Source organism: Nicotiana sylvestris, chromosome 2 (genome assembly GCF_000393655.2).
Source record: "Nicotiana sylvestris chromosome 2, ASM39365v2, whole genome shotgun sequence".
NCBI lineage: Eukaryota > Viridiplantae > Streptophyta > Magnoliopsida > Solanales > Solanaceae > Nicotiana > Nicotiana sylvestris.
Genome location: NC_091058.1, coordinates 27,934,867 through 28,006,955, shown reverse-complemented (window position 1 = coordinate 28,006,955; position 72,089 = coordinate 27,934,867). Strand labels below are relative to the sequence as shown.

The 72,089-nt window shown below is 38.0% G+C and overlaps 3 protein-coding genes across 7 annotated transcripts; all 3 read left to right on the top strand.

Annotated features, from left to right (window-relative positions):
- The first annotated feature begins 1,221 nt into the window (after positions 1-1,221).
- Positions 1,222-4,351, top strand: LOC104247097 (uncharacterized). Its single transcript, XM_009803045.2, has 6 exons — positions 1,222-1,543; positions 1,644-1,818; positions 2,252-2,763; positions 2,854-2,999; positions 3,054-3,464; positions 3,959-4,351. Exons 1-6 carry the CDS (start codon positions 1,222-1,224, stop codon positions 4,349-4,351), a joined length of 1,959 nt encoding a protein of 652 aa, XP_009801347.2.
- An 11,626-nt stretch (positions 4,352-15,977) lies between these two features.
- LOC104247095 (bifunctional riboflavin kinase/FMN phosphatase) lies at positions 15,978-22,174 on the top strand. 5 transcript variants are annotated; one of them, XR_011405267.1, is made up of 12 exons: positions 16,393-16,516; positions 17,888-17,996; positions 18,613-18,799; positions 19,721-19,851; positions 19,976-20,045; positions 20,140-20,205; positions 20,644-20,798; positions 20,876-20,971; positions 21,254-21,405; positions 21,482-21,565; positions 21,649-21,921; positions 22,116-22,174. XR_011405267.1 is itself a non-coding variant. In XM_009803041.2 (11 exons), exons 2-11 carry the CDS (start codon positions 17,921-17,923, stop codon positions 21,787-21,789), a joined length of 1,158 nt encoding a protein of 385 aa, XP_009801343.1. In that variant the 5' UTR covers positions 15,978-16,239; positions 17,888-17,920; the 3' UTR covers positions 21,790-22,174. The 5 variants fall into 5 exon arrangements, 4 of the variants coding, with proteins under 4 accessions (XP_009801343.1, XP_009801342.1, XP_070023908.1 ...); XM_009803041.2 differs by lacking the exon at positions 16,393-16,516 and adding an exon at positions 15,978-16,239 and having other exon boundaries at positions 21,649-22,174; XM_009803040.2 differs by having other exon boundaries at positions 21,649-22,174.
- Positions 22,175-40,101: 17,927 nt separating this feature from the next.
- LOC138883944 (uncharacterized) lies at positions 40,102-68,956 on the top strand. The gene is made up of 6 exons (XM_070164670.1): positions 40,102-40,287; positions 42,495-42,761; positions 43,125-43,278; positions 60,326-60,481; positions 60,761-60,940; positions 68,916-68,956. Exons 1-6 carry the CDS (start codon positions 40,102-40,104, stop codon positions 68,954-68,956), a joined length of 984 nt encoding a protein of 327 aa, XP_070020771.1.
- Positions 68,957-72,089: the final 3,133 nt, after the last annotated feature.

The following is a 72,089-nucleotide window of genomic DNA, read 5'->3' as shown; positions in this document are numbered from 1 at the left end:
AAAATAATATAAAGATCCAATATAATTTAATGTAAGTACTATTTAATATCGACAATTAAGCACTGCAATAATTATGCAAGGAGTATTTTCTTATACAAGTAACCAAATAATACGTAAGTATACAAAAATTATTTTTTACTCTCAGTTGTGTCGTTTTATGTTGAAATTACTTTTTATATTTTCTTATTTTAACTTAACGTCATTAGTATTTTATAGCAATATATTTTTATTTTTACTATAATTTTCACTTATTTTTCTCTACTTTTATTTTGAGTATAATAATTTATATTCATATTATGATATAGTTTATTTTAATTAGTTAGAATTGATTTTATATTTAATAAATTATTTTAAACTATTTTAAAATGAAAGGGTTTAAGCTTTTTAATTGATGGATTTAAAGAGTTACAAATCCCAAATGGTAGGCCCAATTTCAGATTTTTCAAGCCCAAATTTCCCTTAGCCTACACCCCTTTCCCCTTTAACCCGCCGGATCCACCCCTGACTCGCCCTATCTCCATTTTTATTTAATCGGGAAAACTACCTGGCTAAGCACTTTTTAAAAATTATTTAAGAAAATGATATCAAATTTTGTTTATTTCATAAATATCAGATATTTTTACACAATTATTATATTGTAAAGATTATGTGACAGTTAATTAGTCAACACACGGCACAAATCATGGGATTGTCTTTTATTTTCATACTCTCTCCTCTCATCTTATATTTTAAAATTGAGAATTTTTCATAAAGAACCATCTTTTAGGTCTAATTAGTCATTTATAGATATCCTTTGCTATGTTACGTGTTATAGATACCTTTTATGTTTTTATACAATGTATTTTATGTATTTAAGATGTTGTATTCATTAATACACCAAAAAAAATAGGCGTAAAAACAGAAATTTCAGCTAAGTCTGATATGTATTTAGCTGTATTTAAGCGGCATTAACATGAAATACAGTAACGTATCTGCGCAAAATCTGGAAGGTTAAACTAGTTAAAAATGGAAGAAAATCAAATCACATGATATTCTCCTAAATTAACTCAACGAACTGAAACTAGTACACATTAATATGTATTCTGCTCAAAGAAAGCAACTCAGAAACGTGAATACTGCGAAAAAACAGAGCAACATCTGATCGAACTTCTTCCATTCTCTTCTCCTTTATTTCGATTGATACAAATTATATACAAAACAAGGTATTCATCCTATATACAAATGGCAAGTTTAACAGTTTTGTTGCGTCATTCTGGCAAGTGGAACGATGAGGGCAATTACATCGATTTTTCAATTGAGGGAATACCGATAAAGGAGTATGCCTCCTTTAATGATCTGATTGCTTCAATTTCTAATCAACTGGGTATAGATTTGAGCTCAAAGACCATTAAAATACAATACAAAGTAGAAGAAAATTGTACGCCAATGGAAATACACAATGATATGGGTTACAGAGTGTATGTAGAATTGAAAAAAGAGAACAGAGAATTTGGGATGTATCCTTTGTGCATAACAACTATTGAAAAAGATCTTATATCCGGAGGTAGTTTAAATCAAGGCGACATTGTGCAAAATAGACGAAGGAGTTCAAAGGTACGATTCCGATACAGATGATACACTGGCTCTAGATTTTGTCAATTCAGGAGAAGCGATTGGAGTGTTTGAACTCCATAAGGATTTGATAATTTCAAAAACTGATCAAAAGGAGGTTATGACTGGACAAGTTTATAAGGATAAGGCTACATTGAAAGAGGTGATGGAGAATTATGCTATAGCTCAAAGGTTTCAATTGCGGATTGATAGGTCTAATGCTGTCAGGTTTGCATGTATTTAAATTTTTTTTCCGTTGTATTTTCGATTATTGGTTCGAGCTGTAAGTTTAACGTCATTGTATTTATGCGTATTTGTGTATTTCCTCTTGATGATCACAGATGAAGTAAACATATGCTTGTTTAGGGTCCTTAAATACATGTATTCATATGTATTTTATTGGTATAAATACACAACAGTGGCTCTAATTATTTTCTTATTACGTCTACTATGGTATTAAGTGTATGCATATACAAATAAGTGTATTAAGTTATATTCATTGTATTCAAACGCATATAACTATAATGGAATTCAGTAGTATAAAAATTTATATATATAGATGTCAGGATGTATCTATGTCAGATTGTATTTGTCTGTATATGAGCTGCATTTTTTGTAAACACTTATGCTAATCAAATGTAAAATAATTAATTCTTTGCAGCTATGCATTACTATGTATTTCAGAAGATTGTGAATGGAGGTTTAAGGCTTCAAGCATTAACAAATCAGAACTATTCAAAGTGAGAGAATTCAATGATAACCATACATGTCTGCCGAAGGACAAGGTGTATGAGCAGCGGCAGGTTATAAACCATAAGTGGAAATACACTCCAAGGGATATTATTGATGATGTGAAATCAGATTTAGGTGTAGATGTTAGCTACATGTTGGCGTGGAGGGCTAAAGAAAAGGCAATGAATTTTTCGAGAGGTGAACCGGCTAATTCATACAAAAATTTACCAGGATACTTATATACAATGGATATGACATATCCAGGTTCCCACATCAGAATGGTAAAATCGCCAAAAAATGACTTCATGTACGTGTATATATCCTTGTATGCCTGTATAAGGGGGTTTGATCATTGTAGACCCATTGTTGTTGTGGATGGAAGTCACCTAAAATCTTACTACACCGGGACATTCGTTTCGGCAAGCACGTTGGATGGTGCAGGTGAGTATCTGAATTATAATACAATCTGTTAATATTTTTAAATATTGAAATACATGTTTTAAAAATAATTATATTCAATTGTATTTACAGGTCATATATTGCCACTAGCATATGGTGTTATTGATTCAGAGAACGATGCTGCTTGGACGTGGTTCTTTGAGCAATTCAAGATAACATACGGTGAAAGGGAAAACATGTGCATAATTTCAAATAGAAATGAGAGTATCATTAAATCTGTATCGAGAGTGTATCCAGATGTACCGCATTTTGCTTGTATTTGGCATCTATAGAACAACGTATATAAGAAATTCAAAAAGAGCCATGCCAAGTTGAGCGAGATATACTTCTCGATGGCAAAAACATACACACAAGCTGAATTTGATAGTCTGATGGAGAAGGTGGAGAAGGTAGATATTACGGTGAAAGAATACTTAGAGTTAGTTGGTTACGAAAAGTGGGCTAGGTTGTATGTACCTGTTAACAGGGGATGGATAATGACGTCAAACATTGCTGAGTCAACCAATGTCGCACTAGTTTCAGCAAGGGAATTGCCAATATACAACTTCCTCGAAGAAGTTAGGAAGATGTTTGGACGTTGGAATTGTAGTAACCGCAAAGAAGCTACACAGACATACACGGCGCTTAGAAAAAAATACAAGGAGATGCTGACTTTGAATGAGGCAATGTCTACACGTATGACTGTAAGTTATATTTTAATGTCATTGCTGTATATAGCTTAATTGTTACTGAATTAATGGCATGAATACAACTAAATACAATGATTTTTTAAGTAGAACTACCATTAATACATATGAATACAACTATATTCAAACTCATAAAAGATATATTTTTTCGTAGATCTGATATGAATACAACTGAATATAACTAAAAACATGCTGCAAAAACTGTTGGAATACATCAGAATATAACTAACAAAGCTGTATTATATGTAATTTTAATATGTATTGTCAATACGTATGATTCTAATGCTTTTGTTAGCATCTTGTTGCCTAAAGTACAACAGAATTTTGATAAGTTCTACACTAATTACAGTTGATATTCTGCTGGTCTAAATATTTGATGTATTCATCTATATGCCAAAATTTCAGTTGTATGTAACTTATTAATTCAGCATTATACATTTGGTAATTCAGGTATATGTGCTCAAAACTTATATTTCTATTTTTAAATGTAGGTGGTACCATCAACTGAATACTTACATACGGTTAACGATGGTGGGAGGAATTACACAGTCTGCCTGTTAGAGAGAAAATGTGTTTGTGGGAGGTTCCAAGTTGATGAATTGCCATGCCCACATGCTTGGGCTGTATTGAAGAGCAAGTTTCTAATGCCAGAAGAATATTGCTCTAACTATTACAAACCAAATACAATTGTAATGACATACGATGTACCAGTGTACCCGCTACCGGACAGAAATGACTGGAATATACCAGAACATGTGGTAGGGGAGGTTGTATTATCACCCAAATGGAAAAGACCTCCTGAAAGGCCAAAGAATAAGCGCGATAAAACTTTAAGAAAATTGTTGCAACCGAAAAATCAACATTCATGTAGCATATGTGGGTAGGGAGGACATAACAAGCGAACATGTAGAAATGCTCCACGTAATAAATAGTTAACACTCTGACATGTATTGGTGCTTCAACGATTTATCAATACTTATGATGACATTGTCAAGTAATAAATTCTCATTGTCAAGTAATATATTCTGAAATGACTTTCGTGAATAGTTTCTGAATACATATAGTTGAAGTATTTTTATACAGATAAATACATAAGTACTATACAGTTGAGTATAACTGAGTATAGATGAATACTAAAAAATACAACTGGATACAACTGTTGTATTTTTATGAATAATATAATTGAGTAGCACTAAATGTAAATGAATACACCAAAATACAACTGAATACAGCTGAATAATACACTTAAATACAACTAACTACTGTTGAATAAAACAAGTTGAATACAACTGAGTACATTTGAATACAATTGATTATGTACAACCTGTTTAATACATCTGAAATTGTGTTCTTTAATATGTGTTATCTGAACTTGAAAGATACATCTGAATGGATGTTGCTGAATACAACTGAATACAACTGAATCCAGAAAAAAATACATCTGAATTCTTTTATATAACCTACCATCAGCATACATAAAGTTTCTGACTTTGACATTAACATGTTCATTAATTAAAACATGTTCAAGCAAAGTTGCTAGGTATTAACACATACTTGAATCCTGTAAGATAAATATGTATTCAAACTGAAGAATAAGCATGAATACTTATGAACAAACCAATGAAACAGTGATTGAAAAGTTGCAATTGTCATACACGAACACTGTTGATAAAGTGATAAGTTTTTCAAACTAAATACCATTTACACCAAAAACTACTCAAAATAGTATTCATCTTGAAACTACACTCCAAAACTACAATAACCTAAAGTTACTCTAACACTATCTGCATCATTGAATCTGACTCCATGATTTGCCTAGCAATCTTTGAAGGTGCTTCATTCTCGCTTATGGCATCAGTGTCTATCTTCCGCATAGTATAGTCCCAGAGGAGAGCACCATATCTTTGACGGAGTAGAGTGGAATCAAATGTTGTTTGTGAAATCTCTCCAAGAGTGCTCAGAAACTCTGTGTATGCTGCAACATGCACCCCACAATCCCTAAAAAAGAATTGATTGAAACAATTAAAAATAATTCATACAATTAGATTTGTATATAACATACAATAACGATGCTTGAATACTTACATGCTACCAGCTTTCTGTTGAGGCAGATCTGAAATGAAAAAAACTTCAAAGGGATCATTATGTGACTTGTCAGTGTATGATGAGTAAGCAGACCAATCTATGCCTTGACTATCTCTGTAAAAGCCACTGATTGATAGATACAGAGGTACAAGCTTAGCTAGCTTATCAATCTCAGAAACTACATAAGCATCATGACCTGCAGATCTGTATGAGTCATACACTTTGATACATCTCTCCTTGAGTGATACAACAGCTAATACCCAGTGTAGTTTGTCCTTCAAGTTGACTGGTATCATGACATTATCCACAATATGCCAAGGTACATTAGCATGCAATATGTAGCCTCTTATGTACTCACATACCACATCCTCTTCTTTGGCTACATTAGCATTACTATCTGTATCAGCATACCTGTCGAATATTTCAGCAATTCTTGTCTTAAATATACAATCAACAGTTGTATACTTGAAGTTGCTTGTTTGATTGTACTTTTCCTTCTTTATCAAATAGTAGAATATGACGTCAATATGTTATACACAAAGTTAAGTACATGGTGTGAGTCCAATTAATCAAACTATTAAAGAATATAGCTGAATACAAAGGAATACATATGAAAAATACAATTGAATACAACATATTGTATGTGAATAAAACTGTTGACTACAACTGACTACAGCTTACTACAGCTGATTAAAACATTTGAATTCAACTGAATATAGTTAAATACATATGAATACATGAGTTGAATAAAGCTGAATACAAATGCAGTTGAATACATCTGACTACAGCTGATTAAAACAGTTGAATTTAATTGAAATTAGCTGAATACGGCTGAATACAAATGTTGAATAAAGCTGAATATAGCAATTGAATACAACTGACTATAGCTGAATACACCAAAATACAGTTGAATACAGCTGGATGTAGATATTGAATAAAGCTGATATAACAATTGAATTCAGCTGACTATAACTGATTAATATAGTTCAATTCAACTAACTATAGCTGAATACAGTTGAATACAACTGAATGCAGATGAATAATACAAATGAATACAGCTGAATAAAACAACATGTTGTTATTCAAAGAAAATTAGTCAGTTAGGGGAAAAAAACTTACGTTGTCATCCCATAGCTTCCTGTCAAACGATAGAAGGTAAAACCAATTTTTTGAATTAAATTGATCAACTCCAAAATTCAATGGTATATGAAGTGTTGACTTGTTCTTCTTGTAATGGTCTTCCAAATTATATCTACAAGTATGGTATAAAAAATATTATATACATTTTTAAAAATATAAAAACTTAATACACATACCGGGGGAAAACTCACCTCTGATCATGTCTAGCGAGAAGATCATCACGAACTCATTTGTCATATTCCTGAATGATTAACGTAGGATGTGGCCCCGTTATTGAATCATCCTCAAAGGGGTGTCTTTTTTCAAAAATGGGGGTCAACTTTACTGAGATACCTGTTGTTCATTGAATTCGTGATTAGAAACTTTTAAATTTAAAAACCATGAGGAAAGCTGAATCTTTAGTTTATAAAAACACTAACCTGCGGAGTCGAAGTTAGACTCATAAGGTGAATAGTACCATCTACTTGGTCGCCGATTCCTATGAGATGGTATTGGAGTTGATTCAGATTTTTTTGCAATGTTGTGAATCACACTTCTAGTTTATGGAATTTGACTGGGAAGAAACTTGTCGTCCAGCTCAAATTGAGATACATAAAATTCTGTAGATACACCCTCTTGACTTGTAGATGGTATGTTGGACGACACCTCTGATGTAGTTTTTCCCTCTCCTCTTGACTCCAAACATTGATCATTAAGCACTTGTTTCTGTTACTTGTATGTATCATTGTTAGTGTATTAACTTAATGTTACAATACAGTTAAATACATATAAGTTTAGTAAGAAAATAGATTTTGGTAATAGAAATGGTAGTTTGAAATACATCACATATATTCAAGAAATACAAATCAGAATATATCAAAATACAACTGAATATGTTTAAATACAGTAGTTGATTCCATTTACATATTAAGGTTAAAACAGATATGAATACAGCTAAATACATGTGTTGGTCGATGCATTTATCAGTTTAGTGAGGCAGTTAAATGCTAGTCGAATACATACAACTTTTATAATACAATTATTTAATTATAACAGCAAGCAGGAGATATAAACAAATGCTCAATATGTTAAGAATGTTAAACCTCAACATTATCTCCGACATCTGTGTCAATACCATCATCACGTCTCCCTATGGGTTCCTTTCTCTGGTGTAAACTTTCAGTTTGCTGATTTTGTTGAAGATGGTCAGAAAGCTTCTTGAAGTTATCATTGATCAATGTTCTTAGAGACTTGAACTCTCCCACAACCTTAACAATACAAAATAATTAAAAGACTGCACCAAAAATATATGAATACTATTCATTAAACTGTAATGTTTAATTTGTGGTTAAATACTCACATATTCTTTGAATGAATTTAGGTCTTTCCTCAAAGAAGATACTTCGTCATTTTGGGAATCTGGCAGTTGATTGTCATGCAAAACTTTATGTCCAAATTCGGATACACAAATAGGAGGAATCTTGGGTTGATATTCTGCTTCATTGGGATGCCTTTCGTGTTCCTTGCGCTTTTTATGGGGTGGTGATGAAGATGGGCCAACACTTGCAACATGTTTCTTCTTACATTGAAGCTCAGGTATAGGAGAAAAGTCATCTGAATCCTCTCCCGATTTGTCTGAATGAGCAGGAGTAGGTCTCTTCTCAACATCAGAACCTACAGGAGGAATCTGAATAATGACAAGCTCTATATTGCTTGGATTGATGTCCTTGTAAACAATCTGAAAAATGAAATACAATCAAAGTCTTACTAGAAACATACAGATGCAGATCTGGAATACAAACTGAAATTTGTATTGAATATAAGGCAGCACTAATGATTTGGAAATAATATGCAATTGTATGAAGAATTAATAATGAAGGCTACAACAACTATATATTGTTGTATGCATATGAATGCAATTGTATGCATTAGATGTATTCAAATGTATGCAGTTTCTGTATGCATTTGTATACAAGTGTATGCAGCTGTTTATTAGTCCCTATGCATTTGTATACATGTATCTTGAATCTGTATGCAAGTATTTATATCTGTAAGCATATGTATACAAATGTATATTGTTGTATGCATCCCCTGAAAATGTATGCAGCTGATTATAGAAGTAGTATGCAGCTGTATCTTGTATCTGTATGCAGTTGATTATACAAATATTTCTATATGTATGTATTTGTATACAAATGTATTATGTTGTATGCATCCCCTGAAAATGAATGCAGTCTCTTGTATGCAAATGTATGAGTAATCTGGATGCATTTGTATGCAATTGTATGCAACATATTTGTGAGAATATGATAGCTGAAACTATAGCAGGTATTACATCACCAAAAATGTATCTGAATGCAACTGCATACTTCTATATGCAAATGTATGCCTATTAATTATTAATAAGATATAAACTAGCAATGATACAATTTGTATATTACCATGTTTCCGGTGTCATTGAACATGTCATTCATCAGATAAGCAAAGGTTGGCTGATATTCGGTGGTTCTCCAATTGAGTATTCTGGGGACCACATCATCAACTCGAAGTGCAATTTTGGAATCAACATCTTAACATCACTCATAAAACCACACTTGCATATCCAATGACATCCCAGCTATCCTGTAATACTTCTTCTCAGCATCCATCTTCATGCTAATCGATTTTGTCAGCATTTCAAATGCTTTTAAACCCCAATGATATTCAGAATAGCGCCCACTCTCTACCAAGTCAAAATGTAGTCTTGGTATAGTTGTACTATTCTTCTCGGATGCAAAAAATAAAGGTGTGTATGAAATACAACAAAGATATCTTCAAGGCATCACCATCATTGTTGGGACCCCAATTCTTGTCAGCAAAGCATTTCATCAATTGTTCTTTCTTGACAAGATTAGCACCTCCAAAGTAAGTCTCAATAAGCCGGTTAAGAACCTTTTCACTAAACTCAAAATCTTCATCATTACCAACACATTTGAGGCCAGTCACAAGCGCAAACTCCCTTAATGTGAAATGTAATGAAGTACCATTGACGTGTACTACAAATACATTGTTAGAAGTGTCTTCTAACTGGAGAGCCATGAAGCATCTGAAGAGTTGATGTTGAACTTCACAGTGCTTCATTTGAAGAAATGACCAAAGCAAGTATTGCCAAGTTGTTGATACTGATCAGGAGTAAGGTTCTCTTTTAGCTGGGAGACTATATCAGTGTTAGTATAAACATTGATATGGGGTGCAAATTTTGGCTGGTGTTTCACAAAAAAATTAATTCCCTGCAATTAACAAGAATAAATACATGTAAATACAATGCATATTTCATAGTAAATCTGACATAAATACATATGAATACAACTACAAACACTTAGAAGTATAGATATAACTGAATATACAAAATATATTACAGTACATGTGACATGAATACATACGAATACAACTAAATACATTGACAAGGCTAAATACATATTAAAAAAACTAGCTACAACACACATGACATAAAAAATAAGTAAGCTGAATACATATGAATACAATTAAAAACTTACTGAAAAATTGAACACTTGCAAACAAAAAATAACTAAGATGAATACAATTAAAAACATACTGGAAAATTGAACAGTTGCAAACTATCAAAATACATAAGAATACATATACATACTTATAAATACAACTGAATACAGTAATACAAAATAGTACAAAAATGTGAAATTGAATAAAACTAAATATATTTTGAATACAACCAGATACATACGAGTACAACATCGTACATGTAAAATAACTTGAATAATTATGAATACATATAAGTTTCTTTGAATGTATATTGATACAATAGCAATTACCTTTTCGTGTCGTGTATCTGATTTTTTTTTGCGGCGACTTCCTTTACATTGACACATGAAGAATCATTCATAGGTTTTTTTCTTCTTTGTAACAACTGGATTTTTTGTTTCTTTTGAAGATTTCTCAACTTGAACTTCTTTCGACTTGTCATTGTGTAATTTACTTCTTCTCTCTGAAACTGTAGTTGCTGATAAACCTGCAAAATCCGACTCCCCTTAAGTTATTTGCAACGAGAAAGAGGACCCATCAAAATTGAGAATTTTGGTGGGTATACCTCTGGTTATCATCTTGTGTGGCGTTGAATCCGTCATTGGAGAGAAAAACCAAAGCTTCCTGGTGAGTAAACAATACCAATGTTTATTTTGAATCGGCAGTAAAACAGTGATTTAAGATATATTTTGAATGTGGGATTGATAATGGCGGAGAAATAGAGAATTTGTGTGGGAGAAGAGTTATGAAACGTGGGTTTGTGGGAGAAGAGAGTAAAGTGTATGCAAAGAGAGAGAGAGAACGTGGTTAGAGCAGATATACTTTGATTATGTGAGAGAAAATACTAAAAAGGAGAGAGAAAAATATTATTTAGCATATATGGTGCCTTAAATATAGGATGTAACTATAATTAGATATTTTGCTATAAAGGATAAAAGGTATTTATAGAATGTAATATTTTAAAATGGTATTTTTTTAAAAATAAACAGGGTACTAAGGTTTTCTATAGGGTGTAAAATTTCCTTTAAAATTTACCTCATAATCATCTTATCTAAGCATAAAGTTGTTTTCGGTCTAAAAAAGATTTTCAACCAACAGAAAACTCCTCTCTAGCCACCACTTCGAAAATATCTCTTACCAACTTTAGATGTTTAATTTATTTACCAATTCAAATATACCTGATATGTTTCAAGGTATATTATTATCTTGGTGAGATTATACAATATCATTATACATGATTTATAATGTATTGAAACTATATAGATACATACATACATACATACATACATATATATATATATATACATACATACATACATACATACATACATACATACATACATACATATATACATACATACATACATACATACATATACATATATATATATATATATATATATATATATATATACTTAAGATATTTTATTATACCATGCATAAATAGTTTTAAAATGTATATATACCTTACATGTCTTCTTCTTTTTAAATATACCGGATGATATATAATTTCAATATGCAATTGTTAAATACAAAATATGTTGATATATAGGGGGATCACATATATTAATATACAGGATATAATTAAATATTAGATACATGTATCCTATCAAATTATCAATTCGATATACGAGATTATACAGTAATTTTTTAGGATACAATTATCTTTTCTTAATTGTATTTTATTCGTAAAACATATTTGAAAGATAATATTTTGAGTTAAAAAATAGGAAGGAAAAGATTGGAGTTATTATATCTTACTAGTATCTGTACCCTCACATTGCACGGAGAATATTAAATATAATTTTTTCATAAAAAAATATTACTTGAAAAATATGGTAGACATAAAAGAGCTTTCAAATGCTATTATTTAATAAACATATAAATCCACTAGATATTCATACATTGAAGTAATAAGAAAACATATGTATCCATTAGAAAATAGGTAGTGAGGAAATCATTTTTATAAACATATAAATCCACTGGATATTCATACATTGAAGTAATAAGAAAACATATGTATCCATTAGAAAATAGCTAGGTAGTGAGGAAATCATTCATAATAAAATGCAATCTTGGATGATTGGCCATATTCTGATTCTCACAAATTTATTAGTACCATTTGTAAAAGGCCATTTTTACTACACAATATGTTTGTACAAATTAACAAAGTTCTTAAAGGCACAGGACAAAATCTTTCTTCGATCCAGTTTTAAACCGTCAAGCATTGATGGAATAGTCCTTCGTATCATCCATTGAAAATAGAATAAGCTCTTGGTTAATAAATTCAGTATACGAAATGTACTTTTCTTTCTGGTCTAGATGGGTATTAGGCTGCATAGTATAAAAAATAGAGAATGATGAGTCAAATTAGAAATATTTGATGCTAATCAAAATAAAATAAAAGTATTAATGGTCCCAACCTCAAGTTGTTTAAGCCAATTCTTTGTTGCTTATATCTTCTTCTGACTGAAAGTAAGTTCTATGAATTTCCCATCTTCTACCCGCTAAAATAATTTTTATTGTGTTTTTAAAGATCTTGAAAGTACTCATTTCCTTATTTTAAAGTACTTGTTCCCGACTCTTATCAAAACAATAAAGAGAATAATTAGTAGAAAACCAAGTTTGATGGTTTTATAAAATATTTGGTGTAAAGTCTTGTAGTACTTAATGGACCAACCACTTTAATTGGCACCCAAACTCTATCTTCATGACTCATACTAGACAAGATATAAAATGGCAATATCTTCACACTTGTGTAATTAGCATCTGATTAAGCCCTGAAATAATTTTTTAGCTATAGTGAAGATACATATTATAAATAGGGATTTGAATTTAAAGATTAAAACATGTCCTCGGATGCATTAAAGTTGATAAGTTTGTTATGCATAATAGAAATGATACAATCAAATATAGCTAGGAAGAAAACTTCAGCCTAATCCAATTTGTTAGAAGTAGTTATTTAAAATTGAAGTTAAACACTTTCACATCTTATGCAAAATTTTATCTTTTTACTTAAACTCAAATTTTTCTTTTGTTATTCCACTTCAATTTTATATTAGAGTTTTTATAAATTTTCTTTTGTTATTCCACTTGAAAGTTATATTAGAATTTTATTAACTTTGTCCTAAGGTTTAAAAGTATTTTATAATGCACGAAAAATTCTCTTGAATATGAATTTTAAAGAGAAAAGTAAAACCATAGATTCATAATCTTCAAAAAAAGAATTTATTGAGTAACCCGTGTACCCCATGTTTAGTTAAACTTAAAGGCTTGGTATTGAATATTTTTACAAAATATATTATTGTACCTTTTCAGATTGTGATTTAACATATATTATTGTGAGTACTCACACATACAATAAAAACTATTTTTCTTAGATTTTTTTAGTTATTTATTCTTTCTTTATACTAAGGAATTACTACTCAATTAATCAGTATTGTGAAGGAATGTAGAAACACACTTTGGTGGTATAAGATAAATGATGATTAATTAAAAAAAAAAGGGTGTCAGAATAAAGGACTCTCAGAATCAGTATGAAATATTCCATACATGAATATAGTTTTTCAAGGAAAATCAAGAAAGCATAAGTTAATCAAGCAAAGAAATAACAAAGAAATATCAATTATTAGTTAAGCTATATAAATAAATAAAAAGTACTAAAATGAATTATGCATCATTTTTATCGTTAAGCAGTATAATAGCATATATGAAATGTTAAAGAAATTAAAAACTCAAATTAGATTCTCATAATATATAAACGTCAATTAATTTAGATAATACTTTCACTATAACACAAAAGGATAAAGTACAAAACTTTATGATAACCAGATAACAATTCATCTTTAACCCCCACTTTATTTTTTAATAAAAAATATCAATTCACCTTTTAAACATGCTAGGAGATTAATTATGTACAGTAATCAAGATCTATCAGACGATAAAGAACCCAAAAAAATACATTTAGAAAAAGGCAGAAATAATAGGATTAATTTTATGCCTACAAAATCAAGCCAACATGATTGAATCACTATAAAAGAGTAGAAAGCTAGCTTTTCACTTTGATATTGAATAGAGACGAAGTCAATTTAACTTACAAATATTAAAAGAAAACATAATAAAATAACATAAAATTAACTTTTAATTGCGATTTTGCTCCATGTGTATCCAAAAACTCGGCACAAAAAATAGCAAAATGTCTATAAGAAAACATTTGAAGCAACATACTCTGTTTTAAAATGTTTCATGGATATAAAATTGGAATAGTTTATTCGATTATGTTACTCTATAATAAAAAGAAACAAAGAAGAAGAAATAGAAGACATCAGAAAAGAAGAAAGTGAAAAGAGAAGGAACAGTTACCAATAAAAAAAAGACATCAGAAAAGAAGAAAGTAAAAGAGAAGTAACAGTTACCAACAAAAAAAAGACATAAAAACGATGAATATTTCAATGATAAAACATTATTTACAATTTTACATTTAGATACTCAATCTCCTACTTATAACCTTGGACCAAACAAAAGAAGAAGATAAGTAAGGAAAAAAAGGGATTAGAGAAATGAAAACCATAAGAAATGTACTAAATTGGTGAAGATTATTACCAGCACAAATCAATAATTTTACTTGTTTTTTCGCTCCAAGTTCTTTTGTAATCACGACCTGCTATACAAATCACTCCTTGTCCTAAATACATATGTAGATGAAAAAGTGGGAAAAAAAACTTTCTACCTTTAGATCATCTTCATTGGTAAATTTCTTCTCCTTTGTTGATTTTTTTTTCTGCCTTGAGCGCCATTGTAATTGAAACTTGAAGCGTTAGGAATTGAGAACATATGCGTTTGGTGAGGATTGTAACTGTTGCCTTGTCTATCTCCTTATTATTAGGAATTGTAATTGTAACTAAAGTAAAATCGTGAAGGCTTTGACTTGAAAGAGGACTTCAAAAAGATGGTAATTGTTGCTTTGTCTATCTCCTTATTATTAGGAATAATAACTCTAATTAAACGTGAACTTTTAAGATAATTGATTGATTATTCTTAACCAAAAAAATCTAATTTCCAATTCTAATTCTAATAAATACAGTAATAAATAGCTGCCCAACATGTGAGGCAGATCCATAGCCACGATCAATCGTGGAGTTTTTTTTTTTTTTTTTTTTTGCTTTATTACTATGTCTATGCAAAAAGTTTTTGATGAATTTATAAGGTCTTTAATAAATGAAATAAATAACTAATGAAAAACCTGGGAATCTAGAATTGAAACAACTATTTTTTTAGTTTTCAGTCTTACAAAGTTTGTGCCAAAAAATGTGGGACTCCATGAAGTTAATAACTGAATTGGTTAATATTAAAATTTTGTAATTTCTTTTTTATTTTAAAATTTTTTGAATTCCAAAAATATTGGAGTTTTGTCCTAAAATATAACAGGTGTTGATAATTCATTTTGACATTTGACACAGTATTATGAATTTGTCTCTCCTTTTCTATATTAAAAATAGATAGATAGAAGATTCCCTCCTCTGATTTAGGAATCTATTATGTTATTGTTAAGATTAGTTGCCATAATAGATTTGTAACCGCCGAATTTGCTGCCAGTTTTGTTAATTATGAATTTCTGCTATGCTTATGTTAAATTTTCTAGAACAGTGCATACTTATGTTTTTTGCCCTTTTTAATCTGAATCGTCATTCCTTTAAGATCTAACAGCCCATATCCTTCCCCACAACTATATAATATTTCCCAAAACCTAACCCTAAATCCCTTCTATTTTTCCAGCCGTCTCACCCCACACCTCAAACCTTGGGCCGCCAGTGACTGAACCCAAACTCGCCGGAAAATTCAGAAAAACTGGCGAGTCCACGTAAGCCCTAACCCTCTATGGTCCCCTCTCTCTTCCACGTCACCCAAAATTCTAACTAACTCTGACAAGAATATTTTTTTCCATCTAACCAAAAGTGGGTATCCGTGCAGTGGACCAATGGCTCATGGGCCTCTGGCCCAAATTTCGGCGATGGCAATCAATCCAAAGGTAGACAAACTTCGGTTTCTCACTCACTCTCTATTTCTCCAGTGCTTTATCTTTAATAAGTGTGACGTGTCCAAACTCCACTTATTGGCATGCACCATTGTTGACATTGAATTCACTAAATAGAAAGGCATGCACCACTCTGACAGTAGTGACGTTAAGTTTCTCATACCAAAAAATAAAAATAAAAATAAAAAAATCACTTAAATGGCAAATAAGACAGATTTATTACATTGAATTCTTCTAAACGGCCTTGTCTAAGATTAGGCTCAATTCTCAGGTTCTTCTGTTACTCCTCATTTGCGTCTTCTCTTTTACATTTATCGATGCTTATATCTAATATTTGACGATTTGTTTCTAGGAAATTTCTCTCTTAGTTCATACTTGTTCTCTTCCCCCTTCTTTTCGTCTTCTGGAATTATAATTATTTCTCACATTAAAGGATCTAATTTCACATTAAGTTTAGATTACGAGCTTTAATTGGGATGTGGCTGAGATAAGGGCAATTGACCAATCTTCGTTTTTAGTAAACTTTTGGTGAACCCATGCGGTTTCTGCTAGCTATTGAGTGCAGAACCGTATATTTGTATCAGAACAATTTTCCACAACATCAATAAATTATTACTTTATTTGAAAAAAAAAATAAGCTCCTTGGCATGGCTCGAGGTTGTTGAAAAAAGCTGGAAACGTTTTTGTGTAGATTGTTTGGTAAAGAAGGCTGACTACAGTTGCATAGATAGGTGAATTTGATACTTTATTGGTTGATTATGTTTAAAAAATTTCATTTACTTTCTTACTTGGTAGATTAATCACACGCGACACAACTCGTTTCCGGTGGTACTCAAACTCAGCAGTTAGCAATGATCACCTGAACTTTCATTAATAAGAGTTTCTTAATTTGGGGGAACAGCTTCAATTGATGAATACAATTTTCTCTATTCTTACTCGTAGAGAAAGACAAATTGTTTGTGAATATGTCTTAGCAAAAGTTGATAACCTTATGTCAGGTTTATAGTTTATTTGCTCCTTTCCATTTTAACTCTTTTAAGGAGTAATTTTTGTTAGCAAGCTGAACTCTTTTGGGCCAAACCGGAGGCTGTTACATTGAAATTCTATAAATCTCAGCTTTGTGTACCTAAGACTTCTGCGTTGGTTGGGTTGTGTTATGCCCTTTTATTTGGTCCAAATTAACCTACCACTATTGACTCGAGCAAACTTTCGGTGCATTGGATCTTAACTTTGTTTCACTAAATCCGTTTTAACTAGTCCAAATTTTATTCGACCTGCCCCTTTGACATCTCTAGTTGGGGATGAGCAATATGGTATCAGAATGAGTTCATAGGCTACACAGATAGCTATGTTTATTCCTTTGATATGATTCTTTACGCTGTGGAATGGAAAGTTAGTATATATTTTCTCCTAATATTGAATACTTCTATGCCTCGTACCCATATGCACTTATACAGTTTTGATGGTGACCAGGAAGCTTAAAATGAATTCCAAGTAATAGTAGTGTTACTTTTGATGGAATCATGATACACAGATGTTTGTATATTGATTTATGTCTACATTTGACTTCAAGATTAAATTCATGCATTTAGCTTTATTAGCGTGCCAGTATATCTCATTTATTCACATAATGTGAACATAGGTTTCTGTTTCTGCGTGGTAGATATTGCTCTCCATGTCTGTTGAACGAACTTTGAAGAAGCTGGTTTCTGGTGTCATCCTTGATTTGGATGGTACACTTCTTAATACAGGTTGGTAGTGCTAGTCTTGTTTGACTTTACACTTTTTTTGAGAATCGTATTTTTTTTTTTGAGAATATTGACTTTACACTTGTAAAATTATATTCTTGGCCATTCTCCTAGATCATTCATGGTATTTGTTCTTGATAACTATGAACTTCTAATCATTCAAAATCATAAGCCAGAGTTCCTTTCATTTCCTTCCAATTTTTACATTGTCCAATAGCAATATGAAATGAGTGGAAACTTTGGAAAAATATATTCACTATTTCACTATCTTTGACTTTTGTAATCTTTACTCTAACTGTAGATTGTAGTAAAAGTTTTTTTATTGTTTTGAAGTTCTTTTATCAAATTATCTTGTTTGAGAATATGCTTAATATGAGATTGCTTAGTGTGCCAGCAGCTATTTGGAACTTCTATGCAGAATTTGAGATGCACTCTGGCTCTCAAAGATGATGATATATTATTGTGAAGTCCCTCTTGTGCGACAGAAATTCCTTGCTGTTATAGAGTTAACAGCTGCATAGTATCAAACTTTATATTGCAAATGTCTTCCCTTTGTGCATTTGCGTTTCTTATTAGCCTCCAGTTTTCCAGTTTTAATTTGACCTCTTTGTGTTGACAGATGGTGTTGTGAGTGAGATTTTAAAGGCTTTCTTAGTTAAGTATGGAAAGCAATGGGATGGGAGAGAAGCTCCTAAAATAGTCGGGAAAACCCCTACAGAAGCTGCAGCTGCAGTTGTCGAAGATTATGGGCTCCCATTATCAACAGATGAATTTCTTTCACAATTTTACCCAATGCTCTCTGACCAGTAAGAAACCAGCAAAAATAGTTTCATTTCCTTTCTATTTATTGATTGCTACAAACTGAAATTGAATAGACTATTGGAGGATTATTCACACTAAAATATTAATAGGCAGACTCTTTTCCTTAAATCCTATTAATGGATGTTAAGAATAATGTTACAAAGTAAAACAGTATGCTGTTTTATAGTTGGAGCATGATGATAGATTGCAAATTAGTTAGTAGAGAAGAGAGGACTAGAGAACAGAGTTTTGGGGTGTTCGTTTCAAAACCCTTATTGAAAATTAAGTAGGTACAAGTGGTAATTAAATTGTGGAGAATTGCTAATAGGGGAACCAAGCTTTGATCTCCAATTTAGAAAATGCAAATATACATGTTTCTTTCTTTTTATCTTTTTTGCTTTTGGTGATATATATTTATTTATTGATTAGCAAAGAAGATCTCCAAAAGAAATAAAGGAAAAAAAAAGGAATGAAAGAATGAAGCTACATTAACTATTACAAAAAGAAAAAGAAATGACTATGTTTTGTTTGTTCGTCGATCATATGTGTTTCTTGTATGTTGAACTTGTTGGTTTTTAATTTAAATGGAGTGAAGTTTTTCCCTTTTCTTTTGTTCTCCTGTTTTTTTTTTTTGGGGGGGGTGGGGGTGGGGGGTGGGGTAGGAAGAATAAGGGTAAACAACTCATCTATGGTCTTGTTAGTTTGAGGAACATGATTTTCTTGGCTCTTGCTGAGAGTGAAAGCAATACTGGATTGGTGTTACCTTTAGAATTCTTTTCTTTGAGCTAGTAAAACTCTGATTTTCATTCTCTGATTGCTTGCGAGAGCTTCTGCTATATTGTTGTGGAACTTGTATATCTTTTGTATTCTGCAGATACTTTCCAGTCCTAAGTTCTTATAGAACTTTGTTAATCATTTTGATATAGGTGGCGCAATATCAAAGCTCTTCCAGGGGCCAATCGGTTGATTAACCATTTGAGGGGTCATGGTGTACCCATGGCATTGGCTTCAAATTCTTCTCGGTCTAACATAGAGACCAAAATTTTTCATCATCAGGGTAGGGTTTTAAAATCTAGTTAGAGAGGTATTTCTTTCCTTGTGAAGGTATTTTGTGCCAGTCCAGCATGTAAGATAGCATTTATGCTTGGTGCTTTGATTGGGATATTCTTTATTATTTTCAGGATGGAAAGAATCATTCTCAGCCATTGTTGGAGGAGACGAAGTGAAAGCTGGAAAGCCATCTCCGGAAATGTAAAACTGGATGAATTGTTTATCTTTGTCCTCCTCATTTCATAATCTGGTATTATGGATGTTGAATTAACTCTTGTATATCTTCTTCTGGAAGATTTCTTGAAGCAGCTAAAAGACTCAACATGGATCCATCCAGCTTTCTTGTCATTGAAGATTCAATGTGAGTTTTTATCTTCAAAGATTATGTCGCTATATATCCTATCACAAGCATAGGAGCACGTTAGAAGATCTAACTACTGGTAAATAGAAGGAAGAAAAAGAAGGGTATCAGGGGGGTGGTTTTTCTCCTTAGAAGATATTGAGGGGTTTGTTTGAGTTTATCATACTCAGCTCAAATTTACACATGTTATGATGGATATCAGCATAGGACTGAATAACGTTAGCTACTAACTTCTGACATCATAATTTATAATTTCTATAGTTATTAGATTTTTTTTTTCATGGATAATGAGGTTTAAAATTCCTTGTCATCGCTTTTGCATTTTCTAGGCTGAAATATGGTCCTTTACTCTCTGAAGTCCATATTAGTTTTGAATTGGATGTAGATTGTTTATCTCATAACTTGGTGAAAGTTAACTCGACCGGATACCTATGTTAGACCAGGTGTTACTGCTGGTAAGGCTGCTGGAATGGCAGTTGTTGCTGTACCATCTCTTGCAAAGCAGTCTCATCTTTATACTTCCGCTGATGAAGTGATCACTTCTCTTCTAGATTTGCAACTAGAAAAGTGGGGATTACCTGCATTTCAAGATAGTAAGTCTTTGTGACTGCTTTACTTGTATGGAATGTACTTGATTTCTCTTTCAATTTTTGACTGGAAGCATATGCAGGAATAGAAGGTACTTTGCCCTTAGAACCTTGGTATATAGGTGGTCCTGTCATAAAGGGATTTGGGCGCGGCTCAAAGGTTCTTGGGATCCCCACAGGTATACTCGTCATTATTCCTTCTGCTGAATGGCTAATATTAATGCTTGACTCAGTATCTGTATTCGCTTGAAGTGGCTGTTAGAATTTCTCATAAGTTTGTTATTGGAATTTTAGTTTCTTGTGAACCTATCATATCAGAGATTCTGATTTTATGTCAATGTGTTATTTGCATTCGAACACCTACAATTGTTAGAGGGGCTTGAATGATTATTTTCTTGCCTTGTATGACCTAACAGTTTGATGTTTTTTTTCTATTCTTATGGTATCAAATATTTTTTCAGCTAATTTATCCCCAGAAGGTTATTCAGCCATTCTTTCAGAACATCCAGCGGGTGTATATTTTGGATGGGCAGGATTATCAGCTCGTGGTGTTTACAAGATGGTCATGAGCATTGGTTGGAATCCATATTTTAATAACACAGAGAAAGCTATAGTAAGTGTGTCGTGACATATGCTTCTTGCTTATTCTTGATTTTTTTTGGTTTGTTGAAGACAACTTTACTTTTTAGGAGCCATGGTTGCTTCATGACTTCAATGAGGACTTTTATGGTGAGGAATTGCACCTAGTTGTTGTGGGCTATATACGGCCGGAGGTATTGTGGCCTAGTTACTCTTATCTTTCTTTTTTCTTTCTGAAAGCACCTGCTCATATTACCGACTATTTGCAATATTACAGGCCAACTTTTCATCACTTGAAGCCTTGATAGCTAAGATTCATGAGGACAGGAAGATTGCAGAAAGAGCTCTCGAACTTCCTCAATACTTGAAGTACAAGGACGATCCATACCTTAAAATCTCTTTGCATCAGGACAATTGATCATTGAAGATTGTTGGAATTCATTGTTGTTTCTGATTGGGATTGCATCTGCCCTGTTTCCTGGTGCAGTCAGAATTATAGCAGAAGAATTTCCGTCAATTGCATGGCATTCTATATACCAAAAAAAAATATGTAATAATTGACTTTATAACTATTCAGAATAATATTAGTAGTGTTTATAAAGTGGGTTAAGCATTGTCGATGCTTAAGGGTCGAAGTGCTGTATCCTTGGACTGAGAAGTTCAAGTTATGGTGTCATCTAAGTGTCCATTTGGTTCACAAAATAGACTTACTAATGTAATTTTCTTGATTTCTGCTTATGACAGAAGTACTTGTGGTTGTGATTTTGCATTTTGAAGAAATGAGTGGACTTCACATTGAGGCATTTGCATTGTTTCCTTTTAGACACAGGTAAAACTGTTGGGAAGTATTCTTGGTTAGTTGATATAACTTGTTAATAATTTGTAAGCATGCAAGCTGGTGCATATATTAGATTGCTTCCTTTTAAGCATCAAATGACATTTCCTTGTGATCTTTCATTTCAGTCAAAGCCTTCATAGCATGAGGCTACTGACTATTCGGCCCATATTATTTTTGGTATTTTTAAACACCTCTTAAGAAAGACATTTCCTTGTCTTAATATTATCCCAGCCCAAATTCTGAATATGCTGAAATGAAGATTTTAGCACCTGTAGCTGGAGATGACCAGCCTGGTAATCACTCTTGGAAGAAAAGAACTGTAAGTCATCTCTCACTGCCAATATTTCTTGCCTATGGAGCTTTTGTGGGGGGGAATCAATTAAAATGCATGGTGTCAATAGGAGGAATCTGTTGCTCCTTATGCCACCTTTCTGGTTTGAGTGTATTGAAATTAATAAAGGAATGGGAGGTGTTGCATGTTAGAATGACAAAGTAAAAGCTAGTTGTGCGCGATGTCATTGTTTGTAATATTATGTTAAATGAATGTCCGTTGTTTGTTAAAAAGTGTCTTAGGATTTACTTAAGCTTTGAAGTTAATCAATATGACGTTCTATAAGTAGCGTAAGAGTTGCTGAATGTTGCCTCAACCACGACCAGTTTGTGCCAATAGAGCTCCCTTTTTCTATTGGAAGCAAGGCTGTGAGTGAGTCAAACCTGCTTGTGAGCTAATTAAGCCTGTCTTAGCTTATAACTGTTCAAGCTGGAGCTAGCTCAGTTGACCAAACGAGCCAATCTGTGGCACATAAATGTTCAATACGCTAAGCTTATGTATTTTTTGCTTTCTCATACTTATATTGACTATATTAACATGCTGGTTTAATCCCAATAGAGTCTTTATGCTGGAGATTTATAATACCACTGTTACCTTTCTCAAAAAAATATGCTGGTTTAACTATAAATTTCCACGGCATTTGATTTTTTTAATATGCGAGTTTAAAGGAGTGCACCATTCTTCTATTAACTATTTAAAGTAATCAATCAGTGACCAGCCTTAGATAGGAGGGTATAGAGGTCAAAGATTAGGGTAGAAGGTTTGTAGGTAGCCGAGCGTTTTCTCTTTGTCTTACTCAGTTCGCTAGCATTAGTGTTAGTATGATATCTTTTTATTCATAGATTGCTATTATTATCTAGAGTTTCACTGCATTCTTGGATTCGATCTTATTTTATCTTGCTGTTATTCTTACTTGTTGCAAGTACCTTTTTATTTTCCGCTGTTCTCTAGCTGAGGGTCTATCGGAAACCTCTCTGCCCTTCCGGGGTTAGGGGTAAGACTGCGTACATCTTACCCCCCAGACCCCACTTGTGGAAAACTACTGGATTTGTTGTTGTTGTTGTTGTAATCACCAGAGGTTTGTTTAAATTACCATTTATTGACAAATATTTTGGAATGAATGCAGTTTGTTACGACAAGTAGTAATATGGAGCTTTGCTAGTATTCTATTAGCATTTTAGTGAAGGAGCTCAAAAGTTCACTTCTTTGATGCAATTACTTGGTGACTTTGATGAGCAGCTGGAGCATTCACTAGTAAATAAAAAGCATTTTTGTTTTTGTCACTTATAACGTCATTTCTACGTCATTTCTTTTATTTAGGGGAACAATCTAATATGGAATGATTTAAAGCTAGATCTCAAATATCTTGCCTTTTATTTAGGGCCTAGGGGAATAAATCTAATATGGAATACCATCTCTTGAGACATGGCTGAAGTTACCAAAGTAGACTTTGGTACAAGAAATAATGCAATTGAGACTCTCTTAAGGGAAGTCTCATTAACTCACTATGATCAGAAATTGGATAGTGCGAAATTTGACAAACACGTTTTTTTTTATTTTATAGAAAAACGAATTGAATAATATGTTTGATTAATCAAACCTATCTCCATGGACAGATAAAAATAAATTTGCTAAGATGAATACAAAAGAGAGTAAGCATATTTGGGGAAAAAATTCAAGAGAATACTTCACAATATTTACCAAAAAAGAAAGTGCTTAAGATTTCTGGAATATCCCAAATAAACTTGTTCTTACAGAATATACAACGGACTCTATTTCTTCTATAACTCTTGCAAAGCACTTAATTGGATGACAGTCAATACGGTGAGTCAAAATTATGTAAGACTAAGTTTAAATTTTTAGTAGAGACGTAACAGAGACAATTTTTTTCTTCATATGTTTAAATCGTGACGAACAAAATAGTATTGTTGAGAGAAAGCACGTGCCAGTAAAATAGTCAAAGAGATTTAGCAGCTAAAAATTGGAACTACTAGTAAAAAGATAATAGAGATGCGCGTTAGACCACTTTCGGCGGCGGATCAACATTGAAGCTTATGGGTGGTCAAGCACCTATTGTCGAAGGCGGATTCAAGATTTAAACTTTTTGAGTTCAACCTTTAAGATTTTTAGCATTGAACCCATTATATTCCTAAAGTTATGGGTTCATATCTACTATTTGTTACAATTATAGTAGACTATTACATATTAAGTTATACTCCGCATCGAAAGTTACCGTCACCTTAATGCTACATATGCCCCTGCCTATTGTGTTTAACGAAGCTGTATATTTTTATGTTGGAAATTAGTACTAATATACAAAAATATTGATTGAACACCCATCATAGAAAGTACTAAAAATCTTCTCTCAAAAAGAGACAGACCAGAGATAATAGAGGAAGGTATTCAGTTCAAAAAAGATACGACAGTCAGAACAGCTTCAATCCAAAATTGACTAGGACAGAAGCAAACTACAAGCCTTAGCAACCGCTTTCATGCGGACCTTATGTAAAAAAGAAAAAAAAAGCGAAGAAAACAAAACACTAAGCTGTTGCGCTAACTTGCTAGCGCTGACCCCATCTGTTATCAACTGTTCACCTATTTTTCAGTATGAATCGAAATCGAGCCTAATTCTGCTCATAACTTTACAACTTGTTTGGATGTCTGTTACCCATTATATCGTATTGTATTACTATCTCAAAATAATATTGTTTTGATTGTTTAGTTAAAATTGATTGTATTGTATTGTTAAATTTATTATTCTGGAACAATGAAAAGTCCATTTTTTGAAACAACAAATTTAGTGTGGTGGGATTGTTTCCTATTTTTCTTTTCAGTTATGAGCTAACTTATTACACCATTTATTTCTATGTTAATCTTTACCTTTTTTTCGTTTTAACTCCAAATCTCTAACCTATAACTCACTTTGTCTTCGTCCCTTGTTTTTTGCGAACTCCAACATTAAAGGTAAAAAAGAATAGGTTTGCCTTCTTTTTTTTTTTCCTCCTAATTTGATTTTAACTCCAATTCTAATTACTTTAATCTCCAATTAGCTACATACCATTGGTTGTTTTCAAGTGTACAAGTGCTATTATTTATCTTCTCAACTCCTTGTTTCTTTATCATCTTTCTTTTTAAAAAAAAATATAGTTAACCTTATTTTTTAATTTTTTGCTTTTGTTTTCACCTGGCAATTAAGTTAGAGTAATATTATTTATGGTATAATTGCTACAGATTTTATGAAATATGAATATTTCGTTATTTTTTGGTTAAAAGGGATGTTGTATTTATATGCTAGTTAACAAAAGGAATCACATGAGGGACATTACTGGGGTATCGCAGAGACCCCATAGTTGTAAAGTTTAGCATGATTGTGTTTAAGTTACAACCCACAAAAGATCTAACTAGTTCAGTTCCTAGGATGTCTGCGCAAAATACATCATTGACAAACATCGGAGGAACTGATAATGTCATAAATTTGTTCAAAAATATCTCCTTTGCTGCTTCCTTGGCCAATGCATCAACTACTCTGTTCTGCTCCCGGTAAATGCGCCTCACTACCACGCTGCCCATCCTTTGGATGATTGACCTGCATTCACAAATTAGAGGGTCATAAATCAGACTTCCATTCAAAAGTATATTGACTGTTTCAACTAAATCAGTGTTTATTTCCAGCGGTACTAAATGGTTTTGCTCCGCCAGTTGTAGACCCCGTATGAGGGCCTGAACATCTGCCCTTATGTTTGTTGTTTGGGGGATATTGTCCGTGTAGCCCAATATCTAGTTGCCATTGTAGTTTCTAAATATTTCCTCTGAACCTCCTATTCGTGGGTTCCCCATTACTGCTCCATCTGTATTCAGTTTGTAAGAACCTCTGGATGGAGGTTCCCATTTTAACAGGATCTGGTGAGTTACCTTTGTTGAGTCATTCTTTGTAAGCATAAGGTATTCAGTTGCTTTTGAGATTGTGATATTGGCATTGATATGTTCTTTCTTGTTATTGAATATATTGTTGTTTCTGTTTAACCAAATGTGCCACAGACAAAAGGGAATGAGGTTGTCCCAACAGATGTAGTTATTGAAAGGGACATTTTTAGAGAGTTCTATCTTGATTGCCACTGGTGGACATTGAAAACTGGAGCATTATTTGAACCATTTCCTGAGGATTTGGATAGGATTTCATTCCAGAAATGGACATCATTAGGACATTCAAAGAAAATATGGGTAATGTTTTCTTGTCCATTGTTACAGTATTGACATTGAGGGACACAGTTGATTCCAATAGAGTGGAGAAAGCTCTTAGTTGAAAGTCTCTTATGGGTTAGGAGCCGGATGAAGTATTTGATTTTGTTGGGGGCTTGTAGCTTCCAGATCCATTTGAAGGAGCCTTCCTCCCCAGAATGGAGACTGGTTGTAGTCCTGCTTAGGAAGGAGTAAGCAGAACTATTTGAGAACTGGCCATTAGGAGTCAAATCCCATATAAGATTATCATCCTTAGTTGTAACATGGGGGATAAACACAGAGTTCAACAGGTTCAGAATACTTGGAGGAGTGTTAATGGACGAAGCTGATGTGTCCCAATTGCCCAGGTTGTGGATTGAGCTAACCTTGGCATCAAGGTCATTTTGGGTTAATGGGCCCTCAACCATCTATCTGATTGCTGGCTGATTAGGGATCCAAGTGTCATTCAAGAAACTAACCATATTTCCTTTGTGGACTACCTATCTGCTTGCTTTGTTGCATATCTCCCAGCCTTTTAGAATGCCCATCCAGGTTGGAGATTTTGGGTGTTTAGGGTGTCTAAATGCTCTAACTGGTCTAGACATGTTGCAATGTTTGTGAATGAGAACTCTAGCCCATAGACTATTGGTATTCTTATAGGTTCTCCATGCCAGATTTGTGAGGAAATCTTTGTTCTTGATACTAGCCTTTTGGAGCCCTAGCCCTCCCTCAGCCTTGGTCTTAGTGACTACCTCCCACTTGATCAGATGTAACTTCTTCCTTTCAGGGATGGTGCCCTAAAGGAAGTTTCTCTGAATTCTATCAATCTGATTGGTGATTTTGGTGGATAGATTTATGTATTGCATAACATGACTTGGGATATTGTTCAAAGAAATTTTGTCCAGGACTGTTCTCCCAGCCATGTTGAGGCATTTAGTTTTCCAACCAGCCATCTTGGATTGCATGTTATCAATAATGAATTGAAATTCTGCAGATGATTATTTTTTGTGGAGTATGGGAAATCCAAGGTATTTTCCAAAGGATGTTGTGTGCCTGATGGACAAATAATTGGCGAGATGTTGTATGGCATCTTGTGTGATTTTTGAAGAAAACAAGACTCTTGATTTGGTGAGATTGATTTTTTGTCCTGACTGCTCATTGAAGTTCTGCAATATTGAAAGAATGGTATTGCAGTTTCTGTCATTGGCTTTAGCAAAGAGGGTGAGGTCATCCGCAAAGAATAGGTGAGATATTTTGGTCTAGACCTACTTATACTTATGGTATGCCATTGGTTATGTAGTACTGCCTTATCAATAGATCTTGATAGTCTTTCCATGCACATAATGAATAGGTAGGGAGATATAGTGTCGCCCTGCCTAATGCCTCTTGAGGTTTTGAAAGACTCTGTTTTCCCCTCATTGATAAGAATGGAAATGGATGATGTACTGATACATGACATGATGAGTTTGGATAAGCCCTGGGGGAAGTTGAAAGCAGCTAGAATGTCTCTAATAAAGGACCATTCCAGCCTATCAAAGGCCTTCTCTAGGTCAATTTTTAAGATTATGTTGCCACTCTTCCCCCTCATTTTTCTGAAGTGAGTGATATATTCTTGGACAATGATGACATTGTCACAGACTCTCCTATTAGAGAGAAAGCTTGCTTGGCTTGGCTCAATGATGTGGGGCAAAATAGGCTTTATCCTGTTCACAATGTTTTTTGTGACTGACTTGTAGATGGTGTTACAAAGTCCAATGGGCCAGAATTTTTTTAGCATTGAAGCTTGGGGGAATTTAGGGATTAGGCACAATAGAGTTTGGTTTATAGTGTTATCCATAGAGCTTGTAGAGAAGCATTTTTGACAGAAGTTTGTGACAGAGTCCCCTACTATATCCCAATACTTTTGGTAAAAGAATGGGTGGATCCATCAGGGCTAGGAGATTTGAAGGGTTTATGGGAGAAGACTGCCCTTTTTATCTCACTCACATGAAGAGGTTTGTCCATAAAAGCTCTTTGGCTTTAAGACAAAATGGGTGCCATGGTGGAGTGGTTTGTGGGATCCCAAGGGGCTTCAGTTTGGGATGTTGTGTATAGATCAGTAAAGAAACCCGCAATTGCTGAATGAACGTCATTTTGGTCATGATGCCAATTTCCATTCTCTTCTTTAAGAGAGAGGATTTTGTTCCTCCTTTTTCTATTGAGGGTGGATATGTGAAAGAATCTGGTGCTAGCATCACCCTCATTTAGCTAGTTAATTCTAGGACATAAGTTTCCAAAAGTCTTCTTCATTTTTGAGGATTAGGTTGAGTTCAACATTTAGCTATGTTTCAAGGTGTAACAGGTAAATACTGAATTGGTAGCTAGGAGATTTTTGGATTCTAGAGATTCTTGCCAGGATACTCTTCTTTTGATGGAAGATGTTTCCAAAGACTTCCTAGTTCCACTTTGTTACCTGAGTCTTGAAGCTTTCAGTGGATTGAAGAAGGGTGGAATGGTTAGAGAAGGCCCTATTGATGATGTTAGGGAAATAAGGGTGGCTAGCCCACATTGACTCAAACCTGAAGGGCCTTGATGGTTTGTTGTTTGGAGGCCCTACCAAGTTAATTTGTAAAGAGAAATGGTCTGAGTGGATCCTAGGTGTGAGCACATGATTTTTGCCCTATATATGAATAATTCCCAAAATCCCAAACAAAATAATTTTTCTTTTATTTTTACAATTTTTGTGCGTTTTTGGTGTCATCTTCTGATAATTATTGCATTTTATTTGTGCGTGTTAATTTTTATAAAATACAAAAATACGCATTTTTCTGCACTTAGGATTTAATTTTATACTTTAGTATTAATTAGGGATTAACCTGTTTTGGAATAGGATATGAAGAAAATGACAAAAATAGTTCACTTTAATGTTTTTATTATTTTAATTGTGAGACAGTCGCAAATAGTTATCAAGTTAATTTTAGGCATTAATTGGTTGTAGCTTAATTGTTAGTTTAATTTCTCATCTTTGTAAAAATCAGAAAAATAAATACAAAAATACAAGATTGCAAAATGAAAAATCGAAAATTATTGTTTAAAAGAATATAGAGGGCTTGGTTTTTAATGGCCAAATTTGGGCCACTTTTGCATTTAATCCGTTGGCCCAAACGCCTCATGCATTAAATCCAGCCCAGGTCTTTACCCAGTCTGCCCCCTGCTAAATAAAACGGCATCGTTTCGGGGTCCTTGGATCAGGGCCGTTGGATCTCATCAATCCAACGATCTGGAACTAACGAGGTTTCCAGTATATAAGTGTCCAAACCGTTCCCCCTACCCCCATTTCCATCGTCTTCTTCACCCCACCCCTTCTCCCCAAACCCTAATCCGCGCCGCCCCTAAATCCCTTGCCGGCGGTGAACGCGAACTACGCCGTTCACCCTGAAATTAACACCACAGGCCCCCCTCACCCTCCTCTTTCCATTGCACCCGTTGGTTTGCCTCGAATAAGGCCGGAACTCTTCGAATCTTGATTTGAAGTTTTCCGGCCAGGTGACAGTTTGTCCGAATCAGCCCAAAATCACACCCTACAACCCCCAGCCCTTCCCAACACTAATCCGTGTTTGTTTTCTTTCAAATCACCATGAAACGACCCACATCTTAGATCTAAGAATTGCTGTCCAAACCCTAAAATCAAATCCTTCTGATTTCAAACCGTAGCACCCTTAACCATGTGTTCTCGTGTAAGAACACATGGTTAGGGATGTTACACGTCAAAAATCTGAAAGGATTCAGATGTTCAAGACCGGCCGGAATCCTTTAGGCCTTTGTGTGTTTTTCTTTTCTTTTTACTGCTTCTTTCACTCGCATGATTAAAATATTATTTGCAGTCGTTGTTTCATTGTTGTTCTGTTAATTTTAGGGTTTAATTGTGTTAGTTTAGGTTCTGTTAATTACTTTTGATCCTGAGCTTGTTAGTTGGTTGAGTGATTATAAGTTCATGGTTCAATAATTAGTTTTAAGTTCATTTAATGTTAATCGTGGTAGCTTAAGCTCAGTTTGATTTCGTTTAGCTTGTTTGAGTTGGTTAATTGACCAGAATTGGTTCAGTCAGTCTGATTAGTGGGTTTCTGATTGATAGTTAATTAATTTTAGTTAAGTTTCAGAATGGTTTAGGATATTGGGTATAACTGTTAGGGATAAGGGTAGGTTCAGTGATTCTAAAAGGCTTTAAGGGGTAATCTGGGTATGGAAAAGGGTAGTTCTGATAGGAATAGTAATATCAAGGTATAGGGAAGGGCAGTATAGGTATTGTATGGGTAGAGGAAATGCCTTAGGGCCTTCTAGAATGGGGTTCAAGTGTAAATTTGAATAATTATACTGCAGTTACTTGTTTAGCAAGATAAAACTAGAGGGGCTAATTGAAAATAGAGAGGGACTGATTGGCAAATCAGAGCCTAGTCCATTCTCTTTGGGGGTTGCCTATAAAAGGGCATAAGATGCCTTGGGAAAGGGGGTCTGCTCTATCTTTTGCCTTGAGCCCTAAGTTTTAATTTGAGCTTTCATTTTTTTTATTTAGTTAGCATTTCAATTCTGAGGGTATTCAGAGAAAAAACATCAAAATATGGAGATCTGAAACAGTTTCAGAGTCTCATTACTAGTTTTGGACTTCAGCTGTGAGGGACAGGGGTATGCTAGACCGATCTGTGGGAATTGGCTTATATTTCTGATTTTCGAAGTAATCTGTCTGTGTTTCTGTGGTATAACATTGCTGGGTGTGTTGCTGTTGCTGTTCAAAGTACCTGACTCCTCACCTTTTCTCTATTTTACATTCCAATTTCCAGGTACATTTCCCTGAATCTCACTGATGTATGTTCGTTGAAGTTGAACTGAAATGTTCCAAGGCCTGTTATTCAACTGAAAGTAGCCTGTATCTTTAATGATAGTAATAGTGTAGTCTCCTGTTATGTAATTGGCAGGATGTGTATAATTAAACTTGTTCAGTAGGGTAGATTACATGTTGAATGATGCGTAGTTTAGAACTGTTGAATTGGACATTTGAATAAGCTATGAGCATGGGCCTAGGCTGATCAGAAAATTCGTGCGAGTTCCATTAGTCATCAGAAGCAATTAGACCCGTGTACATGACATGAGAATTCATGAGCAAGTTTGATGACATTTAGCTTAGTCATTGGTATCTTATCATTATAGTGTAATAGAAGGTTTGCTTTTGTTTTAAGATTCTGAAATCGTTTGGAAGATCATAATTATGGTAAGTAGATTGGTATAGAAATCAGTTGGAAATCATGAAGCAAACTCATTCATAATTGACTTAGTTCATTAAGAACAGCAGGTCGTGATAGGCAATGTGTAGGATAGATCATTTAGGGATTCTGAGAATTCACGTTTTTTCAGTATAAGGATTCATGGATATTTTATTAATTGTTACAATAGAAATAAACCTATCTTCGTTGGGCCGTTCGGATCACACTAAGGCATGGGCAGGCCCAATTCTCCTTTAAATTTGGTCCTTATTTTATTTCATTGCAATCCATTTCCAAATTAACTAATCTTTTAGAGGCATACAAATAAGTAGAAAATCGTAGCTATTTCGGAATTGCTACTAGTCTTGCCGGAATAAATCACATGCGCGGACTGTCAACAATGGGCTACTAAAATGATTAGAAATTGGGATGGCCATTTAGCAAATTCCATGGTCCTCTTTAAAATCATATTACATTGGAATCTTTGAGTTCGATTTAATTGAATAAACCTTCTTAAACTCGGGTGCACATTGATGCGACCCAAATCCAAATCTCGATGAAGCCGAAATGTGTCGATAACCGCGGGTGCATTGATTGCGACGTGGTTCGAAATACGTTTTCGCGACATCGTAATTCTTAAAAATAAATAATGATAGAAAAGAGTTTCACAAATTGAGACGAGCCTCACTGCGCAAAAATAAATAAATGTGGGGCCCTTAGTAAATAATTATCGAAATAATTAGAATTTGGGATGGCCGTTTAGCGAACTTCATGGCTTTTCCCAAAAATAACACTACGTTAGTATCTTTAGGTACGATTTAATTAAATAACCTTCTTAAAATTCGGGTGCGCATTGATGCGACTCAAATCCAAATCTCGACGAAGTCAAAATGTGTTGATAACTACGGGTGCATTGATTGCGACGTGGTTCGAAACGCGTTTTCATGACGTCGCAATTCTTTAAAAAATAATTATAATAAAAGCGGTGTAAAATTAAATAAAAGGCATATAAGCTAGCATGTATTAAAATCAGATAAAATCAAATACAACAGTTAAGCGACCGTGCTAGAACCATGGAGCTCGGGAATGCCTAACACCTTCTCCCGGGTTAATAGAATTCCTTACTCGGATTTCTGGTTCGCGGACTGTTAACAGAGTCGTGAATTTCCTCGGTTCGGGATTCAACCGGTGACTTGGGACACCATTAATCTCTCAAGTGGCGACTCTGAATAGTTAATTAAATCCCGTTCCGATTGTCCTTTAATTGGAAAAACTCCTTTACGCCCTTCTTCTGGGGGGTGTAGGTAGTGAAAAAGGAGGTGTGACAGCTCTGGCGACTCTGTTGGGGACCGAACCCAGAATCTCTGGTTCAGGGTTCAGAATTTGAGCTTAGAAAATTGTTGTATTTAATTATATCTGATTTTCCTACATGTTTTATGCTGATTGTGCTAAATGTTACCGCTTTGATATTGTCTGAACTGTATATAAATTGTGCCGACACCCTTCTCTCTTCACCTCCGGGGATGTGCTTACTGGTTGAGACTCCCCATTTTGTTAGTGTCATACCCTGAAATAAGAAAGAGGTCGGACAAGTTACGAAGCCGGATGGCCTTTTGGTTCCCGGTAAGTTGCCCCCTCCTCGACTCGAGTTGTCCGCTCGGGTACACAGTCTAGTACACTGACCCAGGTTTTGAATATAGAATAACGTGACTTCATGCCGGATCCCTAGTAGGAATGCTTATTTGCATCACGTTGCATTTGACTTAGGGGACTCAACACAGGGGTTGGGTCCGTCTAGGACTAGCAACCTGAAATGAAAAGACCATTCTGATGCATCCTACTTGCTCTGTACATATATTTGTTTCAAACTTGCATGTTGACCGGTTTCTGAATCTCAGGAAATGTTGGAAAATTGAAGGAAAAAAAAGAAGAGAAAAAATATCAGTTAGGGAGTTAATTGATTATTTTATAAATAAAAATTAATGACCAATTACTGGCGAAACTCTGCCGAAATTTTGAGAAGGAAAAAAGAAGGAAAATGTTTTATTTTTGTTTTACTAAAAAATATATAGGAAAAAAAAGTCTTTTGTTTTAGAATGGAAAAATAGATTGTTTTATTGTTTGTTGAAAATGGAAAAATCATTATTTTGTCTTGTTTTCAAAAATAGAAAAGGAAAATAGTTTGTCTTGCCATGAGAAATAAAAATGGAAAAAGAGTCATGTTTTAAAATAGTTCGGTTAATTTGCCCGAACTACGCATGGTTTGATTCTCACAGGGTGTGAGATACGTAGGCAACCCTCATCGGGTCCAACCTCCCCTTTGCAAAAATAACCAAAATTAGCCACCTTTGGTCGTATTTTGATTTTTGACCCTCACAGCCTTAAAATCTTCGCCCCTGAGGCGCAGGAAGGTCGTGTCGCAATATCGGGTCTTTTATCTAAAAATATTAGAATTAAGAATTGAGTTCTTCATTTGAAATATAGGGGTAATTTTGAGTCAATAATATAGATAGTAGTTTTTGGAGTTAAATAAAAGTTTTCTTTTTGCTTAAACGCTTTAATAAATGTGCAGGATGAGCACGATGATAAATGAGCCTTTTTCAATAATGACCAAAATCCCTTTTGAGCTGCAATTGTGGTGGAATGATTTGGGCAAAGAAGGGCAAGACGAAGTGAGAAAATATTTGAAGACCTTCCGAATTTATTAGACATTCAGCCTCGGGGGGATTTCATCAGAGCATTGGTCGCCCATTGGGATTCGGCACATAATGTGTTTCATTTTTCAGACTTTGAACTCACCCCAACATTGGAAGAAATAGCGGGGTACATTGGAAGTGACCAAGCTCCATTGAGATTCAAATACTTGATTGCTCCTAGGGCCATTACCATACACCGATTCCTGGATTCCTTAAAAATACCCCGAACAGTTCATCATCCAGATTTTGCTAAGGGTTTCTGCAGTTTCCGCTTCATGTGTGATAGATATGGCCATGTGGGCGGGTTCAATAATCCAGACTTTAAGCTGTGCAGCAGAAACAACCGACAAAAATGGGAGGAACACAGACGAGTGGCATTTATGATAGCTTTTTTGGGTCTCGTAATATTCCCAAGGAAAGATGGTAATATTGATTTAAAAGTAGCAGGCGTCGTCAGTACCTTGCAAGCCATGGGGAAAAGCACTTTAGCACCTATGATTGTGGCTGATATCTTCAGGGCACTCACTGCGTGCAAAGCTGGGGGCAAATTTTTTGAGAGATGTAACTTATTGTTACAAATGTGGACGATTGAGCATTTGTGCCCGCGCTCTCAATTATTGAGTTATGGTTCGGCTGAGAAAACTTGTATAGGAGAATTTTGTACGAGAATCAAAGGGGCTAATCTACCTGAAGGAAGTCACGGCTTGGGCATTATTATTTCGGAACCTCAAGGCTAGCCAGATACAGTGGGTGCTTGGATGGTTGTCTGTCGAGGAAGTCATATATATGCCAGCAGCCCGACCGCATTTTTTGTTGATGGGACTCAAAAGCATACAGCCCTATGCACCATATCGGGTTTTGAGGCAACTCGGCAGATATCAAGTAGTACCGAGAGATGACGATTTGAGTACCCAAGTGGTTGAACTTAGTCCTGACGGTCGATTCCCCGAGGAAGAGGTTCGTCAAATTTGGAGTGAGTGTCAATATCTGATGGAAAACACTTGTGTGTCTGATAGGGTCAAAGGGGAAATTTCTCCAGGGTATCACGAGTGGTTCAGAGGTGACGTAGCATATGGGAGACCGGCTAAAAGACCTCATCTCGAAGATTTCGCCAAGTCATCCCAAGAGCAGTGGGATTGGTTAGCAAAGGAAGAAAGCTACCGAGTTGAGATTGGTAAATTAAAATAACAAGTCGAGAGTCTGAAATTCGAGAACAGTGTACAGGTTGCCGCGGATCAAGGTGAAAAGAATAGACTAGCCAGAGAAAATGAAGCACTTAGGGCTCAGATTCGACAGTAGAAGATAACCATCGATAAGCAACCAAGGAGCCGATCCGATGAACAATTGGTAAAAAGATTGGAAAGCGAAGTCAGAGAATGGCGGGATGAGTTATGAAAAGCTGAAAACGTCATGGCAGAACTTAAAGCACAGTGGGTGACAAGAACCGAAGAGCGTCGCCAATACTTAATCAGTTGAAAAGGGACCATGAGAAAATTGTTGCCAATTTAAAGAGAAAAGTGGTCGCCCTTGAGGGTAAAGCGGTTAGGCAGGCTAGAGACTTTGAAAATGAAAGCGGACGTTGTTACAACTTGTTGGCCCAAATGGAGGCAGAGGTGCAACAGCTGCAAGACCAACACTTGCAAGACTCCCGAGCTTTAAAAATGTGCAGCGATCAGATAAGACGCTTGCTCATAGAAATAAAGCAAACAAAAGACAGGATTAGAGCCATTGCTCATGCTATTGTCAGGAGATGCCTGGTTTGTGAAGACATGACCCGTACTACTTTTATCTCAGCAGTGATGATCTATGTGAAGCAAACCATGAATGAGTTAGAGTAGCTTGAAAGGGATTTGGATCCTAGACCCGCGGCGAGGCCGAACGACGCCCCGCGGATACCTAAGTTTGAAGCACTAGAATATGCATAGTCCGTGTATGTAAGTGTCTACCATTTCGAGTCAGTCTTTTGTACGTCCGTTATCTTTCTGGATTGAGTATGTTTGTAGGCTTAGAGTTTTTGGTTTGCTTTCAGATTGCGTTTGTTATTTTCTTTCCAAAACAAAAGATGTCGAGTTTGTAAGAGTCTATTTATTAATGAAAATTGAGCATTTTGTTTCCACCCTTATTTTACATTTATCTTCACGAACTACGCTTGGTCTGATTCGTGCGGGATCACGATACGTAGGCAATATCCGTAGGATTCGACCATAACCGAAAGGAAAACAAAAAGAATGAAAAGGAAAATATATAAAAAAAAACCAAGAAAAAGAGAAAGAAAGAAAGGAGCGGAAAAACAGAGAGAGAAAAGAAAAGCACAAGAGAGGGATAAGGCGAAGAGAAGAAAAACGAGACAAGGAATGAAATGCCGGGATGATGCATGCAATCAAGCAAATGAACAATAGAAAGGAATAACTGTATAAGTGCATTCATGCCAACGTGCGGTTATTAAAATCTGATAAGACCTAATAGCAAACAAAGTGGTTGTCTAAATGTGTGATTTCAGGCAGGTGGTTAGTTGATTGGCACTTCTGGCAACTCATCCATACAACACCGGTCGAAAGATCAAGTAAAAATGACAAGGCAGGATTCGGAAATCAGCATCATAGACCCTTCGAATGAGGTTGAGGTAACAAATGTGGGTGCTATGAAAGAAGAGATGAGGAAATTAAAAGAACAAATGGCTAAAATGCATCGGGCATGGTTGCAGGGACACCCGACACCACTATATCCTGCCAACCCATCTTACATCCCACCCCTGGCTCAAGCTCAGGAGTATACCACTCCCCACGCATCTTCAGCTTTCCCTTATCAGGCCCAGGGTTATGGTACCACGTCATACGCTCCCCCAGCTCTACCCTCCAAACAGAACCCTCCACCACCCATGGTTCCCGTCTTTGTGGCACCTCCCCCAGCTCCACTACATAGATCATCCAGTGAGCCGCTATTCCAAACTCACGACACCCAATATTACCCTCCCGAACCCACTTTCAAAGCGCCTGAGCCATATACCTACTCTCCCCATTTTGAAATCCCAGGAGAAGTTGAGAAACCGGTTAAGAATGCAGAACAAGAGGAGGTGATTCGTAAAGTCAAAAGCCTGGAGCAACCCTTCAGGAACATGCATGGTTTGGGAAACCAAGTTAGCATTGCATACAAAGATTTGTGCCCTTTTCCTGATGTACAGTTGCCTGCGGGGTTTAAAATGCCGAAGTTTGACTTGTATGAGGGGCACGGTGACCCAGTAGCCCATCTGCGTGGTTTCTGTAGCAAAATGAGAGGTGCCGGGGGAAAGGATGAGTTTTTGATAGCATATTTAGGGCAAAGCCTGAGCGGGTCAGCGCTAGAATGGTACACGAGGCAAGACCCCGGCCGATGGTATACATGGGATAATTTGGCCCAGGCATTCATTGGCCATTTTCAATATAACCTCGAGATAGTCCCTGATCGTCTGTCATTGTTGAAACTAGAAAAGAAGCCTGGGGAAAGTTTTAGAGAGTTTGGTTTTCGCTGGAGGGAACAAGCTGCAAGGGTTGATCCTCCCATGAGGGAGAGTGAGATGGTAGATTACTTCTTGCAAACATTGGAACCTACCTATTTTGGTCATCTAGTGACATCTGTCGGAAAGTCGTTTAATGAAGTGTAAATATGGGAGCCATAATTGAAGAAGGGTTGAAATCTAATAAGATCTTGAGCTACTCGGCGTTGAAAGCAACCACCCAGGCCATCCAAAGCGGTCTGGTGGTGTGCTGGGGAAGAAGAAGAAAGAAGAAGTTGCTACAGTTGAAGCAAATGCTTGGTCCAGGCACAATAACCCTCCACTCTACTATGACCAACCCAGACCCCACCACCCAAATTACCAATATACCCCATATGGCCCACTGCAACACTATTATCCACCACCAGAACCACACTTTTCTATCCACCATGCCCAGACCTATACTCAGACCCCAGTGCACTCGCAATGGCGTACACCAAGTCCCCAAAATACACAGCCACACCCACAAAACACCTATCCACCTCCCAGGGCTAACAGATCAGGAACCAACTTCCGCCCAAACCAAGCTTTTAGAAATGAGAAGGCCCCAAAAAGAAAAACATTTACTCCGCTGGGAGAATCTTACACTGCTCTCTTCCACAGATTGAAACAGTTGGGGATACTGACCCCAGTTGAATCCAAAACACCAAATCCTCTTCCCAAAAACCTGGACCACTCTGTTAGCTGCGAGTATTGCTCAGGGATGCCGGGGCACGATACTGAAAAATGTTGGAAGTTGAAAAACGCAACACAAGAGCTCATTGATAATCGTCGTATTGAGGTACAAGCTCCAGAGGCTCCGAACATCAATCAAAATTCGTTACCAGCGCATTATGAGGCCAACATGATCGAACTGATACATAAGGGGGCAGAGCCTAAGAAACCTTCGCAAGTGGTTATGGTGATTCGTTCTACGGAAGCCAAAGAAAAGACAGTGAGTGCAAGGCCAGTGGTTCAGTCAAAAGCGATAAAAGACAAGCTAGTGTTGGTAATGGGAAAGGGACCGTTTGTGGCTGCGAAAAAGCAGGAGCCAGTCAAGATAGTGGTACTAGGGTCAGTATCTGCGCCCGTGGTGGTTGTGAAGGGAGCTTGTGTAGAACCGGTTGTCATAAAACCGGTAGTCCAGTTACCCATGGTTGACAGCAAAGCCGTACCGTGGAGATATGACAAGGTAGTGGTGACATACAAAGGAAAGGAAATTAAGGAAGAGAGTTGTGAAGCACAAGGACTAACTCGGTCGGGACGCTGTTTCGCTCCCGAAGAGTGGAGAAAGGCTAGGGGAGCTAAAGACAATCCAATGCCAGTCAAAAAAGCTGTGACGGAAGAGTAGGCAAAAGAGTTTCTGAAGAAGATAAAAGTACAAGATTATTCCATTGTTGAACAACTGAGCAAAACACCGGCTCAAATCTCATTGTTGTCGTTACTGATTCACTCTGATGAGCATTGCCGAGCTTTGATGAAGATATTGAATGAGGCTCATGTGCCCGACAAAATTTCAGTGAACCATCTAGAGACGATTGCCAACAAGATCTTTGAAGTGAACAGGGTAGCATTTTCTGATGATGAATTGCCTATGGAAGGCACCGAACATAACAAGGCTCTCTATTTGACGGTCAAATGTGAAGGTTCAATGGTTACTCGGGCACTAATCGATAACGGGTCGAGCGCTAATATTTGTACGTTATCCACATTGAACAAGTTAAAGATCGATGAGGATAGAATCCGCAAAAATAGCATTTGTGTTCGAGGGTTCGACGGAGGGGGAACAAACACGGTAGGGGATATTGTACTCGAATTGACTATTGGCCCAGTCGAGTTCACAATGGAATTTCAGGTGTTGGATGCTGCAGTATCCTATAATCTGTTGCTGGGTCGACCATGGATTCATGCGGCCAAAACCGTGCCCTCCACGCTGCACCAAATGGTCAAATTCGAGTGGGACAGACAAGAAATTGTGTTACATGGGAAGATCCCTCATGCGCCATGAATGATGCCCTTGTACCCGTTATAGAGACTGAAGATGATAGGGGGCCATGGGTTTATCAGGTCTTTGACACAGTTCCGGTGAGCAGGGTGCCCGAGGGTAAAAGCATGCCATGTCCCAGGATGCCAGCTGCGACCGTCATGGTAGTGTCAGAAATGCTGAATAACGGGTTCGTGCCCGGGAAGGGTTTGGGGGTTGAACTTCAGGGCATTACTCAACCTGTGTCTTTGTCCAAAAATCTGGACACCTTTGGGTTAGGGTTCAAACCAACAACGGCAGATGTTAGAAGGGCCCGTAAATTGAAAAAGAAAGCTTGGGTGCTTCCTAAACCAATTCCTCGATTGTCTAGGTCCTTCGTCAGGCCGGGTATCAAGAAACAGTCATTGGCAAAGGTGTCAGGTTCGTTAATTGGGGCAGAGGGGAATTTGGATAAAGTGTTCGAGAGAGTATTTGCTGAAGTAAACATGGTTGAGGCCGGAGAAGGGTCAAGCGGAGCAGACATACAGTACATCATACCACATGTCAACATCAACAATTGGGAAGCTACTCCTCTTCCAGTCCGGAGGGAGTCGTGGTGGTGGGTTTTGTTTTCCTTTTGTCACCTGGATTATTCCAGGGTTTGTAATCCAGTTGCTATGTTCCGTCCGTTTGGATGAGTTAAAACCTTGTTGTCTTTACTTTTAATGAAATGCAATTTTCTTTGTCCCTAATTCTTTTTCCATTTTCTTTTCTTTACTTTCTTTGTACAGTTCTTTTTATGCCGATATCAATGACATGACATGCATGAGGAACCTTCGGCCCAGTTTTAAAAGCCAATCTAGCTCGGAAGTAGTAATACAAGAGATCGAGTATGATGATGGGGTGGATTGTAACAATGATGAAGCTTATGAGGAAATTAGTAAAGAATAAAGTCACTTTGAAGAAAAACCCAAACCTAACCTAAATGACAAAGAAGCAGTTAACCTAGGGGACCAAGACGATGTACGGGAAACTAAAATAAGTGTTCATCTGGAGCCACAACTCAAGGAGGAGATAATTAAAGTGTTGCATGAGTACAAAGATGTTTTCGCATGGTCATATGATAATATGTCGAGTCTAAGCACCGATTTGGTGATCCATAAATTACCCACCGATCCAGCACTCCTTCCTATCAAGCAGAAGTTGAGAAAGTTCAAAACGGACATAAGTGTGAAAATCAAAGAAGAGATTACCAAGCAGTTTGAGGCAAAAGTCATTCAGGTGACACGGTACCCCACTTGGTTAGCCAATGTCGTGCCTGTGCCAAAGAAAGATGGCAAGACCAGGGTGTGCGTCGATTATCGAGACCTTAACAAGGCAAGCCCAAAAGATAATTTCCCACTGCCCAACATCCATATACTGATCGACAATTGTGCCAAACATGATATTGGCTCTTTTGTGGATTGTTATGCAGGTTATCATCAGATTCTAATGGACAAGGAGGATGCAGAAAAGACGGCATTCATCACGCCGTGGGGAACGTATTGTTATCGGGTCATGCCATTTGGTTTGAAAAATGCTGGGGCAACTTATATGAGGGCTATGACAACTATCTTCCATGATATGATACATAAAGAAATCGAGGTATACGTGGATGATGTGATCGTGAAGTCTAGGCAGCAATCCGACCATGTCAGAGATTTGAGAAAATTCTTTCAAAGACTTCGCAGGTACAATCTTAAGCTCAACCCTGCGAAATGTGCTTTCAGAGTGCCATCTGGGAAGTATCTGGGGTTTATAGTCAGTCGGCGGGGTATTGAATTAGACCCGTCAAAGATCAAAGCTATTCAGGAGTTGCCACCTCCAAGAAACAAAAACCGAGGTGATGAGTCTGTTGGGAAGATTGAACTATATCAGCAGGTTCATTGCCCAGCTCATGGCAACTTGTGAACCAATTTTCAAGTTGTTGAAGAAAGATGCCGCGATCGAATGGACTGATGAATGTCAGGAGGCTTTTGATAAGATAAAGGGGTATTTGTCAAACCCACCCGTGTTGGTCCCACCAGAACCAGGGAGGCCTTTGATTCTATATCTAACAGTTGTGGATAATTCATTCGGCTGTGTACTGGGGCAGCATGATATTACGGGCAGAAAGGAGCAGGCTATCTACTATCTCAGCAAGAAGTTCACATCTTACGAGGTTAAGTATACTCATCTGGAAAGGACATGTTGCGCCCTAACTTGGGTGGCACAGAAGTTGAAACATTACTTGTCATCTTACACCACTTACCTTATATCTCGCTTGGACCCGTTGAAGTATATTTTTCAGAAACCTATGCCTACAGGAAGACTTGCAAAGTGGCAGATCTTGCTTACAGAGTTCGACATTATATATGTGACACAGACTGCCATGAAAGCACAGGCATTGACCGATCATTTGGCTGAGAACCCCGTTGATGAAGATTATGAGCCTTTGAAAACTTATTTCCCTGATGAAGAGGTAATGAACATTGATGAATTGGAACAAGCTGAGAAGTCAGGATGGACACTTTTCTTAGATGGGGCTGCAAATATGAAGGGCGTAGGAATAGGAGCAGTACTTATTTCAGAAATAGGTTTAGCATTACCCTGTTACAGCTCGACTTCGTTTCTACTGTACAAACAACATGGCAGAATATGAGGCGTGTATATTGGGATTGAGATTAGTTGTGGATATGGGTGTACGGGAAGTCTTGGTCATGGGTGACTCGGACCTACTGGTACACCAGATTCAAGGGGAATGGGAAACACGGGATTTGAAGCTTATACCGTATCGGCAGTGTCTGCATGAGCTTTGCCAGCGTTTTCAGGCCATAGAATTCAGACACATTCCGAGGATTCATAATGAGGGTGCTGACGCTTTGGCTACTTTGGCGTCAATGTTGCACCATCCAGATAAGGTTATGTTGATCCATTACAGATTCAGGTCCGTGATCAGCATGCTTACTGTAACGTGATAGAAGAGGAAATCGATGGAGAGTCGTGGTTCCATGATATCAAAGAGTACATTAGAGTGGGAGTATACCCAACGCAGGCCACCGGTGATCAGAAAAGAACAATTCGGCAGTTGGCAAGTGGGTTTTTCCTTAGTGGAGGAGTGTTGTACAAAAGAACGCCAGATCTCGGTTTGTTGAGATGTATAGATGCATGGCAGGCCACAACTATCATGACTGAGGTGCATTCCGGAGTTTGTGGACCGCATATGAGTGGGTATGTTCTAGCAAAGAAGATTCTCCGAGCAGGTTATTATTGGCTCACGATGGAACGAGATTGTATCGGTTTTGTGCGTAAGTGTCATCAATTCCAAGTACATGGAGATTTGATTCATTCTCCACCATCAGAATTACATACGATGTCCGCGCCATGGCCTTTTGTTGCATGAGGCATGGATGTTATTGGGCCAATTGATCCAGCAGCATCAAATGGGCACAGGTTTATCTTGGTAGCTATAGATTATTTTACCAAATGGGTGGAAGCTAAGACGTTCAAGTCTGTGACTAAGAAGGCTGTAGTTGACTTCGTGCATGCAAATATCATCTGTCGGTTTGGGATCCCAAAGGTAATCATCACAGATAATGGGGCTAATCTTAATAGTCATTTGATGAAGGAGACATGTGAGCAGTTTAAGATTGCTCACAGGCACTCTACTCCGTATCGTCCCAAGGCAAATGGTGCGGTTGAAGCGGCTAATAAGAACATAAAGAAAATACTCCGGAAGATGGTTGAAGGATCTAGACAATGGCACGAGAAATTGCCTTTTGCATTGTTGGGATATCGCACCACCGTGCGTACCTCGGTAGGGGCGACTCCTTACTCATTGGTATACGGTACCGAGGCAGTAATACCCGCAGAAGTGGAAATCCCATCTCTGCGAATCATTGCAGAGGCTGAGATCGATGATGATGAATGGGTGAAAAGCCGTCTTGAGCAGTTGAGTTTGATCGATGAGAAAAGATTGGCATCAGTGTGTCATGGCCAACTGTACCAACGAAGAATGGCAAGAGCATACAACAAAAAAGTACGTCCAAGGAAATTTGAAGTCGGGCAATTAGTACTAAGGCGGATCTTGCCTCATTGGACCGAGGCAAAAGGAAAATTTGCCCCAAACTGGCAGGGACCATTTGTAGTAATCAGAGTGTTGTCTAACGGAGCATTGTATTTGACAGATGTGAAAGGAAAATGTGTAGAAATGGCCATCAATTCTGATGCGGTCAAGAGATACTATGTATGATTTCTTTATTTTCTGAATGTATCTGGCGTATCTTAAAGATTGAAATGATGAAGGCATTTTGTCTTGCTATCCAAACACTCTTATCCCTTGTTATCCCCTTCGAGCCTTACTTATTTTTCATATTCCTCTTCCGGAATCAGCGGCACTATCAGAGAACATAGGTGCCGAACATAAGGGAAAGAAGAGAAAATAAAAGGAAAAGAAAGAAAAGAAAAGAGGGAAAGAAAAGAAAAGAAAGAAAAGAAAATAAAAGAAGAGAAGAAAAGAAAAAAAAAGAAAAAAGAAAGGAAAAAGAAGAAAAGAAGGAAAAAAGGGAAAAAAGAGAAGAAAAGAAAAAGAAAGGAAAAGAAAGAAAAGCGAAAGAAAGAAAGAAAATCACAACAACAAAAGTTAAATACAGTGAACTACGCTTGACTTGATCCCGAAAGGGTACGTAGGCAGCCTTTCTCCGAGGTGCAGTCATATCAAATAGAAATCCTAAAATCCCCAAGCAAGAAACTGGGGCAGAAGTTGTGATTGTTATGAAAGTTGGATTCCGAAAGTTGTAATTTGAACCCATTCGAATTGTTTTGAGACTTTTATACCTTTCTTTCTAAACCCAATCCAAAAGCCTAGATTACGGTCCAAAGAAAGACCTTTTGATCAATCTCTAAGAAATGCCAGGTCGAGCAGGTGACGGTAATTTGTATCAGTGGCGACCCTCTGGTTCAAGCAAGAACGAAAGCAAAAATGAGAGAGTCTTATCGGTGAAAACCCTCACGGGCACCGTAAGGCGACAGAAGCTGAGAGAAAAATAAATGAGAGAGTCTCATTGGTGAAAACCCTCGCGGGCACCTCGAGGCGAAAGTGAGTTGGAAGATGGTTAAAAGGCAAAAGGTTTGTGAGTGGAAGAATGTTTCGAGGTACCGCAGGAAAATGCATGTCATGATCATGGGTACCAGTTGTTTCGCTCAGATAAGTTTCTTTTCTTTCGCTTTTTAAAACAGTCATCTGGTTTTAGATTCTTCTTATCCTTAACTCAAAAATCGTCACATTTCATTTTCTGTTGAGGGTTTTATCTAGCAGAGATACTCCAATACTAATTTTGGTCAAAGCAAGCAGAAGGGACTGCAAAGCCCACTACCTGTTTCCGGAATTGTAAAGCACAACGTGGTTAAAGCATGTAAAAAACAACATGAGGTAAAGTGGAATACCGGGAATTAACGGAAGTTTCATCGGGGAAATGATTGCGGAATGTCGTGGGAAAGACAAAAGCTCAAACAAAAGGTCAGAAAAGTAAAACAACAGCAGGGGTGTAAAACACTTGGGTCGCCGGATGTCGGGAAATTTAAAAGTTGGTCAGAAAGTCAAGTGGTTCAGGGACAGTATGTGGAAACCAATCAACACAAAGCAATGTAGGGGAAGGGTTTTTCAGCAAGAATGCCATCAACTAACCACCATTTTAAACTGACGAAATTTTCTTTGATTGTAACAGGGGCAGAAAGTTAGCCATTGAAAAGGAATTCTCCAAGAAGGAAGACAAGTAGTAGCCAAGTTTAATTGCAAAGTGCGGAACCGAACTTGATTGCAAAGTTGGCACGATTAGAACAAGTGTAAATTGTCAGGACCTTCCTGGATAATAGGATGTAGTTCATATACCCGAAAATCAGGAGTCCGCCTGGAAAACAGAGACATATAATTTAATTTTGGTAATCAGGAGTCCGCCTGGAAAACAGAGACATACAATTTAATTTTGGTAATCAGGAGTCCGCCTGGAAAATAGAGACATACAATTTAATTTTGGTAATCAGGAGTCCGCCTGGAAAACAGAGACATACAATTCAATTTTGGTAATCAGGAGTCCGCCTGGAAAACAGAGACATACAATTCAATTTTGGTAATCAGGAGTCCGCCTGGAAAACAGAGACATACAATTTCATTTTGGTAATCAGGAGTCCGCCTGGGAAACAGAGACATACAATTTAATTTTGGAAAGTCAGGAGTCCGCCTGGAGAATAGAGACATGCAGTTCAGTTTTAGCAATCAGGAACCCGCCTGGAAAATGGAGGTGTTAGATATTTAAGTAGTCGAAGTCAGGAGCCCGCCTGGATAATAGAGGAGTAGTTTCAATTTTAAGTTCGGTAGTCAGGAGCCCGCCTGAATAACAGAGGAATACATTCAAGTTCGAGTTTATTTAAGTTCAGCAGTTGGGAGAGAAGGAATAACATCTCAGTCAACCAGGGAATAACAACATGGATTTTTATCGAGAAAGAACAAGGCAACAAGGAAGTACAAGAACAAGTTTGAAGAATTTAGATAGGATTTTTATAATTCATAGAGCATATTTAGTTTATCTTCTTTTATCTTTGGCACGATGTAATAAGGGAGGTCAGCAAGCAGCTACATCAGTAGCAACAGCAACAAGCATAGTGCAATCACAACTCCTGGTAGTCCCAGCTACCAGACACTTCCGAACTATACTGACCTGATTCCTGTTTAGCCCAGGATATGTAGGCAACCTCCGAAGCAGGATGCGGTCAAGCTTTTCAAAATTCTTCACACGGAATTTTCGAACGGGCAAAAATCGCTCGTATTTGCTCACTTGTCTTTGCCCGAAAACCTTTCGTGTTTCCGAGCAAAGAGGGGCAGCTGTGAGCATGTGATTTTTGCCCTATATATGAATAATTCCCAAAATCCCAAACAAAATAATTTTTCTTTTATTTTTACAATTTTTGTGCGTTTTTGGTGTCATCTTCTGATAATTGTTGCATTTTATTTGTGCGTGTTAATTTTTATAAAATACAAAAATACGCATTTTTCTGCACTTAGGATTTAATTTTATACTTTAGTATTAATTAGGGATTAACCTGTTTTGGAATAGGATATGAAGAAAATGACAAAAATAGTTCACTTTAACGTTTTTATTATTTTAATTGTGAGACAGTCGCAAATAGTTATCAAGTTAATTTTAGGCATTAATTGGTTGTAGCTTAATTGTTAGTTTAATTCTCATCTTTGTAAAAATCAGAAAAATAAATACAAAAATACAAGATTGCAAAATGAAAAATGGAAAATTATTGTTTAAAAGAATATAGAGGGCTTGGTTTTTAATGGCCAAATTTGGGCCACTTTTGCATTTAATCCGTTGGCCCAAACGCCTCATGCATTAAATCCAGCCCAGGTCCTTACCCGGTCTGCCCCCTGCTAAATAAAACGGCATCGTTTCGGGGTCCTTGGATCAGGACCGTTGGATCTCATCAATCCAACGGTCCGGAACTAACGAGGTGTCCAGTATATAAGTGTCCAAACCGTTCCCCCTACCCCCATTTCCATCGTCTTCTTCACCCCACCCCTTCTCCCCAAACCCTAATCTGCGCCGCCCCTAAATCCCTTGCCGGCGGTGAACGCGAACTACGCCGTTCACCCTGAAATTAACACCACAGGCCCCCCTCACCCTCCTCTTTCCATTGCACCCGTTGGTTTGCCTCGAATAAGGCCGGAACTCTTCGAATCTTGATTTGAAGTTTTCCGGCCAGGTGACAGTTTGTTCGAATCAGCCCAAAATCACACCCTACAACCCCCAGCCCTTCCCCAACACTAATTCGTGTTTGTTTTCTTTCAAATCACCATGAAACGACCCACATCTTAGATCTAAGAATTGCTGTCCAAACCCTAAAATCAAATCCTTCTGATTTCAAACCGTAGCACCCTTAACCATGTGTTCTCGTGTAAGAATACATGGTTAGGGATGTTACACGTCAAAAATCTGAAAGGATTCAGATGTTCATGACCGGCCGGAATCCTTTAGGCCTTTGTGTGTTTTTCTTTTCTTTTTACTGCTTCTTTCACTCGCATGATTAAAATATTATTTGCAGTCGTTGTTTCATTGTTGTTCTGTTAATTTTAGGGTTTAATTATGTTAGTTTAGGTTTTGTTAATTACTTTTGATCCTGAGCTTGTTAGTTGGTTGAGTGATTATAAGTTCATGGTTCAATAATTAGTTTTAAGTTCATTTAATGTTAATCGTGGTAGCTTAAGCTCAGTTTGATTTCGTTTAGCTTGTTTGAGTTGGTTAATTGACCAGAATTGGTTCAGTCAGTCTGATTAGTGGGTTTCTGATTGATAGTTAATTAATTTTAGTTAAGTTTCAGAATGGTTTAGGATATTGGGTATAACTGTTAGGGATAAGGGTTCAATGATTCTAAAAGGCTTTAAGGGGTAATCTGGGTATGGAAAAGGGTAGTTCTGATAGGAATAGTAATATCAAGGTATAGGGAAGGGCAGTATAGGTATTGTATGGGTAGAGGAAATGCCTTAGGGCCTTCTAGAATGGGGTTCAAGTGTAAATTTGAATAATTATACTGCAGTTACTTGTTTAGCAAGATAAAACTAGAGGGGCTAATTGAAAATAGAGAGGGACTGATTGGCAAATCAGAGCCTAGTCCATTCTCTTTGGGGGTTGCCTATAAAAGTGCACAAGATGACTTGGGAAAGGGGGTCTGCTCTATCTTCTGCCTTGAGCCCTAAGTTTTAATTTGAGCTTTCATTTTTTTATTTAGTTAGCTTTTCAATTCTGAGGGTATTCAGAGAAAAAACATCAAAATATGGAGATCTGAAACAGTTTCAGAGTCTCATTACTAGTTTTGGACTTCAGCTGTGAGGGACAGGGGTATGCTAGACTGATCTGTGGGAATTGGCTTATATTTCTGATTTTCGAAGTAATCTGTCTGTGTTTCTGTGGTATAACATTGCTGGGTGTGTTGCTGTTACTGTTCAATGTACCTGACTCCTCACCTTTTCTCTATTTTACATTCCAATTTCCAGGTACATTTCCATGAATCTCACTGATGTATGTTCGTTGAAGTTGAAATGAAATGTTCCAAGGCCTGTTATTCAACTGAAAGTAGCCTGTATCTTTAATGATAGTAATAGTGTAGTCTCCTGTTATGTAATTGGCAGGATGTGTATGATTAAACTTGTTCAGTAGGGTAAATTACATGTTGAATGATGCGTAGTTTAGAACTGTTGAATTGGACATTTGAATAAGCTATGAGCATGGGCCTGGGCTGATTAGAAAATTCGTGTGATTTCCATTAGTCATCAGAAGCAATTAGACCCGTGTACATGACATGAGAATTCATGAGCAAGTTTGATGACATTTAGCTTAGTCATTGGTATCTTGTCATTATAGTGTAATAGAAGGTTTGCTTTTGTTTTAAGATTCTAAAAACCTTTGGAAGATCATAATTATGGTAAGTAGATTGGTATAGAAATCAGTTGGAAATCATGAAGCAAACTCATTCATAATTGACTTAGTTCATTAAGAACAACAGGTCGTGATAGGCAATGTGTAGGATAGATCATTTAGGGATTCTGAGAATTCACGTTTTCTCAGTATAAGGATTCATGGATATTTTATTAATTGTTACAATAGAAATAAACCTATCTTCGTTGGGCCGTTCGGATCACAATAAGGCATGGGCAGGCCCAATTCTCCTTTAAATTTGGTCCTTATTTTATTTCATTGCAATCCATTTCCAAATTAACTAATCTTTTAGAGGCATACAAATAAGTAGAAAATCGTAGCTATTTCGGAATTGCTACTAGTCTTGCCGGAATAAATCACATTCACGGACTGTCAACAATGGGCTACTAAAATGATTAGAAATTGGGATGGCCATTTAGCAAATTCCATGGTCCTCTTTAAAATCATATTACATTGGAATCTTTGAGTTCGATTTAATTGAATAAACCTTCTTAAACTCGGGTGCACATTGATGCGACCCAAATCCAAATCTCGATGAAGCCGAAATGTGTCGATAACCGTGGGTGCATTGATTGCGACGTGGTTCGAAACACGTTTTCGCGACATCGTAATTCTTAAAAATAAATAATGATAGAAAAGTGTTTCACAAATTGAGACGAGCCTCACTGCGCAAAAATAAATAAATGTGGGGCCCTTAGTAAATAATTATCGAAATAATTAGAATTTGGGATGGCCGTTTAGCGAACTTCATGGCTTTTCACAAAAATAACACTACGTTAGTATCTTTAGGTACGATTTAATTAAATAACCTTCTTAAAATTCGGGTGCGCATTGATGCGACTCAAATCCAAATCTCGACGAAGTCAAAATGTGTTGATAACTACGGGTGCATTGATTGCGACGTGGTTCGAAACGCGTTTTCATGACGTCGCAATTCTTTAAAAAATAATTATAATAAAAGCGGTGTAAAATTAAATAAAAGGCATATAAGCTAGCATGTATTAAAATCAGATAAAATCAAATACAACAGTTAAGCGACCGTGCTAGAACCACGGAGCTCGGGAATGCCTAACACCTTCTCCCGGGTTAACAGGATTCCTTACTCGGATTTCTGGTTCGCGAACTGTTAACAGAGTCGTGAATTTCCTCGGTTCCGGATTCAACCGGTGACTTGGGACACCATTAATCTCTCAAGTGGCGACTCTGAATAATTAATTAAATCTCGTTCCGATTGTCCTTTAATTGGAAAAACTCATTTACGCCCTTCTTCCGGGGGGTGTAGGTAGTGAAAAAGGAGGTGTGACAGCTCTGGCGACTCTGTTGGGGACCGAACCCAGAATCTCTGGTTCAGGGTTCAGAATTCGAGCTTAGAAAATTGTTGTATTTAATTATATCTGATTTTCCTACATGTTTTATGCTGATTGTGCTAAATGTTACCGCTTTGATATTGTCTGAACTGTATATAAATTGTGCCGACACCCTTTTCTCTTCACCTCCTGGGATGTGCTTACTGATTGAGACTCCCCATTCTATTAGTGTCATACCCCGAAATAAGAAAGAGGTCGGACAAGTTACGAAGCCGGATGGCCTTTTGGTTCCCGGTAAGTTGCCCCCTCCTCGACTCGAGTTGTCTGCTCGGATACACAGTCTAGTACACTGACCCAGGTTTTGAATATAGAATAACGTGACTTCATGCCGGATCCCTAGTAGGAACGCTTATTTGCATCACGTTGCATTTGACTTAGGGGACTCAACACAGGGGTTGGGTCCGTCTAGGACTAGCAACCTGAAATGAAAAGACCATTCTGATGCATCCTACTTGCTCTGTACATATATTTGTTTCGAACTTGCATGTTGACCGATTTCTGAATCTCGGGAAATGTTGGAAAATTGAAGAAAAAAAAAGAAGAGAAAAAATATCAGTTAGGGAGTTAATTGATTATTTTATAAATAAAAATCAATGACCAATTACTGGCGAAACTCTGCCGAAATTTTGAGAAGGAAAAAAGAAGGAAAATGTTTTATTTTTGTTTTACTAAAAAATATATATGAAAAAAAAGTCTTTTGTTTTAGATTGGAAAAATAGATTGTTTTATTGTTTGTTGAAAATGGAAAAATCATTATTTTGTCTTGTTTTCAAAAATAGAAAAGGAAAATAGTTTGTCTTGCCATGAGAAATAAAAATGGAAAAAGAGTCATGTTATAAAATAGTTCGGTTAATTTGCCCGAACTACGCATGGTTTTATTCTCACAGGGTGTGAGATACGTAGGCAACCCTCATCGGGTCCAACCTTCCCTTTTGCAAAAATAACCAAAATTAGCCACCTTTGGTCGTATTTTGATTTTTGACCCTCACAGCCTTAAAATCTTTGCCCCTGAGGCGCAGGAAGGTCGTGTCGCAATATCGGGTCTTTTATCTAAAAATATTAGAATTAAGAATTGAGTTCTTCATTTGAAATATAGGGGTAATTTTGAGTCAATAATATAGATAGTAGTTTTTGGAGTTAAATAAAAGTTTTCCTTTTGCTTAAACGCTTTAATAAATGTGCAGGATGAGCACGATGATAAATGAACCTTTTTCAATAATGACCAAAATCCCTTTTGAGCTGCAATTGTGGTGGAATGATTTGGGCAAAGAAGGGCAAGACGAAGTGAGAAAATATTTGAAGACCTTCCTGATTTATTAGACATTCAGCCTCGGGGGGATATCATCAGAGCATTGGTCGCCCATTGGGATTCGGCACATAATGTGTTTCATTTTTCAGACTTTGAACTCACCCCAACATTGGAAGAAATAGCGGGGTACATTGGAAGTGACCAAGCTCCATTGAGATTCAGATACTTGATTGCTCCTAGGGCCATTACCATACACCGATTCCTGGATTCCTTAAAAATACCCCGAACAGTTCATCATCCAGATTTTGCTAAGGGTTTCTGCAGTTTCCGCTTCATGTATGATAGATATGGCCATATGGGCGGGTTCAATAATCCAGACTTTAAGCTGTGCAGCAGAAACAACCGACAAAAATGGGAGGAACACAGACGAGTGGCATTTATGATAGCTTTTTTGGGTCTCATAATATTCCCAAGGAAAGATGGTAATATTGATTTAAAAGTAGCAGGCGTCGTCAGTACCTTGCAAACCATGGGGAAAAGCACTTTAGCACCTATGATTGTGGCTGATATCTTCAGGGCACTCACTGCGTGCAAAGCTGGGGGCAAATTTTTTGAGGGATGTAACTTATTGTTACAAATGTGGATGATTGAGCATTTGTGCCCGCGCTCTCAATTATTGAGTTATGGTTCGGCTGAGAAAACTTGTATAGGAGAATTTTGTACGAGAATCAAAGGGGCTAATCTACCTGAAGGAGTCACGGCTTGGGCATTATTATTTCGGAACCTCAAGGCTAGCCAGATACAGTGGGTGCTTGGATGGTTGTCTGTCGAGGAAGTCATATATATGCCAGCAGCCCGACCGCATTTTTTGTTGATGGGACTCAAAAACATACAGCCCTATGCACCATATCGGGTTTTGAGGCAACTCGGCAGATATCAAGTAGTACCGAGAGATGACGATTTGAGTGCCCAAGTGGTCGAAATTAGTCCTGACGGTCAATTCCTCGAGGAAGAGGTTCGTCAAATTTGGAGTGAGTGTCAATATCTGATGGCAAACACTTGTGTGTCCGATAGGGTCAGAGGGGAAATTGCTCCAGGGTATCACGAATGGTTCAGAGGTGACGTGGCATATGGGAGACCGGCTAAAAGACCTCATCTCGAAGATTTCGCCAAGTCGTCCCAAGAGCAGTGGGATTGGTTAGCAAAGGAAGAAAGCTATCGAGTTGAGATTGGTAAATTAAAGCAACAAGTCGAGAGTCTGAAATTCGAGAACAGTGTACAGGTTGCCGCGGATCAAGGTGAAAAGAATAGACTAGCCAGAGAAAATGAAGCACTTAGGGCTCAGATTCGACAGTAGAAGATAACCATCGATAAGCAACCAAGGAGTCGATCCGATGAACAATTGGTAAAAAGATTGGAAAGCGAAGTCAGAGAATGGCGGGATGAGTTAGGAAAAGCTGAAAACGTCATGGCAGAACTTAAAGCACAGTGGGCGACAAGAACCGAAGAGCGTCGCCAATACTTGAATCAGTTGAAAAGGGACCATGAGAAAATTGTTGCCAATTTAAAGAGAAAAGTGGTCGCCCTTGAGGGTAAAGCGGTTAGGCAGGCTAGAGACTTTGAAAATGAAAGCGGACATTGTTACAACTTGTTGGCCCAAATGAAGGCAGAGGTGCAACAGCTGCAAGACCAGCACTTGCAAGACTCCCGAGCTTTAAAAATGTGCAGCGATCAGATAAGACGCTTGCTCATAGAAAAAAAGCAAACAAATGACAGGATTAGAGCCATTGCTCATGCTATTGTCAGGAGATGCCTGGTTTGTGAAGACATGACCCGTACTACTTTTATCTCAGCAGTTATGATCTATGTGAAGCGAACCATGAATGAGTTAGAGTAGCTTGAAAGGGATTTGGATCCTAGACCCGCGGCGAGGCCGAACGACGCCCCACGGATACCTAAGTTTGAAGCACTAGAATATGCATAGTCCGTGTCTGTAAGTGTCTACCATTTTGAGTTAGTCTTTTGTACGTCCGTTATCTTTCTGGATTGAGTATGTTTGCAGGTTTAGAGTTTTTGGTTTGCTTTCAGATTGCGTTTGTTATTTTCTTTCCAAAACAAAAGATGTCGAGTTTGTAAGAGTCTATTTATTAATGAAAATTGAGCATTTTGTTTCCACCCTTATTTTACATTTATCTTCACGAACTACGCTTGGTCTGATTCGTGCGGGGTCACGATACGTAGGCAATCTCCGTAGGATTCGACCATAACCGAAAGAAAAACAAAAATAATGAAAAGGAAAATATATTAAAAAAAACCAAGAAAAAGAGAAAGAAAGAAAGGAGCGGAAAAACAGAGAGAGAAAAGAAAAGCACAAGAGAGGGATAAGGCGAAAAGAAGAAAAACGAGACAAGGAATGAAATGCCGGGATGACGCATGCAATCGAGCAAACGAACAATAGAAAGGAATAACTGTATAAGTGCATTCATGCCAACGTGCGGTTATTAAAATCTGATAAGACCTAATCGCAAACAAAGTGGTTGTCTAAATGTGTGATTTCAGGCAGGTGGTTAGTTGGTTGGCAATTCTGGCAACTCATCCATACAACACCCGGTCGAAAGATCAAGTAAAAATGACAGGGCAGGATTCGGAAATCAGCATCATAGACCTTTCGAATGAGGTTGAGGTAACAGATGTGGGTGCTATGAAAGAAGAGATGAGGAAATTAAAAGCACAAATGGCTAAAATGCATCGGGCATGGTCGCAGGGACACCCGACACCATTATATCCTGCCAACCCATCTTACATCCCACCCCTGGCTCAAGCTCAAGAGCCTACCACTCCCCACGCATCTTCAGGTTTCCCTTATCAGGCCCAGGGTTATGGTACCACGTCATACGCTCCCCCAGCTCCACCCTCCAAACAGAACCCTCCACCACCCATGGTTCCCGTCTTTGTGGCACCTCCCCCAGCTCCACTACATAGATCATCCAGTGAGCCACTATTCCAAACTCACGACACCCAATATTACCCTCCCGAACCCACTTTCAAAGCGCCTGAGCCATATACCTACTCTCCCCATTTTGAAATCCCAGGAGAAGTTGAGAAACCGGTTAAGAATGCAGAACAAGAGGAGGTGATTCGTAAAGTCAAAAGCCTGGAGCAACCCTTCAGGAACATGCATGGTTTAGGAAACCAAGTTAGCATCACATACAAAGATTTGTGCCCTTTTCCTGATGTACAGTTGCCTGCGGGGTTTAAAATGCCGAAGTTTGACTTGTATGAGGGGCACGGTGACCCAGTAGGCCATCTGCGTGGTTTCTGTAGCAAAATGAGAGGTTCCGGGGGAAAGGATGAGTTGTTGATAGCATATTTCGGGCAAAGCCTGAGCGGGTCAGTGCTAGAATGGTACACGAGGCAAGACCCCAGCCGATGGTATACATGGGATAATTTGTCCCAGGCATTCATTGGCCATTTTCAATATAACCTCGAGATAGTCCCTGATCGTCTGTCATTGTTAAAACTAGAAAAGAAGCCTGGGGAAAGTTTTAGAGAGTTTGGTTTTCGCTGGAGGGAACAAGCTGCAAGGGTTGATCCTCCCATGAGGGAGAGTGAGATGGTAGATTACTTCTTGTAAACATTGGAACCTACCTATTTTGGTCATCTAGTGACATCTGTCGGAAAGTCGTTTAATGAAGTGGTAAAGATGGGAGCCATGATTGAAGAAGGGTTGAAATCTAACAAGATCTTGAGCTACTCGGAGTTGAAAGCAACCACCCAGGCCATCCAAAGCGGTACCGGTGGTGTGCTGGGGAAGAAGAAGAAAGAAGAAGTTGCTACAGTTGAAGCAAATGCTTGGTCCAGGCACAATAACCCTCCACTCTACTACAACCAACCCAGACCCCACCACCCAAATTACCAATATACCCCATATGGCCCACCGCAACACTATTATCCACCACCAGAACCACACTTTTCTATCCACCATGCCCAGACCTATACTCAGCCCCCAGTGCACTCGCAATGGCGTACACCAAGTCCCCAAAATACACAGCCACACCCACAAAACACCTATCCACCTCCCAGGGATAACAGATCAGGAACCAACTTCCGCCCAAACCAAGCTTTTAGAAATGAGAAGGCCCCAAATAGAAAAACATTTACTTCGCTGGGAGAATCTTACACTGCTCTCTTCCACAGATTGAAACAGTTGGGGATGCTGACCCCAGTTGAATCCAAAACACCAAATCCTCTTCCCAAAAACCTGGACCACTCTGTTAGCTGTGAGTATTGCTCAGGGATGCCGGGGCACGATACTGAAAAATGTTGGAAGTTTAAAAACGCAATACAAGAGCTCAATGATAATCGTCGTATTGAGGTACAAGCTCCAGAGGCTCCGAACATCAATCAAAATCCGTTACCAGCGCATTATGAGGCCAACATGATCGAACTGATACATAAGGGGCAGAGCCTAAGAAACCTTCGCAGGTGGTTATGGTGATTTGTTCTACGGAAGCCAAAGAAAAGACAGTGAGTGCAAGGCCAGTGGTTCAGTTAAAAGTGATAAAAGACAAGCCAGTGTTGGTAATAGGAAAGGGACCGTTTGTGGCTGCGAAAAAGCAGGAGTCAATCAAGATAGTGGTACCAGGGTCAGTATCTGCGCCCGTGGTGGTTGTGAAGGGAGCTTGTGTAGAACCGGTTGTCATAAAACCGATAGTCCAGTTACCCATGGTTGACAGCAAAGCCGTACCGTGGAGATATGACAAGGTAGTGGTGACATACAAAGGAAAGGAAATTAAGGAAGAGAGTTGTGAAGTACAAGGACTAACTCGGTCGGGGCGTTGTTTCGCTCCCGAAGAGTTGAGAAAGGCTAGGGGCGCTAAAGACAATCCAGTGCCAGTCAAAAAAGCTGTGACGGAAGAGTAAGCAGAAGAGTTTCTGAAGAAGATGAAAGTACAAAATTATTCCATTGTTGAACAACTGAGAAAAACACCGGCTCAAATCTCATTGTTGTCGTTACTGATTCACTCTGATGAGCATTGCCGAGCTTTGATGAAGATATTGAATGAGGCTCATGTGCCTGACAAAATTTCAGTGAACCATCTAGAGACGATTGCCAACAAGATCTTTGAAGTGAACAGGGTAGCTTTTTCTGATGATGAATTGCCTATGGAAGGCACAGAACATAACAAGGCTCTCTATTTGACGGTCAAATGTGAAGGTTCAATGGTTACTCGGGCACTAATCGATAACGGGTCGAGTGCTAATATTTGCACGTTATCCACATTGAACAAGTTAAAGATCGATGAGGATAGAATACGCAAAAATAGCATTTGTGTTCGAGGGTTCGACGGAGGGGGAACAAATACGGTAGGGGATATTGTACTCGAATTGACTATTGGCCCAGTCGAGTTCACAATGGAATTTCAGGTGTTGGATGCTGTAGTATCCTATAATCTGTTGCTGGGTCGACCATGGATTCATGCGGCCAAAGTCGTGCCCTCCACGCTATACCAAATGGTCAAATTCGAGTGGGACAGACAAGAAATTGTGTTACATGGGGAAGATCCCTCATGCGCCATGAATGATGCCCTTGTACCCGTTATAGAGACTGAAGATGATAGGGGGCCATGGGTTTATCAGGTCTTTGACACAGTTCCGGTGAGCAGGGTGCCCGAGGGTAAAAGCATGCCATGTCCCAGCATGCCAGCTGCGACCGTCATGGTAGTGTCAGAAATGCTGAATAACGGGTTCGTGCCCGGGAAGGGTTTGGGGGTTGAACTTCAGGGCATTACTCAACCTGTGTCTTTGTCCAAAAATCTGGACACCTTTGGGTTAGGGTTCAAACCAACAACGACAGATGTCAGAAGGGCCCATAAATTGAAGAAGAAAGCTTGGGTGCTTCCTAAACCAATTCCTCGATTGTCTAGGTCCTTCGTCAGGCCGGGTATCAAGAAACAGTCATTGGCAAAGGTGTTAGGTTCGTTAATTGGGGCAGAGGGGAATTTGGATAAAGTTTTCGAGAGAGTATTTGCTGAAGTAAACATGGTTGAGGCCGGAGAAGGGTCAAGCGGAGCAGACATACAGTACATCGGACCACATGTCAACATCAACAATTGGGAAGCTACTCCTCTTCCAGTCCGGAGGGAGTCGTGGTAGTGGGTTTTGTTTTCCTTTTGTCACCTGGATTATTCCAGGGTTTGTAATCCAGTTGCTATGTTCCGTCCGTTTGGATGAGTTAAAACCTTGTTGTCTTTACTTTTAATGAAATGCATTTTTCTTTGTCCCTAATTCTTTTTTCATTTTCTTTTCTTTACTTTCTTTGTACAGTTCTTTTTATGCCGATATCAATGACATGACATGCATGAGGAACCTTCGGCCCAGTTTTAAAAGCCAATCTAGCTCGGAAGTAGTAATACAAGAGATCGAGTGTGATGATGGGGTGGATTGTAACAATGATGAAGCTTATGAGGAAATTAGTAAAGAATTAAGTCACTTTGAAGAAAAACCCAAACCTAACCTAAATGACACAGAAGCAGTTAACCTAGGGGACCAAGACGATGTACGGGAAACTAAAATAAGTGTTCATCTGGAGCCACAACTCAAGGAGGAGATAATTAAAGTGTTGCATGAGTACAAAGATGTTTTCGCATGGTCATATGATGATATGCCGGGTCTAAGCACCGATTTGGTGGTCCATAAATTACCCACCGATCCAGCACTCCTTCCTATCAAGCAGAAGTTGAGAAAGTTCAAAACGGACATAAGTGTGAAAATCAAAGAAGAGATTACCAAGCAGTTTGAGGCAAAAGTCATTCAGGTGACACGGTACCCCACTTGGTTAGCCAATGTCGTGCCTGTGCCAAAGAAAGATGGCAAGACCAGGGTGTGCGTCGATTATCAAGACCTTAACAAGGCAAGCCCAAAAGATAATTTCTCATTGCCCAACATCCATATACTGATCGACAATTGTGCCAAACATGATATTGGCTCTTTTGTGGATTGTTATGCAGGTTATCATCAGATTCTAATGGACAAGGAGGATGCAGAAAAGACGGCATTCATCACGCCGTGGGGAATGTATTGTTATCGGGTCATGCCATTTGGTTTGAAAAATGCTGGGGCAACTTATATGAGGTCTATGACAACTATCTTCCATGATATGATACATAAAGAAATCGAGGTATACGTGGATGATGTGATCGTGAAGTCTAGGCAGCAATCCGACCATGTCAGAGATTTGAGAAAATTCTTTCAAAGACTTCGCAGGTACAATCTTAAGCTCAACCCTGCGAAATATGCTTTCGGGGTGCCATCTGGGAAGTTGCTGGGGTTTATAGTCAGTCGGCGGGGTATTGAATTAGACCCGTCAAAGATCAAAGCTATTCAGGAGTTGCCACCTCCAAGAAACAAAACCGAGGTGATGAGTCTGTTAGATTGAACTATATCAGCAGGTTCATTGCCCAGCTCATGGCAACTTGTGAACCAATTTTCAAGTTGTTGAAGAAAGATGCCGCGATCGAATGGACTGATGAATGTCAGGAGGCTTTTGATAAGATAAAGGGGTATTTGTCAAACCCACCCGTGTTGGTCCCACCAGAACCAGGGAGGCCTTTGATTCTATATCTGACAGTTGTGGATAATTCATTCGGTTGTGTACTGGGGCAGCATGATATTACGGGCAGAAAGGAGCAGGCTATCTACTATCTCAGCAAGAAGTTCACATCTTACGAGGTTAAGTATACTCATCTGGAAAGGACATGTTGCGCCCTAACTTGGGTGGCACAGAAGTTGAAACATTACTTGTCATCTTACACCACTTACCTTATATCTCGCTTGGACCCGTTGAAGTATATTTTTCAGAAACCTATGCCTACAGGAAGGCTTGCAAAGTGGCAGATCTTGCTTACAGAGTTCGACATTATATATGTGACACGGACTGCCATGAAAGCACAGGCATTGGCCGATCATTTGGCTGAGAACCCCGTTGATGAAGATTATGAGCCTTTGAAAACTTATTTCCCTGATGAAGAGGTAATGCACATTGATGAATTAGAACAAGCTGAGAAGTCAGGATGGACACTTTTCTTTGATGGGGCTGCAAATATGAAGGGCGTAGGAATAGTAGCAGTACTTATTTCAGAAACAGGTCAGCATTACCCTGTTACTGCTCGGCTTCGTTTCTACTGTACAAACAACATGGCAGAATATGAGGCGTGTATATTGGGATTGAGATTAGCTGTGGATATGGGTGTACGGGAAGTCTTGGACATGGGTGACTCGGACCTACTGGTACACCAGATTCAAGGGGAATGGGAAACACGGGATTTGAAGCTTATACCGTATCGACAGTGTCTGCATGAGCTTTGCCAGCGTTTTCAGGCCATAGAATTCAGACACATTCCGAGGATTCATAATGAGGGTGCTGACGCTTTGGCTACTTTGGCGTCAATGTTGCACCATCCAGATAAGGTTTATGCTGATCCATTACAGATTCAGGTCCGTGATCAGCATGCTTACTGTAACGTGATAGAAGAGGAAATCGATAGAGAGCCGTGGTTCCATGATATCAAAGAGTACATTAGAGCGGGAGTATACCCAACGCAGGCCAACGGTGATCAGAAAAGAACAATTCGGCGGTTGGCAAGTGGGTTTTTCCTTAGTGGAGGAGTGTTGTACAAAAGAACGCCAGATCTCGGTTTGTTGAGATGTATAGATGCACGGCAGGCCACAATTATCATGACTGAGGTGCATTCCGGAGTTTGTGGACCGCATATGAGTGGGTATGTTCTAGCAAAGAAGATTCTCCGAGCAGGTTATTATTGGCTCACGATGGAACGAGATTGTATCGGTTTTGTGCGTAAGTGTCATCAATGCCAAGTACATGGAGATTTGATTCATTCTCCACCATCAGAATTACATACGATGTCTGCGCCATGGCCTTTTGTTGCATGGGGCATGGATGTTATTGGGCCAATTGATCCAGCAGCATCAAATGGGCACATGTTTATCTTGGTAGCTATAGATTATTTTACCAAATGGGTGGAAGCTAAGACGTTCAAGTCTGTGACTAAGAAGGCTGTAGTTGACTTCGTGCATGCAAATATCATCTGTCGGTTTGGGATCCCAAAGGTAATCATCACAGATAATGGGGCTAATCTTAATAGTCATTTGATGAAGGAGACATGCGAGCAGTTTAAGATTGCTCACAGGCACTCTACTCCGTATCGTCCCAAGGCAAATGGTGCGGTTGAAGCGGCTAATAAGAACATAAAGAAAATACTCCGGAAGATGGTTGAAGGATCTAGACAATGGCACGAGAAATTACCTTTTGCATTGTTGGGATATCGCACCACCGTGCGTACCTCGATAGGGGCGACTCCTTACGCATTGGTATACGGTACCGAGGCAGTAATACCCGCAGAAGTGGAAATCCCATCTCTGCGAATCATTGCAGAGGCTGAGATCGATGATGATGAATGGGTGAAAAGCCGTCTTGAGCAGTTGAGTTTGATCGATGAGAAAAGATTGGCATCAGTGTGTCATGGCCAACTGTACCAACGAAGAATGGCAAGAGCATACAACAAAAAAGTACGTCCAAGGAAATTTGAAGTCGGGCAATTAGTACTAAGGCGGATCTTGCCTCATTGGACCGAGGCAAAAGGAAAATTTGCCCCAAACTGGCAGGGACCATTTGTAGTAATCAGAGTGTTGTCTAACAGAGCATTGTATTTGACAGATGTGGAAGGAAAATGTGTAGAAATGGCCATCAATTCTGATGCGGTCAAGAGATACTATGTATGATTTCTTTATTTTCTGAATGTATCTGGCGTATCTTAAAGATTGAAATGATGAAGGCATTTTGTCTTGCTATCCAAACACTCTTATCCCTTGTTATCCCCTTCGAGCCTTACTTATTTTTCATATCCCTCTTCCGGAATCAGTGGCACTATCAGAGAACATAGGTGCCGAACATAAGGGAAAGAAGAGAAAATAAAAGGAAAAGAAAGAAAAGAAAAGAGGGAAAGAAAAGAAAAGAAAGAAAAGAAAATAAAAGAAGAGAAGAAAAGAAAAAAAAAGAAAAAAAAGGAAAAAGAAGAAAAGAAGGAAAAAAGGGAAAAAAGAGAAGAAAAGAAAAAGAAAGGAAAAGAAAGAAAAGCAAAAGAAAGAAAGAGAATCACAACAACAAAAGTTAAATACAGTGAACTACGCTTGACTTGATCCCGAAAGGGTACGTAGGCAGCCTTACTCCGAGGTGCAGTCATATCAAATAGAAATCCTAAAATCCCCAAGCAAGAAACTGGGGCAGAAGTTGTGATTGTTATGAAATTTGGATTCCGAAAGTGGTAATTTGAACCCATTCGAATTGTTTTGAGCCTTTTATACCTTTCTTTCTAAACCCAATCAAAAAGCCTACATTACGGTCCAAAGAAAGACCTTTTGATCAATCTCTAAGAAATGCCAGGTCGAGCAGGTGACGGTAATTCGTATCAGTGGCGACCCTCTGGTTCAAGCAAGAACGAAAGCAAAAATGAGAGAGTCTTATCGGTGAAAACCCTCACGGGCACCGTAAGGCGACGGGAGCTGAGAGAAAAATAAATGAGAGAGCCTCATTGGTAAAAACCCTCGCGGGCACCTCGAGGCGAAAGTGAGTTGGAAGATGGTTAAAAGGCAAAAGGTTTGTGAGTGGAAGAATGTTTCGAGGTACCGCAGGAAAACAAGGGTAAGGTCTGGGTAATTCAAACAATTGATGGAAGTTCTGGGCAACAAAGTATGGCAATTGAAAGCTGGTTATTTGGACGGATTGGGTCGGTTAATCCAAAATGCATGTCATGATCATGAGTACCAGCTGTTTCGCTCAGATAAGTTTCTTTTCTTTCGCTTTTTAAAACAGTCATATGGTTTTGGATTCTTCTTATCCTAAACTCAAAAATCGCTGCATTTCATTTTCTGTTGAGGGTTTTATCTAGCTGAGATACTCCAGTAATAATTTTGGTCAAACCAAGCAGAAGGGACTGCAAAGCCCACTACCTGTTTCCGGAATTGTAAAGCACAACGTGGTTAAAGCATGTCAAAAACAACATGAGGTAAAGTAGAATACAGGGAATTAACGGAAGTTTCATCGGGGAAATGATTGCGGAATGTCGTGGGAAAGACAAAAGCTCAAACAAAAGGTCAGAAAAGTAAAACAACAGCAGGGGTGTAAAACACTTGGGTCGCCGGATGTCGGGAAATTTAAAAGTTGGTCAGAAAGTCAAGTGGTTCAGGGACAATATGTGGAAACCAATCAACACAAAGTAATGCAGGGGAAGGGTTTTTCAGCAAGAATGCCATCAACTAACCACCATTTTAAACTGACGAAATTTTCTTTGATTGTAACAGGGGCAGAAAGTTAGCCATTGAAAAGGAATTCTCCAAGAAGGAAGACAAGTAGTAGCCAGGTTTAATTGCAAAGTGCGGAACCGAACTTGATTGCAAAGTTGGCACGATTAGAACAAGTGTAAATTGTCAGGACCTTCCTGGATAATAGGATGTAGTTCATATACCCGAAAATCAGGAGTCCGCCTGGAAAACAGAGACATACAATTTAATTTTGGTAATCAGGAGTCCGCCTGGAAAACAGAGACATACAATTCAATTTTGGTAATCAGGAGTCCGCCTGGAAAACAGAGACATACAATTTCATTTTGGTAATCAGGAGTCCGCCTGGGAAACAGAGACATACAATTTAATTTTGGAAAGTCAGGAGTCCGCCTGGAGAATAGAGACATGCAATTCAGTTTTAGCAATCAGGAACCCGCCTGGAAAATGGAGGTGTTAGATATTTAAGTAGTCGAAGTCAGGAGCCCGCCTGGATAATAGAGGAGTAGTTTCAATTTTAAGTTCGGTAGTCAGGAGCCCACCTGAATAACAGAGGAATACATTCAAGTTCGAGTTTATTTAAGTTCAGCAGTTGGGAGAGAAGGAATAACATCTCAGTCAACCAGGGAATAACAACATGGATTTTTATCGAGAAAGAACAAGGCAACAAGGAAGTACAAGAGCAAGTTTGAAGAATTTAGATAGGATTTTTATAATTCATAGAGCATAGTTAGTTTAGCTTCTTTTATCTTTGGCACGATTTAATAAGGGAGGTCAGCAAACAGCAACAGCAGTAACAACAACAACAAGCATAGTGCAATCACAGCTCCTGGTAGTCCCAGCTATCAGACACTTCCGAACTACACTGACCTGATTCTTGTTTAGCCCAGGATATGTAGGCAACCTCCGAAGCAGGATGCGGTCAAGCTTTTCAAAATGCTTCACACGGAATTTTCGAACGGGCAAAAATCGCTCGTATTTGCTCACTTGTCTTTGCCCGGAAACCTTTCGTGTTTCCGAGCCAAGAGGGGCAGCTGTGAGCATGTAATTCTTGCCCTATATATGAATAATACCCAAAGTCCCAAACAAAATAATTTTCTTTTATTTTTACAATTTTTGTGCATTTTTGGTGTCATCTTCTGATAATTGTTGCATTTTATTTGTGCGTGTTAATATTTATAAAATACAAAAATACGCATTTTTCTGCACTTAGGATTTAATTTTATACTTTAGTATTAATTAGGGATTAACCTGTTTTGGAATAGGATATGAAGAAAACGACAAAAATAGTTCACTTTAACGTTTTTATTATTTTAATTGTGAGACAGTCGCAAATAGTTATCAAGTTAATTTTAGGCATTAATTGGTTGTAGCTTAATTGTTAGTTTAATTTCTCATCTTTGTAAAAATCAGAAAAATAAATACAAAAATACAAGATTGCAAAATGAAAAATGGAAAATTATTGTTTAAAAGAATATAGAGGGCTTGGTTTTTAATGGCCAAATTTGGGCCACTTTTGCATTTAATCCGTTGGCCCAAACGCCTCATGCATTAAATCCAGCCCAGGTCCTTACCCGGTCTGCCCCCTGCTAAATAAAACGACGTCGTTTCGGGGTCCTTGGATCAGGACCGTTGGATCTCATCAATCCAACGGTCCGGAACTAACGAGGTTTCCAGTATATAAGTGTCCAAACTGTTCTCCCCTACCCCCATTTCCATCGTCTTCTTCACCCCACCCCTTCTCCCCAAACCCTAATCCGCGCCGCCCCTAAATCCCTTGCCGGCGGTGAATGCGAACTACGCCGTTCACCCTGAAATTAACACCACAGGCCCCCCTCACCCTCCTCTTTCTATTGCACCCGTTGGTTTGCCTCGAATAAGGCCGGAACTCTTCGAATCTTGATTTGAAGTTTTCCGGCTAGGTGACAGTTTGTCCGAATCAGCCCAAAATCATACCCTACAACCCCCAGCCCTTCCCCAACACTAATCCGTGTTTGTTTTATTTCAAATCACCATGAAACGACCCACATCTTAGATCTAAGAATTGCTGGCCAAACCCTAAAATCAAATCCTTCTGATTTCGAACCATAGAACCCTTAACCATGTGTTCTAGTGTAAGAACACATGGTTAGGGATGTTACACGTCAAAAATCTGAAAGGATTCAGATGTTCATGACCGGCCGGAATCCTTTAGGCCTTTGTGAGTTTTCTTTTCTTTTTACTGCTTCTTTCACTCGCATGATTAAAATATTATTTGCAGTCGTTGTTTCATTGTTGTTCTGTTAATTTTAGGGTTTAATTGTGTTAGTTTAGGTTCTGTTAATTACTATTGATCCTGAGCTTGTTAGTTGGTTGAGTGATTATAAGTTCATGGTTCAATAATTAGTTTTAAGTTCATTTAATGTTAATCGTGGTAGCTTAAGCTCAGTTTGATTTCGTTTAGCTTGTTTGAGTTGGTTAATTGACCAAAATTGGTTCAGTCAGTCTGATTAGTGGGTTTCTGATTGATAGGAAATTAATTTTAGTTAAGTTTCAGAATGGTTTAGGATATTGGGTATAACTGTTAGGGATAAGGGTAGGTTCAGTAATTCTAAAAGGCTTTCAGGGGTAATCTGGGTATGGAAAAGGGTAGTTCTGATAGGAATAGTAATATCAAGGTATAGGGAAGGGCAGTATAGGTATTGTATGGGTAGAGGAAATACCTTAGGGCCTTCTAGAATGGGGTTCAAGTGTAAATTTGAATAATTATACTGCAGTTACTTGTTTAGCAAGATAAAACTAGATGGGCTAATTGAAAATAGAGAGGGACTGATTGGCAAATCAGAGCCTAGTCCATTCTCTTTGGGGGTTGCCTATAAAAGGGCATAAGATGCCTTGGAAAAGGGGGTCTGCTCTATCTTCTGCCTTGAGCCCTAAGTTTTAATTTGAGCTTTCATTTTTTTATTTAGTTAGCATTTCAATTCTGAGGGTATTCAGAGAAAAAACATCAAAATATGGAGATCTGAAACAGTTTCAGAGTCTCATTACTAGTTTTGGACTTCAGCTGTGAGGGATAGGGGTATGCTAGACTGATCTGTGGGAATTGGCTTATATTTCTAATTTTCGAAGTAATCTGTCTGTGTTTCTGTGGTATAACATTGTTGGGTTTGTTGTTGTTGCTGTTCAAAGTACCTGACTCCTCACCTTTTCTCTATTTTACATTCCAATTTCCAGGTACATTTCCCTGAATCTCACTGATGTATGTTCGTTGAAGTTGAAATGAAATGTTCCAAGGCCTGTTATTCAACTGAAAGTAGCCTGTATCTTTAATGATAGTAATAGTGTAGTCTCCTGTTATGTAATTGGCAGGATGTGTATAAATAAACTTGTTCAGTAGGGTAGATTACATGTTGAATGATGCGTAGTTGAGAACTGTTGAATTGGACATTTGAATAAGCTATGAGCATGGGCCTGGGCTGATCAGAAAATTCGTGTGAGTTCCATTAGTCATCAGAAGCAACTAGACCTGTGTACATGACATGAGAATTCATGAGCAAGTTTGATGATATTTAGCTTAGTCATTGGTATCTTGTCATTATAGTGTAATAGAAGGTTTGCTTTTGTTTTAAGATTCTGAAATCGTTTGGAAGATCATAATTATGGTAAGTAGATTGGTATAGAAATCAGTTGGAAATCATGAAGCAAACTCATTCATAATTGACTTAGTTCATTAAGAACAACAGGTCGTGATAGGCAATGTGTAGGATAGATCATTTAGGGATTCTGAGAATTCACGTTTTTTCAGTATAAGGATTCATGGATATTTTATTAATTGTTACAATAGAAATAAACCTATCTTCGTTGGGCCGTTCAGATCACACTAAGGCATGGGCAGGCCCAATTCTCCTTTAAATTTGGTCCTTATTTTATTTCATTGCAAACCATTTCCAAATTAACTAATCTTTTAGAGGCATACAAATAAGTAGAAAATCGTAGCTATTTCGGAATTGCTACTAGTCTTGCCGGAATAAATCACATGCGCGGACTGTCAACAATGGGCTACTAAAATGATTAGAAATTGGGATGGCCATTTAGCAAATTCCATGGTCCTCTTTAAAATCATATTACATTGGAATCTTTGAGTTCGATTTAATTGAATAAACCTTCTTAAACTCGGGTGCGCATTGATGCGACCCAAATCCAAATCTCGATGAAGCCGAAATGTGTCGATAATCGCGGGTGCATTGATTGCGACGTGGTTCGAAACACGTTTTCGCGACATCGTAATTCTTAAAAATAAATAATGATAGAAAAGAGTTTCACAAATTGAGATGAGCCTCACTGCGCAAAAATAAATAAATGTGGGGCCCTTAGTAAATAATTATCGAAATAATTAGAATTTGGGATGGCCGTTTAGCGAACTTCATGGCTTTTCCCAAAAATAACACTACGTTAGTATCTTTAGGTACGATTTAATTAAATAACCTTCTTAAAATTCGGGTACGCATTGATGCGACTCAAATCCAAATCTCGACGAAGTCAAAATGTGTTGATAACTACGGGTGCATTGATTGCGACGTGGTTCGAAACGCGTTTTCATGACGTCGCAATTCTTTAAAAAATAATTATAATAAAAGCGGTGTAAAATTAAATAAAAGGCATATAAGCTAGCATGTATTAAAATCAGATAAAATCAAATACAACAGTTAAGCGACCGTGCTAGAACCACGGAGCTCGGGAATGCCTAACACCTTCTCCCGGGTTAACAGAATTCCTTACTCGGATTTCTGGTTCGCGAACTGTTAATAGAGTCGTGAATTTCCTCGGTTCGGGATTCAACCGGTGACTTGGGACACCATTAATCTCTCAAGTGGCGACTCTGAATAATTAATTAAATCCCGTTCCGATTGTCCTTTAATTGGAAAAACTCCTTTACGCCCTTCTTCCGAGGGGTGTAGGTAGTGAAAAAGGAGGTGTGACACTAGGGAGGTAAAGTACAATAGTTTCAAGGTACTGTTTAATCCAACCTTCATTTGCGAAGCACATATCTATTCTTTCCAGAATTAGAGAGGTTTTGTTACTGTACCTTTTATTAGTCCAAGTGTATTTGCTTCTTTTATAGCCTAGGTCTAGGAGTTTACACTCATTTATACAGTTCCAAAATAGGTTGCTGCGACTCAGGTTTACGGGATTACCCCCAAATTTGTCCCTGACCTTTAAGACTTCATTGAAGTCTCCACCTATAAACAGTCGGTTTTTATGTTTTTTGATATTATGATTAGGTTCTCCCATAGGAGTTTCCTATTTGCTAAGAGATTGCTAGCATAAATAGCAGAGAAGAGCCATGGAGGGTGGTCTGGACTTACCTTCACCATTGCATGGATGCCTTAGGGGTAGTTGCCATTTCTTCAACTGCCACGAACTCCTCTTTCCACATAAACACTATACCCCCAGATGGTCCTACTTCCGAAGACTGAATGATCATATCGAACTGAAGTTGTTGGGCTAGGGTCTGGTGGTCTTCCATCTTTGTTTCAAGCAGGACAAGCATGGCAGGCTTGTGCATTTTCACCATTTCTAAACAGTGCCGTTTGAACTCGGCATTGTTTCCACCCCTAACAATCCATATGATGTAGTTCATCATTGGAGTTGGGTGATTGGTGAGTTCCCTCTTGAGGGCTCTTTGTTCCTTGCAGACCCGACATTTGAGGTGGGGGGACTTCTTTTGAGACTCAGGACTAGGGTTAGGTTGAGAAGGGGTTTCATCAGACCATGTGTTTGGGTTGAGACTAGGCTCATTCCACACTTGGTCATTGTTCTGGGGCATAGTACCACTATTATCTTGCTAGTTTTCGTGTTGAACTCTATCGATCTCACTGAGTCCAGGAGTACTGAGTTCATTCTTGGTGTGGCATAAGGTATTTCCTGTTCTTCTGAGGCATTCTTCTTCTTGAGGATCTCCAAAGCTTTGGAGATTCCTTTCTGGATATTCTGAAGAGGTAGGGAATTGCTCTTCCCTTTTGGAGCAGAAGATGATGGTTTGTTTTGGGTTGGCTGGTCGATCATGATGAAGATCGGCTCCGCTACTGGGTCCTCTTTCATCAGATCTGGGAAGAAAGGTAGGGTTTGGAAGCTTTGTAGAATGTGGTTTTTGAGAGCTTGAGGGTCCGTTAATGGGGAGTTGCTGTCGTTGTTGACCATCGATTGCCATAGGAGAGGTCCAAAGACTGCCAGTGCTTTGCTCAGTGCTTCCACCGTGACTCTGGATAGGTGGGCTGAGTTTTGCACTATCAGGGTCACCTTCTGATTGCCCAGGGTGAAATTGTAGGAGAGTCCCTGGCCTTGTAAAACAACCTCCAACCAGGAGGTCGGTTGGTGGTCCGGTGGTGGTGGTAGGGAGGTGATAATGGTTGGTTGCGTTTCTTTTGCCATTTTTGTGTTTCTTTGTCTTGTTACTTTGGGTAATAAGTGGGGTGAAGTTAAGGGACTGTCGTTCCATCAGAACCCCTTTTGGTGTCACATCTTGGTCAGTGGAAGGGTTTCTGGACATCAGAACTAGGGGTGGGATGGTCATTAATTGGGGATCTAATGGAGGTGACGGTTATAGTCTTTTCATCTGGAAATGGGGGGGGTACCAGATAGGGCACTCGATTGTTGTTGATGACTGTTGATATTTCTCCATTAGAGGTCATTTCAGGCGTGTTGGTAGGGAAATCATAGGTTTGGGTGTTTGGGTGGGGAATTGGGCTGTCAATGGTGCCCTTGTTGGAGTACCCGTATGGGAAAAAGAGATCGGCCCCATTGGGTGTTTCGCCACTCTTGAGAATTATGGTCTTGGGAGTTGGGCTAGAGGCCCCTTGGACTTTGGGCTCCCGTGAGCCTGTTTTCTGACCTTGTTGGGGCAGATCTTGTGGGTTAGTAGGTTTTTATTATGCATTGGGCCATTAGGCCTCTTTTGGGTATTTTGGGCGGGGTTAACTTTTTTTGAATTATAACGAATAGTTTGAGTTTGGAGAAATTTACCTGAATTGGCATCAAACAAATTTACCTGTATCTCTTCTGTCTGTAGAGCATGTTATGGTTTGTTCATTCTACCATCATTTTTATTTGTTGTTTTGGCTTGTCCCTGCTTGCGTCTTCTTGGGAAGGTGACAGTTTTCTACTCACTTTCCTCCGAATGACTGCTTTCTTTTGATGTCTTCCTGTGGATCGTGGGTTGCTGTGGGTATGGGTGCCCTGTAGTTGCAAATTTGTGTAGTGTGCCCTATTCTGCCACAAACGGTGCACAGAGTCCCCTCTCCTTCGTAGATCACAGCCTGCTTATGGTCCCCTATTATTACCGATGTTTCTACTGGGGTTTCCAGTGGAACTTGAATACAAATACGAGCATATCATCCCCTTAGGGTAGAGGATGTACATTGGTATCTTGAGAAGTTTACCCAGCTTCCTACCAACTTTATCCAGGATATCCAGATCATAGAACTCTGTTGGTAATTGAGGGAGCCGGATCCATATGGCAGTAGAAGTAAGAGTGGCTTCTTGAGGAACAAACTTTGGTTCCCATTTACGTACAAAAAGGAAATTTCCAGAGATGAACCAGGGGCCTAGGTGTAGAGCCTTAACCATACTTTATTCTAAGCTAAATTTAACTATGCAGAAGTCCCACCCTAGGTCAATCAAGATTAATTGTTCGGATAACTTCTATAGATCGTTTAGTTTAGATCGAAGGAGATGGTGAGACATCTTTCGTTTGAAAACTTTGATGATTACAGAGTAACGCCATGGAAGGTAAAGACGCTCTTTGTCATCTTGTGAAAGTGGAATTGAACCCTCAATGTGCTTCCCTTTGTCCAGATCTGGAATTGGTTGGTGGTCGATTTCATAGTAATTAGTTTGGTTGGTTGCTTGTTTGTCCCAGAGCATTTCCTTATAGGAGTGATGAGGTAATTCTACCTCCATTTGGCTATGCTTATCTGGGGGTTCCGGTGGGAGTAGTGGCTTAATCGGAGGGGGGTCCATAGTATGGGAATAATACTTCGAAAAGCAAAATGGTGACTAGGTTTACTATCTCTTGTTGTTGTTCGTTGCCATTTATTATGCACTTTAAGTTATGGATTACTTATGATGTAAACTCTGAATAGTGTACTCAACATTTTATTTTTTAATTTTTTTTATTATCATCTACTTATGAATGGAGTGTACTTATTATTGTTTTTAATATTATTAACTTGTTTCACTAATTTTGTTAGAATTTGTATGAATGTAATTGCTTAATATATTTATAAGACATAATTGTTGATAAATTAGCAAAAATGAATTTTCTTAAATTATTTTTATGCATAAGTCTTGATAAAATTAATATTTAAAATAATTAAGGGTATTTTAATAAACTTATCAGTTATAGTACAATACGATACAGTCAAACTGAACAACAAAATATTATTTAACAACAAACA

Coding starts and splice junctions, on each gene's coding strand:
- LOC138883944 (XM_070164670.1), top strand. CDS start 40,102: ATGGATTCATGCGGCCAAAACCGTGCCCTCCACGCTGCACCAAATGGT. Junction 60,482..60,760: donor TGCTCGGCTTCGTTTCTACT/GTACAAACAACA, acceptor TGCACCATCCAG/ATAAGGTTTATGCTGATCCA. Junction 60,941..68,915: donor AACAATTCGGCGGTTGGCAA/GTGGGTTTTTCC, acceptor TATTATGATTAG/GTTCTCCCATAGGAGTTTCC.
- LOC104247097 (XM_009803045.2), top strand. CDS start 1,222: ATGGCAAGTTTAACAGTTTTGTTGCGTCATTCTGGCAAGTGGAACGAT. Junction 2,764..2,853: donor AAGCACGTTGGATGGTGCAG/GTGAGTATCTGA, acceptor TTGTATTTACAG/GTCATATATTGCCACTAGCA. Junction 3,465..3,958: donor CAATGTCTACACGTATGACT/GTAAGTTATATT, acceptor TTTTAAATGTAG/GTGGTACCATCAACTGAATA.
- LOC104247095 (XM_009803041.2), top strand. CDS start 17,921: ATGTCTGTTGAACGAACTTTGAAGAAGCTGGTTTCTGGTGTCATCCTT. Junction 20,206..20,643: donor CTTGTCATTGAAGATTCAAT/GTGAGTTTTTAT, acceptor TACCTATGTTAG/ACCAGGTGTTACTGCTGGTA. Junction 20,799..20,875: donor ATTACCTGCATTTCAAGATA/GTAAGTCTTTGT, acceptor AAGCATATGCAG/GAATAGAAGGTACTTTGCCC.